The 72,089-nt window shown below is 37.8% G+C and overlaps 1 protein-coding gene across 5 annotated transcripts; it reads left to right on the top strand.

Moving 5' to 3' along the window:
• Window positions 1-19,458: 19,458 nt before the first annotated feature.
• GPCPD1 (glycerophosphocholine phosphodiesterase 1) lies at window positions 19,459-70,768 on the top strand. 5 transcript variants are annotated; one of them, XM_087445583.1, is made up of 20 exons: window positions 19,459-19,611; window positions 25,011-25,087; window positions 28,464-28,560; window positions 33,041-33,125; window positions 39,504-39,579; window positions 41,470-41,511; window positions 43,448-43,571; window positions 46,629-46,860; window positions 48,534-48,696; window positions 49,019-49,151; window positions 49,902-49,956; window positions 52,676-52,768; window positions 54,994-55,071; window positions 55,790-55,829; window positions 57,470-57,531; window positions 59,739-59,804; window positions 61,216-61,352; window positions 61,844-61,979; window positions 62,665-62,825; window positions 69,557-70,768. In XM_087445583.1, exons 2-20 carry the CDS (start codon window positions 25,039-25,041, stop codon window positions 69,747-69,749), a joined length of 2,022 nt encoding a protein of 673 aa, XP_087301709.1. In that variant the 5' UTR covers window positions 19,459-19,611; window positions 25,011-25,038; the 3' UTR covers window positions 69,750-70,768. The 5 variants fall into 5 exon arrangements, 4 of the variants coding, with proteins under 4 accessions (XP_087301709.1, XP_014645577.1, XP_087301710.1 ...); XM_014790091.2 differs by lacking the exon at window positions 19,459-19,611 and adding an exon at window positions 21,565-21,944; XR_015555642.1 differs by lacking the exons at window positions 19,459-19,611; window positions 25,011-25,087 and adding exons at window positions 27,059-27,199; window positions 68,999-69,129 and having other exon boundaries at window positions 69,557-69,641.
• Window positions 70,769-72,089: the final 1,321 nt, after the last annotated feature.

The following is a 72,089-nucleotide window of genomic DNA, read 5'->3' as shown; positions in this document are numbered from 1 at the left end:
ATTTAGTTCAGCCTAACTTCTACTTGACTTGGGAAATTTGTAGAATCTATCTCTATTTTTCTAACATCTGCATCCAGGTTTTTTGTTTTGTTTTGTTTTGGAGAGAGAGCACCCAATCCATTTTTTCACAATATCTCTGATGGGTTTTAAATATTATTTTCTCTGCTTACTAGCTGTAGAAATAGCATAAGAAGTTAGGTGATTTATCTAAGGTCTCCACAAATGTGATATGGGAAAAGTTAAATGAAACTGGAACCAAAGATGTTGAATATAGTCTTGATGTTTTATATTTACCTTCTGTGCAAATTTTTTCCCACTTTTGGTTTGCTTTCATGAGTCATTATGTAAAAGTGACTGCAGAACCACAGGGTGTGGATTATCAGCTGGCCTCTGCCTGTGAGAGAGGCAATTTAAACCCAGGATTGCAGAACCAGGACATATGCAGTGATGAGTGCTTTTGTTTATGAGACAACCCTATGATTTTAGGTGCCCGTGTAATTTTCCATGACTTCTATTGGCATCACCTTGAAGTGTGGTTAGTGTTCCACCATCTAGAGCTCCTGAAAATATTTGATCTGACCCAAGAACATGAGGTGAGTAATTGATCACGGATGCCCAAGGCCTACAAAATGATGTATTCCTTGAGCATTGCTCCACTGTGAGTAGACCGTGGTGAGCCTTGCTGCTCAAAGACTTGCTACTCAAAGAGTACTTGCTACTCAGAGAGACTGGTAGCATCAGCATCCCCCGGGAGCCTGTTAGAAATTCAGAATCTCAGACCCCAAACCTGCTGACCAGAATCTGCACTTTAACAAGATCCCCAGGTGATTCAAGGGTAAGTTAAAGTTTGAGAGGCACGGATCTAGGCCCTAGATTCTAGGGCAGGCATCCCATAATTGTACTTGATTTCTGCAAATTATCCAAAGGACCCATGACTCCTCTCTCCCTCTCCCTTTTGCCCACTTCCCTTCTGCTCTTTCTGTCTCCTCCTCCTCTCCCCCTTCTCCTTCTTCTCTTTATCCTCCTTCTTCTACTTCTCCCTCCCTCTCTCATCTGTAGAATATATGCTAGGAAATTAGAGACCTTCAACTCACACATAGCTATACATACTCACAAAACCAGTCTGCAAAACCAAATAACTCAGCCTACATGGAGCATAAAACTGTAAAGGAGCTGAGGCTGGGTCACAGAAAGGTGGTGGAGAACATGGGGTTGTAGTTCTCTCTGCTGAATTTGAGCTCACTCTCTCTTCAGTGCAGTGGATGAGGAGGGGAGGTGCAGGTGGAAGTGGGACGGGGTGGGTGTTACCTCCCTCCTCTCCAGCCTGAGGCGGGTCTCTGAGGTCTCATCGCTTACTGAAGCTACTGAAGAGGAGGCAAGGCATAGTGACTCTGACCCCTTGCTTTCTTTTGTTACCATTTTATTTTGAAATAATTTCAAACTTGAAGATAATTGCAAAAATAATGCTAAGAACTCCTGTATATCCTTTATCCAGATTCACAATTTTAACATTTTGTCATATTTGCTTTCTCTCTATACATATACACACCCACCCCCACCCACCCAACCACACAAACACACACACACATGCACGCGGGTACGTGCGAATTATTAATTATCTGAACCATCTGTGACTAGACTGTATCCAGCATGCCCCTTACCTCCTCCCCTTCTTATGTGGGGTAAGAGAAGATCATACAATATTTTCTCAAACTTCTGATTTAAGTTTTATGATTTTGGAGACTATTTATACTGACTATTTAATAAGAAAAAAAATTTTAAGTTCAGAATGTTAAAGTGCTTGCCTCTTCCATGGATTCCACTCTTAGGGTTATTTAGGGTTCTGTTTTGTCTTTTCCTCTATGCTTGCTTAAATAATCCCTTGTCCTTGGGAATAAATGGCCACATTTCAACTATCTTTCTTGTAATTTTTTATGTGTAATTTTTTTTGATATGTCTGTGGGGAAAACTGACAAGGGCTTTGCCTTTGAGTATAGGTTTTTCTACCTAGACTTATTGAGATATAATTGATACATAACATTGTGTAACTTTAAGGTGTACAAGGTGTTGATTCGATACATTTATATATTACAATATGATCACCACCACAGCATTAGCCAACACCTCTATCCTGTCACATAATTACCATTTCTTTTTTGTGGTGAGAATATTAAAGATCTACTCTCTTAGTTACTTTCAAGTACACAATACAGTATTATTACCTATAATCACTATGCTGTACATTGGATCCCCATGTACATTAGATCCTATAACTGGAAGTGTGTGCCCTTTGACTAATATCTCCCCCTTTCCCCCACCCTGCTGCCCCCGGTAACCCTACTCTACTCTCTGTTTCTCTGAGTTCTAATGTCCCTTACCCCTAATACTTCAGTGTATGTTTCTTAAGAACAAGGATATTTCTTATGAAATCACAGTACAGTTATCAAATTCAGAAATTTAACATTGATATAACACTATTATCTAATCTACAGTCCACATTCCAGTTTCATCAATTGTCCCAAGATGTCGTTTACAGGATTTTTTTTCTGGTACAGGATCTAGTCCAGAAGCACATGTTATATTTAATTGTCATGTCTCCTTCATCTCCTTTAATTTGGAACGTTTCCTCAGCTTTTCTTTGTCTTTTGGGCTATAAATAAAAAAACCTGACTCTCCTTATCTCTTAAGAAAGGGAATATATTGGAATATACTAATTGGAATATACTAGAGCCTCACTACTCAAAATTGTGTTCCCTGGACCAACAGCATCAGCATCACTTGGGAGCTGATCGGAACTGCAGAATCTGGAACCCTACCTTGAAACTGCTCAATGGTAATCTGCCTTTTAACACGACATCCAGGTGACTCATCTGCACTTTAAAGTGAGAAGCCCTGATGTGGGGTGGGGTGGAGTGGGGGTCTCCAGGAGCTGGAAATAGCTGCAGAGAAATAGCTGCAAACCAAGCTCTGAGAAGTGCAAGAACCAGGGCATTCTGGGAGCTGTAAAAGCCGGGGTCATGGGAACGCACAACCCCTCCTGGTGGAGCTCACTGTTAATAGGACTCAGCACAAGAACTCCCCAGCTCTGGTCTCCGAGGTCAAAATTCCCAGTTCCCAGCCAAGTAGATTCTGTTGGTCCCCTACCCAGGGCCTTCAGCCTGCTTTGGAGATCACCCATGCACAATTCCCCTATATGTTTATGGCTTCCTGCACCTTCTGTTTGCCCAGAGGAGTTCTCTGGCCACTGCCTTAAGTGGGGCAAGCCAGCAGGTACTCAAAGTTCATGCCCCCAGAAACAGCCCTCAAAGGGCAAGAGATGGAGTTGGTGGACAAATGCCTCAGCTTCCTCGCCCCTGAGTGGAACAGCATTGTGTTCTGCACAGCCTCTTGGTGTGTCCCAGGAGCGGTGAGCCCCAGTTGACCGTGGCAGTAACTCTCTACTATGTGGTGTGCTGGAGCCACCTTCTACTGGCTCACAAGGGCCAATTGTGAAATTTTCAGAAATTTTGCAAGCACAGAGCCATTATTAAAATAAAGTATATTAAAAACAAAGGTAATAAACACTCAAAACTTACTTCCTAATTGCTCTTGAGGTTATTTACATCTATTATGTTTGTATGCTGGAAATACTGTATAATGGTGTGCAATTGTGCATCTCATCCCAGCTCAAGATTCAGTGATGTCACATTGGTGGCTGGAAAATGGCCGTGATGGGAGTTTCCATATCACAGAATTCTAGCAAATGCTACACATCGGAATTTTTTTTCCTGAAGAGCCAATTGTTAAGCATTTACCATTCTTTATTGGCTTTTCTCCTTTCCCCTACTCCCTCAAAATACTTTCTGAGATCACCCTGCAAATAAACTATTTGCACACAAATCTTTGTCTCAGAGTTTGCTTTTGGAGAAATGCAAACTAAAACAATAGGAGAGAAAAATCTGACTGTTCCAAGCTGCTGCTGCTGCTCGCCTCTGGATCAGTTAGCTATAGCCAGGGAGGCTGGACTCTTAGCATAGAGCTGGCCACTGAGTATCCACCCTTATAAATGAGTGAAGTTTCTAAGCAATGAAGAATTGTTGTGAGCTCCATAGTCACTGCAAGGGAGGCCTAAAGAAACTCTCAGCCTGGTGAAAATTTATATTTAAGGAGACATTTGAGGGAAAAGGAGCTGATGTGGAATTGAAAGGAATCAAATCTACTACCCAGCAAAGCTTGTGGGTGTTGTGGGTGTGATACTCATGGGCTTCAGTATGCTTTAGATCAGTGGTTATCAGACTTGCAGAAATTTTGGTCCAACAAAGTAAAGTTTTTGAAATTCTGGGTCTAGACATAGGACTGCCAGCTTTTAATTTTACCAAATAGAACATGATACAACAAACTCCTGTCGTTTCCATTTTAATGGATATTTTAGCCTTTAAAAAGTAGAAATAAATGACATTTATCATTGGATGTCTCTTTATGGGATAAATTTAGCTTCGTGGAGGACTTATAGCATTTCCTTTGTATTTCTCACTTCTCTTGTAGCTGGTAAACGTGCCATTAGGAATTATCACCCATTCCACACTGACTTTGGGGAAGTCACTCTTCTGGTCAGAGTTCTAATGGTTTTACAATATAGAAAGAGAAAGTCTTTCAGGTGAAAAATAAAAGCAAGAAATGAGTAATGTAATAGAAGGGATACAGAGGAGACCACACTCTCCATCTTTCAGGGATTGTTCCCTCTTCTTCCCTCTGCACATCTGTTCTGTCTCTCCCTCTTCCCATTGCCTTCCCCCTTCCCCTGTTGACTCATTTTGGAGCTGGCCTGATTATTTACAACCTCCTGGCCTAAATGTATAGCATTTACTGAGGACTTCCTTCTCAGTAAACGTTAGGGGATGAACTGTGTCCTACTAGAAGATATGTTCAAGTCCAACCACCATATCTGTGAACATGACCTCATTTGGAAAAAGGGTCTTTGCAGATATAATCAAGTTACGATGAAGTCATTAAGGTGTGCACTAATCCAATATGACTGGTGTCCTGAGAAGAAAAGGAGAAGTAACACAGAGACAGAGACACACAGAGGGACAACAACGTGAAGACAGACAGGGAGAATGCTATGTGAGGGTAGAGGCAGAGATTGGAGCGATGCATCTACAAGTCAAGGAACGCCAAGGATTGCTGGCAACACCAGCAGCTAAGAAAAAGGCATGGAACAGATTCTCTCCTAGTGCCCTCAGAGAGAGCATGGCTCTGCTAGTGCCTTGATTTTACAATTCTGGCCTCCAGAACTGTGACAGAATAAATTTCCGTTGTTTTAAGCCACTAATTCTGTGGTACTTTGTTACAAGAGTGCTAGGAAACTAATACAGTATCCGAGCTGAAGTTACTGAGAGAAGCTGATTAGCTTCCCTCTGATCAGGAGTCTAACCCTGGTCCAACAGAGGCCAGCCTAGCTTTGGTTCTCAGCCTGGGTAACACTGAGTGGGGCAGTTGGACCTGCATATCCAATACAGGAAAGCGGGCAGGCTAGGACCCACTGGAGAAAGGCCAGTGAGTGTGGCCAGTGGCTTGAAGACACAGATGGGGAAGCAGGACTCTTACTTCAATCCCCCTTTGGGTTGAAGTTTGACTTTCAGGAGGGCACAGTGAACCCCACCAGAAAGTTTCCCAGTTATTTAACCATCATGAAGGAGTCTTGATATTTTATCATGGAGGAAAGGAAGTTTTTCAGCTTCTACACCAACCACTGAAATAATGTTGGCCAATACTGCCTTATTTTAATAAAATATCTTAATTTCTCCATGCCAGGCTTTCTTGCAAAACGTGATTCCACAGGAGAAGAAACACTGTTTGGTTAATGACCTAGCTACTCCAAGGCACAAGTTAAGTCAAACAAAATGGGCTATTCATAAAATGATTAATCTGGGCCCTTTACGGCAGCAACAGGCAGGATCGAAGTTAAAAAAAAAAAAAAAAAGGCCCACATCAACACCCAAAGATGTGGTGTGTGGTGTACTGTGTTTCCCTAATCAGATTGAAACAGCTGAAATGGGAAAAATCTTTTTCTGGGGCTTTTTTGCCATTCTTGGAATTCCTTCACGTGGTGCAGCTGGGAAAATAGGCCTCATGATATGCATAGCGAAGTTATGAATCATTCCCCTACGTAAATAAATAAAACCTGAGTTTGAGCCAGACCAGTAAATCCATTATCTTTCAATCTAGGAGCTGTGGTGTGTTGGTAAATAGCCAACAACCAGCTCTTCAGGGGAAAGGCCCTAATTTGCAGCGTTTGCTGGTTTCTGACACCCACCACAGATAATTTCAAGTCACCAACCTGAGGTGAACCTGAGGACAGCGAGCTTGAAGTTGGGAGGAAATACGTACAACCCATGCGCCAGATAGCTCCTGCACGCTATTGCTTAGGAGTTTATTTTCATAGTTGTATTTGACATCAGTAGAGAACTTAAACAAATTTGTTTTCTTTATACCAGGTGTTTCACATAGGAACTTCACAGTTGATCCTCTTTTCTAATCCTTACACTTGATGAGGTAGATACTATCTTAGTTTTATAGGCCGTAAAATTGAAAGCCTAAGAGAATGAGTGGTTTGTATAAAGCCAGGTAGTGGAACTGAACTAGGCGAATTATTTAACCTCAATGGCCTTTGTTTCCTTTTCTGCAAAGTGGGTTAACAATAGTACCTCAAAGATGGTTGGGACGATTTAATAAGATAATGCATGTAAAATTCTTAGCACATTTCCTAGTATGCAGTTATTTTCTAGTTCAAATGCAATAAATATTCATTGTAGAACATTAGAAAGTACCAACATGAAAAACAGAAGAAAATTTAAAATATTTCTAACTGCTAACAATCTTGGTGTAGAATTCTGATTCTGGCTTAACACGACTTATGAAGGGCAGTCTGAACATAGGAAACACTTTTTCAATGACGAAGCATTTGAGCAATTGTTGAGTGCAATTCTGTTCGGATCATGATGGAAGCTTAGGTTACACACCAATATATGCAAACTACTTTTAAAAATAAATTAGAGCGAGGGGCCGGCCTGGTGGCCTAGCGGTTAAGTTCGAGTGCTCCGCTTGGGCGGCAGGGTTCGCTGGTTCCGATCCTGGGCACAGACCTACGAACTGCTCACCAAGCCAGTGCTGAGGCAGCATCCCACATACAGCAACTAGAAGGATGTACAACTATGACATACAACTATCTACTGAGGCTTTGGGGAGAAAAAAGGAGAGAGATTGGCAACAGATGTTAGCTCAAGGCCAATCTTCCTCAAAAAAAAAAATGTACCTTTAAAAAAATAATAAAATTAGAGCATAATAGTAATGTCATTGTCGCTCGAGTGCACTATGATGTTCTTTCTGGAGTGGGAGTCCTAAGAAAGGAGATGCAGTCAAGGCCCAGGGCATTTAATAACCATGGATGGGATGCCCATGGGGACACACGGTGTCTATAAATTATACTCCTCATGAATGCTGCAAGAGAGATGGGGAGAGAACAGAGTCAGACAAATTCAGAGTTAGGAAGAGCTAATGTGTTTCTTCCAAGCCCAGTCATTGGTAAGTGCTGCCTGGAGCACTGTTTGTTTTAATTAATTAATTAATTAATTATTTTTGAGAGGAAGATCTGCCCTGAGCTAACATCCATGCCAATCCTCCTCTTTTTGCTGAGGAAGACTGGCCCTGAGCCAACATCCATGCCTATCTTCCTCCACTTTATGTGGGATGCCGCCACAGCGTGGCCTGACAAGCGATGCGTCGGTGTGCACCTGGGATCCGAACCCGGGCCGCCAGCAGCAGAGCGCACACATTTAACCCCGCCACGCCACAGGGCCAGTCCTTGGAGCACTGTCTTGAAAAAGACGATGGGGCCTCCCCTCCGGGGGGCGAAGTGGGGCTGCATGTGCATCACTCCCACCATGGACAGAGGAAGGGGAGTGGTGGTTTGCGTGGCAAGTATCTGCTATCTTCCATAGATGGCAGTTCTCCATCTGATTTGACTGAGGATTTTCAGTGGAAACAAGAAGTGATTCTTTTCTTTTGTCCTGAAAATTTCACATACTCTTGTTTTATTTTTGTTACCATAATTCAGTATTCAGAAGATGGGCTTGTAGTTTAGTTTGCTTGTAGATGAAAAATCTTTTCTATCGTTCTTAGGCATGATTAAAAAATTAACATATTCACATGGAATTTTTGAAAAACAGAGAAAAACACAAAAAAGCAACAACTTAACATATCCTCACTACCTTTTTGTGCATTCCTTTTAAAAAATGCTACACCAATATGTATCTTTACAAATATACACATATATCAACATATACTTTTTTAAAAAAAGATTACCAATATTCTTGGTAATCTTTATATACTTGTATTAGTGTTTCTGTAAATATACATTTCTAGAAGTAGGATTTCTGAGTTGAAAGCTATGCACACTTAAATTTTTCATAGCTATGATCCAAATATTCTGCAAAAAAGTGTTATCAATGAACACCCTTAGGATTAATGTGCCAGATAATTCATTTCCTCACATCTATCTAAAATTGAGTGTTACAAATCATTGCTTTTAGCATTGATAAGTTTCTGTGGTCTTCTCCTCATCAAGGATTCTTGGAAACCCAGGAGGCTGTAGGCCACAAAACTAGAGAAATGGTGGAGCTGATTGCTCTGTTGGCTGCTAGGAGAAGTCTTTGGACCTGGAGTCAAAGGGAACTGAAGCAGGGTACCTAAGGGTTACTATAAATATTCAGTAAGAACATGATTACCTTTCTGACCTTGTTCCCAACACAGACATAGATGAAAAGAAGATAACCTTGTCAATTTACTGTTTTCTTGTTTAACCTGAGGGGTGACTCGAGGGTCACAAGGATTTATGAGCTTGTTTTACAGAAGAAAGAGAATGCCTTCAAGGAAGTTAAGACCACCAGATAACCAGTTCCCAGCTGCCACTGATGCCCAGAAGTCAGATTGCCCAAGGGCTGATCTGGAGTGAAAGAAGCATGGATTACCCCTTTGTTTCTCCAAAACTGCTCCTGCCAAGCCCCTTAGTTCTATAAAACCCTCTGCTTTCTTCTCTTGTTAAGGCAGATTTGAGAGAACCTATCCTCCTCCCTTCTTGTTTTGGCCAATTTGAATAAACCTTTCTCCATCTCCAAGCACCAATGTCTTATTGATTGGCTTACTGTGCATTGAGCACAGGAACTTGAGATTTAAGAGGTTGGTATCAGGACCATCCTGGGGTCTGGGGAGGAGGAGACTCATACTCGCCTTCAGACCTGAAGGACCAAAGTGCTACATACAGTGTAAGCCTGTGGTGGCCATAGGGTAGAATAGTAAGATGGCAGACCCCTTCATTTTGGCTCAGGGCAGCATCCTTTATACTGGAAACAGGATGGGAAGGGGTTTCATCTCTAAGAGTAGTTTAATGCTCAGCCCTGTGCCAAATTTAAATAGTTGTGTGCGATTAGTGATTTGTGATTCCTCTACTAAAGATTAGATGATCCTTCATGTGGCTGAGTCTAAGTACAAGAGAGGGTGGGCTTTAGAAGTCAATCCTTTATTTCCTCAGGCAACAGAATTTATCAAGTCCATTTTATAGGCATTGTTCTAGGTACTGACACTTCAAAATAGAATTAAGATAAAGTTCATGACTTGGAGGTATTTACAATCTAGTTGAGGAGGGTGGAAGAAATTGAAACCAGAAACCAGTTCCTTCCATAGAGTTCAGTGCAGATGTGATGGCCATTTGCCTACGCAAATTTACCCATATAAACTTTTGTCATACCTACAAAGGAAGAACTGAAAAGAAGGGAGGAGTTTGTTTGTAAGGAAATGATTCCAAAATGAGTTGCAGATCACGTGACTGCTTCTTGGAGCTAATTTTACAGTGGTTCAAGTGGGTGGGCAGGTAGCCAGTGGAGAAGGGTCTTCTAGAGCAGATCTTCTCAAACTTGGTGTTCCGTGAATCCCTAGAGATCTTGTTAAAAGGTGGATTCTGATTCAGCAGGTCTGGAATGAGGCCCAAGATTCAGCCTTTCTAACAAGCTTCCAGGGAATGTCAATGCTGCTGGTTCAAGTTCTGAGTGGCAAAGTTCTAGATTGAGGAGGCCCTAAATCTTCTAGTATGGCTGGGAAGGAAGGGAGTTGTGTGGGTCAGAGATAAAGCTTGAGAGGCAGGTGAGAGCCAGCTAAAGAATAATTATCTAATTACAGAGAGCCACTGGGAAACTAAAAAGAGGAGTCATTAATTGGGGAAGGTGGTGGAATCTAACCTAGAGAGGCAGACTGTGGAGAATAAATCTACCCACATCCTTCTCTCTTCTCCCTTTTTTCTTCCTCTCCTCCCTTATCCCTCTCCCTCTCCTTCCTCTTCCACTTCTTTCTCCTCCTCCTTCTCCTTCTCCTCCTCCTTCTTCTCCTCCTCATCTTACATTTAGGCCATAAAAGTGGAGAATTACTTGAAGCAAGCAAATGGGAAAAATTCTAAAACTATAGATTCAAAAATAGTTTATGACATGAACTTGGTATACAGAACACAGACAACATAAACCAATACTATTTAAAAAGAGAGATATCTTTGAGGGAATCTTGGTTTGGCTGAGTTTGGCATACTGTGGAATCAGCAATATTTTCAAGATAAAAAGAGATTTCTGGCTATCACCAGATTCTTAGGTCTCTGAACTTAAAATTTCCAAGATGAGTTTTGATTCCTACAAAAAGAATTTTGGCTGTTTGCCCTTCACAGTGGGTGCCTGCTTTGGCCATAATTCTATGATTTGAATTGGTGACTTGACAGTGGCTTCTCTGGACTGTGATCTGGGACTTAAGGAAATAATCACTGATTTTAACGACAAGTTTTATCAGACGGTGATGCCATTTTCCCGTAGAACTTTTCTGTAATAAATGCCCTATCTGGAACTTCTCTCCCCAAACCCAGTAAAATAAATGTCTCTAAAACCAACTAATTAGTTAAATTTTTCAGTGCTCATTTCTATAGTTGCCTAGGTAATAAAATAACTTGGGAGACAATTTCCACTTCTGATGGGCTTTGGTTGACTATACATACTATAATTTAGTCCTTTAACCATGAATCATAGATATGTTGGTATTAAATAAGGGAGGGCCACTTATTCAAATTTCAAAAAAAATGCCTTGTAGTTAGTTTAATCTGGAGAAAAAAAGATGACCTCAGAATTCTAACTGTCATCACTTTCACAGGTCCTTCGGGTTTTCTCCTTTTCTTTAGGAAAATATTTTGAGTACTTTTATTTTTGACGTCAGCATTTTTATGTATAATCCCATTAATTGATTGCACAGTAACATTGATGAATCTGAAATGGTATGGATGATTCCCACACTTTCTCCATGCCTCTTGAGTTGGGACGTAAATTTGCTGAGGAAAATGCAGTAAAGAACACAGCCGTGGCATCCACCTATTTTCATGCAAGGAAGACAAGGTTCCCTTTAACCCAGCTGGACTAGGATCATCAGGAGTTTGTTTCGTTGCCCTGTAATCCAAACTCAGGGGCCCATCCGGGCCAGGCAGGACATACGAAATGTATAACTAGCACGATGGGTGAGTAACAGGGAGAGGTGGGGTCTGTGTTGGGTTAGGGTGTTCATTCAAAATTAAATTAAAAAAAAATCAGGGGCTGGCTCCGTGGCTTAGTGGTTAAGTGCATGCGCTCTGCTACTGGCGGCCTGGGTTTGGATCCCAGGCGGGCACCGACGCACCACTTGTGGGGCCATGCTGAGGAGGAGTCCCACATACAGCAACTAGAAGGATATGCAACTATAACATACAACTATCTACTGGTGCTTTGGGGAAAAAAAGGAGGAGGACTGGCAATAGTTGTTAGCTCAGGGCCAGTCTTCCTCAGCAAAAAGAAGAGGATTGTCATGGATGTTAGCTCAGGGCTGATCTTCCTCACCAAAAAAAAAAAAAAAAAATCACTGTTTGGGCCAATGTCCATGGCTGTGGGTCAGATATGTTATCTGACTAAATGTCACTGTTGATAATCAGAGCAGTACTCCTGCAGGACAAGGTGATGTGGGTGCAAGTGGAGGCCACGCAATGGAACCCACAGTAGTTGAATCCCTACTTCTCCAATGGGTATACACAGCATTGTTATTATTAAATATTGATGTCCAGAATTGACAAACAATACTTTTTCCTGAAATTTTCAGTGATTTCTTTTCTTTTTCTTTCTTTTTTTCCCCCAGTGATTTCTATAAGCATGTTTATACCTGCTATGTGCCAGGCACTATGCTGGTATGCAAAGATCAACAATACATAGCTCTTGCTCTTGAGGGCCTGATTATAGGAGGGCAAAATAGAGATAAAACAGATAAAAGCAACAAAGTGTTAGTTCTAACTCCCATTTTCATTTTATAGGTAAAATAACCAAGGTATGGTGTGAGCCAACAAGTTGAGAGTAGAACAGAGAGTAGAATCATTGCCTCTAATCTCCCCATCTAAATCATTCACATAATAAATGCACCACCATTGCCAAGAACCCCTGTCTTCCTGACTTCCCAGCTCTCTTTGGCCCACGGCCAGCCTGGAGTGACCAGCTGGGTTTTGAGCCTGGTATGTGGTAGCAGCGCTGTTAGAGTCCTTTTGTTCAGAGTGAGGATATGCCCTGAAAACAGCAGCTCATTCTGCAGACAGTCATCAATATTTTCACTAAAATGATAAAATGATAGCCAGTCAACTGTTGAACCATTTGAGCAGTAAAGGAGGGTATAATGCAAAGTGAAATAAGTCAGAGGGAGAAGGTCAAATACCGTATGATTTCCTTCATTAAGTAGTAGATAACAACAACAATAAACAAACACATAGGGACAGAGATTGGATTGGTGGTTACCAGAGAAGAAGGAGGGAGGGAGGAGGGTGAAAGGGATAATTTGGTACATGTGTGTGGTGATGGGTTGTAATTAGTATTTTGGTGGTGAACATGATGTAGTCCATGCAGAAATAGAAGTACAATGATGTACACCTGAAATTTTTACAATGTTATAAACCAATGTTAACTGCAATAAACAAAAAATTAAAAAAAAAAATTACGCATAACAAAAAACCATAAGATTTTATAAGGTGGTATCTCGTTTTGGGACTAAAAAAATGTTTAGATGTTGCTAAATTTACTTCTTAGCTTTTCAGGGGAGATAGTCATGAAGAGAGTTGTTTTTCAAACAGTACATACTACTTTGGACATATATTTAGAAAATAGTCACTGTTTTATCTTAAAAATTATAGATTATTTCATATAACTGTTCTAACAAAATAAAACAATTTTGATAAGCTCTTTCAAAAAAAAAAACAACACAAAATGCACAAGACTGAGAGGCATTTGGACAGACGAAAAATGATAGTAAGTGGAACAGGATGAAAACAAAATGGCTCAGTTCAGTGTTTTCTTTTTTTTTCTTTTTTGTGAGGAAGATCAGCCCTGAGCTAACATCCATGCCAAACCTCCTCTTTTTGCTGAGGAAGACTGGCCCTGGGCTAACACCTGTGCCTATCTTCCTCTACTTCATGTGGGACACCACCACAGCATGGCCTGACAAGTGGTGCATTGGTGCGCGCCAGGGATCCAAACCCAGGCCGCCAACAGCGGAGCACGCTCTTAACCACTACGCCACAGGTCTGGCCCCAGTTCAGTGTTTTCTGATACAACTTTTGCTTCATAGTTTTACAAGGTCTTGACTCCTAAAAAGTCCATAGAACAGACACCTTCCAGAGCTGCAATTATGTTAAATTATGTTATACATGGTAATTTTTCTTTTCTTTTTTTTATCATGTATTTGTATTAACATATCTATGAGAGTTCAAAGAAAAATGTGACTCTGGTAATTTTTCTTTAGAGACTGATTCATGGTATCCAGTTTCACCAATATACTAGTCATTTACAAATGGTATCTCACTACTCTAAATATGAAATTTTTTTTTTTTTTTGTGAGGAAGATCAGCCCTGAGCTAACATCCATGCCAATCCTTCTCTTTGCTGAGGAAGACTGGCCCTGAGCTAACATCCATGCCCATCTTCCTCCACTTTATGTGGGACGCCGCCACAGCACAGCCTGATAAGCAGTGCATTGGTGTGCTCCCGGGATCCTAACCCCGGTTGCCAGCAGTGGAGCGTGCGCACTTAACTGCTATGCCATGGGGCTGGCCCTAAATATGAAAATTTGAACTAACACTTGTATGGGTTTGTATGTCCACAAATGTCTTATTTATAGATGAAAAGTTACTTTAGCCAAAATTGAATGGAAGATTTTCCCAATCAGCTATGAAAGATGGTTATTCTACTCTCCCTTTTTGTGGACAAGGAGACTACATAGTAATTGACCTGTCTTTCTAGATTATTCTTCCATCAAATAAAATTTTTTTGAAGCTCTCCCTTTTTGATTACAAAGATTTAAAATATGGGTAAAGAAATCTAATGGGTAAATAACTGTACATTATTTATCATGTTTATTCATCTATCTATACAATTAGCTTAATTACCTCAATTCTGTAAGTTAGGGTGGGTATTACCTTATTTCATCCATTCTAAGGTCCTCCTTTTAAAATTAACCCATCTAAAATCATTGATGGCTGGGCAGCAGTCCTGACATACTTGTCACCCTCTGGGCACACTTGAATGCGGTTGTTTTTCCTGGTGGCATGACCAATGGCTACAACCCCTGGGTGTTTCAGTGAACAAACCATTTGAGGATGGAGTAAGAGTCCTGGTTGTTGTTGTAGACCTTTGTTTATACCTTCTCTTAGGATCAAAAGTAGCAAGAGCATCAAAACTTGCCCAATGGGTATTGGTGGTTTGGAGAAAATCTTGGGGATAATATTTGAGCACTTAAAAAAGAAAATGCTGCATCACTAACGTTATTGAATAATATTGTTTAGAAAAGCAAGGACATTGCCATGTTTTTAGAGTTGAACTACAAATGTGAAGAAGTTTAAGGAATATCTGAACAATTTATTTCACTTATATTTTCTTTTTCATGTATGCACAAGAATGATATATAATAAAACTTATGTCTAAATGGGTATAAAAGAACACTTCGAAAAAGTAAAATGAAACGTTCTAAGTTATAAGAAAGTATTATGGCATAGTTTAACGGGCAGCATTTTTTTAGTTTTAGTATTGTTTTACAATCAACTTAAATTTGATGAAATTGGTAGTTCCTTCATAGAACTGAGGTTCAGAGAAGGCCTGGGAGGGAGGAAAGCATTAGGGAGCAGCAGGTACTGTGTTAGGTGCTGGGTGCCCTCTCAAACGTCATCTGAAATAAACTTTGTGGTGGTTAAATTCCCATTCACTGATGAAGGAAAAGGTCAAAGAAGACATTCTGATCTTACCCTTTGAACCTTTTCTGCTCCAGCCATTTTGAGCCTATGATGCGTTTTAGAGCTTGGAGAGCAATACAGTCATCCCTCGATATCTGTGGGGGATTGGTTCCAGATCACCCCGAGGATACCCAAATTCATGGGTGCTCAAGTCTGTTAGTCGGCCCTACCTCTCCTCGGGTTCTGCATCTATGGATTCAACCAACCGCAGATCATAAACATAGTACTACACCAACCGTGGTTGGCTGCACCTACAGGTGCGGAACCCACGATTACAGAGGGCCGACTGTACACCTGCAGCCAATTTGAAGTTGGTGTAAAAGTTCACATTTGAAGCACCTAAATAGCTTTGGAAATCAGCAATTTCCTTGGTTTCCTCCGTATAGGATTGATCTTTATGTGAAAGAAGAATCAATAGCAAATACTAAACTATAACAATCTTGTCACCTACATGGAGAATAAGTAATGCACACTGTAATTTGGGAAACTGTTCATGGACTCATGCAGAGAGAATGAAGGCATGATGGTACCTTTGAGCAGTAGGGCCACCAGTGAAGTGAATGAAACACACAAAATTGATAGCATTTTGAGTCTGATCAAGTATTCTGACAGTAGAACAATTGTGGACTATCTCACAAGAATACTCCCAATATTTCCATGGATTGATCAAGAGATTAATGCAAAAGATCAGACTTTTATCCAAGTCATAATGAATATTTCTGGAAGAAGAATCAACACAAAGCAAAGCTGATAATAGTTAAAACTGCCAAGCTAAAATGTGCTATTATCTAAATATTGTTGGAAGAATCAATGCTTTGTGACAAAATATAGACCTGCAAAATTAGACTAGGTAAAATAATGGCCACAAAAGAAAACTCACAGTGGTAGAAGCTATAACCAGTTAAAAAAATTGGTATCAACATAAAGCAATTTTTTGTGGTAAAATGTATATGAAAAAATTGAATCCAATAAAAATTTCAGTAAAATAAAAATGGAACAAATTAGCAACAGCTTAACCGTAACTTCTAGAAAAATTAAGAAATTAAATGGTCTCAACAGAGTTTTCTCCTGAAATAAAGTCTCAACATTCGTCAAGAGCAGTAAAAATTTTACCAAAGATTTATACTCAAAATGTCACAGATAGTGAGGGGTACGATTTGAGTCCAGGTCTGGCTCCTAAGTCGAGAGCTTTTTATATCAATATCATTGTCACTGACAAATAAATGAAAAGCAATAGGATATACTGGAGTACATGAGGAAGCCATTTGGTTTAAAACTAATTTGTCCTGAACTTGTTTTTCCAAAAGGGCCTGACGTGGCCTGTGGAGCATGCATTGTACACCTGCTTTAAACATTTACAATGTCCTGAAGACAAGAATGACACCCTTAAAAATAGGGATGCATCTTCCCCCATAGCAGCATTTCCTTAAGTATAAGCATCTCTTCCTAGAAACTAAGGTTTAACTACCGACCTGCTGTGCTCACCTTGTGACCACTGATCTGCTGTTCTAGCAAGGCAACGTCATGACTGTTGTAAAAGGGATATTCCTGTTACATGTGATGTATGCTCGTTGTTCCCAGATGGTATATAACCACTCTGTACTCCCTACTTCTTTGGTGCCCTTCCTTCCTTAGAGAAAGAAGCCCTGGGCTATAGTCCTCAGACCTGGCTCATAATAAACTTACCCCAATTTTGATTTATAGATTATGGATTCTTTGGGTTGACATCACCTTTAAAAAAATTGAGGTATAAAAGTGAGATCATGCAGCCCTGATTTCAGACAAATGAGATAACATATTTCATTACTTAGTCAAATCAGATAAAGTTAAATATTTTGTAAAATTCAATACATATGGAGCCTTTCTGGAAATAATGAGGTAAAGACCTAAATTAATCTTATTAATCATGTTTTTGAAAAATTATAACATTCCATAGATGCGGCAGGAGGAAGGAAGGTATTGTCTATATTCTACTTTATATCTCAATCAGAAAGGGGTATATATGATGTCATCTAAAATATCTTGCATTGTTAAAGACTTTCTAAGCAAGGCTGTGTAAAATGGTATCTCTAGGAATCACTTCCTCCCCTGTGTGGGTCCAGGTTTCTCTATTCTCGTTATTTTTCCAGTCACCTAATGTCGATGGCTTGTTTTATATATTCTAGAAATTCCTCAATTTCTAGCCCACTGATGGCATCTTTCAAATATATAGAATTCTTCTGTCATTTCAACAAGATTTAGGGAAGGAGCATAGTTCAAGTTCATCAACTTGAACTATGAACATTAAGCAAATAATAGCTTGACTAAGTGGTGATTACAGGAAAATAAAGATCTACTATAAACATTTAAAGGAAGCAAACATGTATGAAAGAAATCCATCACTGAAGTAGGACTAACAGCAGAGAAGCGAAATAAACTCCAACCTACTAGGAAATGTACAACAGCAGACTTTAGCAGATAATGGTAAATAATTAGGAGGAAATTTTAATCCTTTAAGAAATTTGGGACTAAAACGAGTACCATCCAAAAACCATTGCATCCTGTGCCCAGTACACAGCAGGCACTTAATAATTATTTATTAACTGAATAGATGACATTCTCAGAAATACCCTGGGATCTAATCTAAGCTCAAATATCAAATACAGTCGTGAACAATCCAATTTATAAAACTAGAAGCTCTTTCTAAAGCTAGAGCTTATCTAACTGAAACATCTTTTCAATAGGCTCATTCCAACCAACCTGCAACTCCAGCTATCTCTTATTGCAAGAATCCTTCAACATTTGCTAAAAAGGTGGTTCTTTTTAATTTTCAGTATCGCACTTGATCTAAATGAAACCTGATAATTTTATATTAGAGGTTAAGCAGAGGTTAACCTTGATGCTGGAAGGGTAAGAGTTTAATTTAAGTAAGTGGCAAATGCTGATTAATTTTCCTAAGACCACCAAAGGAGAGAAAAAACTTTGCCTTTTTTTTTCTGGTAGGGCCGATTTTTCAGAAAATAAAAGATTACAGCTTTTGCAAAGAGGGTTTTTCTTGCTTTCAGAAAAGTTCCTTCAAACTTTAATTTGAATACAAATAACCTGAGGATCTTGTTAAATGCAGATTTGATTAGGCAGGTCTGGGATCATCCTGAAAGTGCACTTGCGGGGGGGGGGGGGGTGGGGGGGGGGTGGGGGGGGGGAGGCTTGAGCCAAAGAGATTTTAATTAACTGATTTTCAAATGAAGAGAAAACTTGAAGCAAAATATGCATTTCTATGAAAGAAATCTAAACCTATTTATAACCTTGACAAATTTTTATTCTTATTGCTGAGACAGAAAAGAAAAAAATCTACAATTTGAAAATCTTTCCTCTACCCCAGAAACCTAGCTTTTCTTTTTAATTGAGGTAAGTGGTTTATAACACTATATACATTTCAGGTGTACATGGTTATATTTCGATTTCTGTGTACACAACATCATATTCACCACCCAAAGACTAATTACCATCCATCACCATACACACGTGCCCTATTACCCCCTTTCGCCCACCTCCCCCTCCCCTTCCCTTTCTGGTAACCAGCAATCTAATCTCTGTATCATCTATGAATGTACAATTCTTACAGCTCCCAGATGCTGCTGCTGGCCTGTACACCTTTGCGTAGCAAAGTTACAAACTCTCAACCATCTTAGGTCACCTAATTCTCGTTTCCAACTTTAAAGATTTGATCCAAGTGTGCTTGTTGTTTTGTAACGAAAGTTTCCAGAAAACATTAGGCCTGCTAATTTCCCTCACTTTCGAACGGGAAGAAACGTAATTCAGAACTGCAGCTCCAGCCTTCACACTTGCTTGTCCTAAGGCAGCTTTGGGAACCAAGGTACGCCTCTGCGACCCCAGTCCCGGCGTCCTCGGCGCCGGCTCCGGGGCTGCAGTAAAAGAGGACGGCGGGGATGCCCGGCTGCTTCGGCCTCCGACGCGGACCCTCTCCAGACGCGCTGGCCCGCCCCCTGCGCGCGGCCGCCGATTGGCGGGAGGGCGCCGGGCGTGACGTCAGGCCCCGCCCCGCCGCCCCGCCGGCCCCGCCCCGCGGGGTGGCCTGGCAGTTTGGTCTGGAGCAGCTGAAACCGGTTTGAGCGGAGCCGCTTCCTGCTGCTGGGCGCCGCCGCGGGCCGCCTCGGGGAGCGCTGGCGAGGCGCGGACGGCGGGCGCCTGGCACCTCGGCCGGCGGGTCTCGCTCTCGGGCGCGGCAGCGGCGCGGACGCGCGGACCGGCGCACCCGGCAGGTGAGGCGGGCGGGCGGGCCTGGCGCTCCTGCGGGGGCCGCGGCGGCCGCTCACGTGGGGGCCGAGCTGTCAGGGCGGCCGGCCTGGCGACGCGGCGGGGCGGGGGGCGCCGGGGGACGCGGCGGGGCCGAGGGGTGCGTGGGGGCCCCCAGCCCGGGGGGCACTGCCCGGCGGGGAAACAGCGGCCTGGACGTCCGCTCCGGTAGGTCGGTGCGTTAACACCTATGTATTCGGCTTTTATTGTTTGCTGCCACGGTTCCACTGGGCTGTCTGGTGCTAAGTTCCCCTCTGAAAAATTTGTTTTCGATGTGCCAAAATGCACAGAGGATAGGACCACCACGAGTACACGAAGTTAAGGCACGAAGAAACAAAATGTGCAGCTGAAGTCGCCTGTGTACCCCGAACCATAGCCTGCCGCCCTCGCCCATCACCACTCTCGATCTATCTATAAGTAATTCATAGTGTTTTGGCAACTGCTTATTTTCTGAAATTGCCTAACCCCGTAGTCTAGGGCATGCTTGTATAATTCAGTTATTCCAGGAAACCAGAGTGCCTTACTCTCTTAGGAAAAGGTTCCGGGAATAGACATCAGTGCCCTCGATAAAATTTTTAAGACAGCTACCTCCTCTCCAAAGCTCCACTTTTTCTACTTCTGAGAAAAAGCCGCAACCAATTGGGTGTTTCATTGGCCCCCTCTTACCCCACTGCCGGTTATAAAGAAAATCAGGCATGAATTGTAGAGAATTCTTTCACCTCGAGACAGCTGTCGAGTCTGATGTAGCGCCAACACAGAGGAACTGATCGAACCAAGCAGGATGTTTGGACCTGATGCTGTTTTCTTCTTCACACCCTGCTGTTGTCCTCAGCTCTCTTTTTTTTCTGCCCAGCTCCTACCCACTACTCTATCCTTTCATGTTTCTCCATCTTGCTACATTTCTGACAGTTGTCACTTAGCTAAGAAGTAAATACAAGCTATCAGTCCTTTCTCCAGCTCCTAATGTTCTGGATACAAGTAACAAGATAAAGCAAACAGGTAAAACTGCATGGATGACCCAATCTGTTCTTGACTTAGGAACTAGGGAGAACCAAGATTCTAGACAAAATAAGACTTAGGAAAGTTGGACTTAGAGAAATAATGACCACAAAAGAAATCTCACAGTGGCAGAGTAAAATTTGATATGTACAAAAAGTAGGTTGATGAGTCAAATCTTTATATATAACGTAACCAGGAAAAATATATGCAATATATATGAAAATAATATCAAGATGAAATGGAAAACATGTGGAAAAATTTTACTTCGTTTAGCAAATTGATCAAGGAATTAACTTGGCTTAATGAAGTCTCCAGAAATTCTTTCTTAATAAAAACCCATTCATGTCTGCATACATTTGATTAAAATATTGGCTCAGAGTATACTGGGGTCAGAATAGTGGGGTCATAATGATCCTCCACCAGGATGAACAGAAATCAACTCAGGAAAATGTAGGCATTTCATATATTCCTTTCTTAGAGCCAGTTATAAGGATCAAAGCTGTTGGAGTCTAGGAAAGAGCAAGAATTGCAAACAGCTTTTTTCTGTGAAAAAAATTGAAGGAAAACAGTGAGAGATGTTCTTTTTGGCCATAAAAACACATTTTAGCTAAAAATATCTGTGACTTCAATTTAGCTCTAAACCAAATGTTCCTGTACCTTGGTTTGCTTAAATCTCACTTTTGTCCCCCAAGCTGGTAAACCAGTAAGGTCATGTGTTGAAATAATTTATTTCACAAAAAGAACAGAGTAAAATTCATTTTGCCAGGTAGTTTTAAACTCTGAAATATTTTTAAAATGTAAATTACGATGTCATATTTTGCTAATTGCTTGAGTCTAAAAAGTGTTAAAATAATGTTAAATGCTACTCAAAATCTCAGATGAGAATGATGTTTAATATTTATCTTCAAAAAGCGCAGAATGCAGGTTATATTTAAAAACAAGACCAAAAACCTGTCTCAGGAAGCGTAGCCTGTACATGACGTAATAGGTGAGTTGGTTAAATTGCATATACAGTCAGTTTATGTATGTGCAGACAGCTAGCATTTTTCATCTTCCTCTTGTTCTATGTATATCTGGAAGACCTCCCCTGCCCAATTTGGGATTGTTTCTGCTTGTGTGAAGAAGAGGAAGTGTTGTTGGGTGTGTAAATTTTGCATTCTACAACAGAACAGTATTTTGTCACTCCTGGTTTGGTGGTAGCTGGGTGCTGAAATTGTACGCTTCAATCCTGCACCAGAATTTTGGCCCCTGTCCACCATCAAGTAAACTGCTGCAGGAGCGGCTCTCCAGGCTTTTATTGGTATGGTATTGAATTGGGGGAGAGAGGTGGAAATTACACTAGATTATATGACTTTTGGCAATCCAAGTGGAAGATGATGCTTTGTTGACATCTGGGGAGGTTTTTTGGCGAGTGTTTTTGTGCTTGCATATATAGCTTTGTAGAGTACATTTACTGCAGCTGTTTACAGCCAAGTTACTATAGCCACTCTTTCACACAATCTTAAGAATGAAAGGCTTGATTTTATTAATCAATTGATTTCCCTTTATTAAATTTGTTTCCCATTTAATGTAGTAGAAATTTAGATAATTTTGTACCAGCTGATTTTAATACATAGGAATAGTTATATTTCCCTAAAATTGGTTAAAATAGTTATTTAAAATTGATCAACAAATAGTTGAGTACCAACTATTAATTATGTAGACCAGGTTGTCCTTAGTTGAGAACTATGGCAGTAAACACTGGGTGAAAGTATGTTATAGGTTGAGATTGATTGAAACTGATTATTCAGCATTTTGCTGGATGATGGGGCTTTTTGCTCTGTCTCAAAATTCAGTAACTTAAAAGCCAAGCTTTTTTGCTAGCCTTAAGGTTTCTTCTTGATATGATAGAGATAAATTAAATGTAAGATTGCAGTGCTTCAATTAACCGTTTTATTTATTAGACGAAATATTGTACTCTTAGGGTTATACTCAGATTCATATCAGATGTCACGTTAAAAGAGAACTCTTAAGATATTTGGATAATGATAGGTTAATAGGAGGGTAACAATCCAGAGCTATTTTTAGATTTCGAACATTATTTGGCAGTGCTAGAACTGGATGTATATGCTTTAAATAGATCGTGTTTACTCTTAGACACAAAAAGTGGATTAAGGTATCTTAGAAATGATTTTGGGGCCAGCCCCGTGGCTTAGTGGTTAAGTGCTCGCGCTCCGCTACTGGCGGCCCGGGTTCGGATCCCGGGCGCACCGACGCAATGCTTCTCCAGCCATGCTGAGGCCGCATCCTGCATACAGCAACTAGAAGGATGTGCAACTATGACATACAACTATCTACTGGGGCTTTGAGGGGAAAAAAAAAAAGGAGGAGGATTGGCAATAGATGTTAGCACAGAGCTGGTCTTCCTCAGCAAAAGAGGAGGATTAGCATGGATGTTAGCTCAGGGCTGATCTTCCTCACAAAAAAAAAAAAGAAAAAAAAGATGGTTTTGATCAAGGACAGATTTTTCTCCAATTCAGTCGGGTTTTCTAACTGAAATGGTAGAGTTGCCAAATAGGGAATTCTTTATCCAGACGACGTGAAACCACATTGACTGGTGGTCTTGCTTAATGTATATATTCAACATTTGTATTTTATAATTGATGTAAGTGGGATGATACATAGTGTATAGCTAACACTGAGCCTGGACTCTTGATCCTCCTAGCAGCCCCCTGTGGGTAAACTCCTACAGCCCCCTGTAGGTATTACAGATCAGGTTTCTCAACCTCAGCCCTATTGATATTTGGAGCTGGTAGTTATTTGTGGAGAGCTGTTCTGTGCATTGTATGCTGTTTAGCAACACTCCTGGCCCCAGGTTTCAGGAGCATCACCCCCAATTGTGACAACCAAAAATGTCTCCTGACATTGCCAAATATCCCATGGAGGGCAAAATTGCCTCCAGTGAGAACTGCTATTATAGATCTATCTACCTTGACCCAGAAGTGTGGTTAACTGAATACTAGTGTTCATTAAATGACCTTTGCAGAGTTGTGCATGTGTTCACAGGGAAGGGAAGGCAGCATAGGGAAAATAAAAGAATGAATAGCTATGAAAAGTACTTCAGGATTTTTTAAAATAAAGTAATGTATAAATGCAAATAAAATTTAAATTGGTAAATTAATGGAAATGATACAGAGTAAAGATATGATTAGAGTTCTTTTGGAAACATTGATGCATTGGGGTGCAAAAGTTTTTTGGGATGTATTGGAGAAGTTATGTAGAATATGATGTGTCCTTGTGTGGAGTGGGTGTTCTTTTTATATTTAAATTATATAACCTTGAGAATTGACACTGTATATTTAAAAAAATAATTTTTATTTGCTATCTTCCCTCAGGTACTTAAATTAGGGGATGGTAAACAGATTGGTTTGGCTGGTAAAACAGTGAAGAAATGAAAAGTCAGCTAGAGGGAAAATGTGGATAAGCAGTCAAGGACATCAAAGGCTTAGGGCTTTAGATTTCTTTAAGTAATCAAAGTGGGGCCGGCCCTGTGGCTTGGTGGTTAAGTGCACGCGCTGCAATGCTGGTGGCCCGGGTTCGGATCCCGGGTGCGCATCGAGGCACCACTTCTCCCTCCATCCTGAGGCCGAGTCCCACATACAGCAACTAGAAGGATGTGCAGCTATGACATACAACTATCTACTGGGGCTTTGGGGGGAAAAAAATAAAATAAAATAAATAAAATCTTTAAAAAAAAAAAAAAAAGTAATCAAAGTGATTCCAAGCCAGGGACATGAGGAAGAATAGTCTAATTGATAAAATGTATTATTGAGGAGAGATTTAGAAGCCACAATACAGGGAAGAGACATGATTTTGAATGAAGTTCAAACTTAAGAAAGAAAGGCATGTATGTAAGATCAGTTAGAATCGCAGGGTTTAGTAATAGATTGCAGAGTTGAGACTCTAAGTTCAGGTCTACAGAACTAGAGTAATGATGGTCCTATGGTTGATGAAGAGAAAATCTGAAAAGTGATTTGTGGGGAAAGGGGTGTTTTTTTTTTTTTTAGTCGTCAGTTACTTTCTCCTAGAAGCAGATTCTTCAGCTTGTTGCAGAACATAGCTAGTTTGTTTCAGTGGATGGTGCTTAAGTTCTTCCATTGTTTTCCTGTTATTAAAGTTGAAACATTCTTTTTAAAGTAGAAATCCTCTCTTAAGCCAAGGTTTTTTCTATCTATAGTTGTTTTTTTTATATGTAAGGTTTCTGAAATCTTTGCTGCAGTTGAGATGCATTTTTGGTTTTTTGCTTTTTAACTTGTTTCTTTGTGGTAGCTATCTGGGGCTAATATTTTCATATACTATAAATGACGTCTTTTCTTTTTCTTCCTAGCACAACATCCTAAAATAAATCTATCAGAATGACACCTTCTCAGGTTACCTTTGAAATAAGAGGAACTCTTTTACCAGGTATTGTAAAGTTTACTTTAAAATAATTTTTGAAATTAAATGAGCATTTTTCTTATCTGGATTATCTTAAATATGGAGTTATTAGAGTGGGCCTAATTTTTAGATGGGAATTTCTTTAGGGCTTTCCTGATATCAGACATGTGCTTGCAGCATAGTAAATTCAAGAGAAAAAAACATACCTCCCCAAATAGTATCTTCCAAGAAAGCTGTCAATTTATTTAGTTTTGCACAGGACAAAGATAGTTGGGCCATGATTTTTCAGTAGCGTGAAGATAAGGGAGATTTTGCTAGTGCAAGAAGTTGGTGAAATATTTGACTAAGGTAACTTTGTTCCCTACTTGTAAATGTACTTTTTAGCTTCATTGTATTTTTTACTGTCTACTAAAGCAGTGTGACATAATTTTAGTGTAAAACAGCATGTCAAAACAGTATCACACCTGGGTTATGTACCTCCTTGTTAAATACACTCTGGCTATACTGGCCAATTCCTCAAATCTGTTACGCTCTTTCCCTCCTTCGGGACTTCCTCAAATTGTTCCCTCTGCCTAATTGTGTGCCTCCACCCCCCCATTACCCCAACCTCCCACATTCAACGAGGTTAGAGTCCCTGTGAAATCCAAGGTTCTGGGACTTTCTCTTGCACCTGGTACAGACTTTATGGAATTATTTGTAATTTTGTTTGTGGATAGATTGTAAGCGCTATGAAAACATGATTTTGTCTTGTTTATGCTGAATTTCTGCACCCAGCACAGTTCCTGGCTCAGAGCAGGGGTAAATATGTGTTCAAAGAATGAATGAATGATTGGCTCTATATATCCAGCAGCATCTTTGTTCTAGCAGCCGTCACAGCAATTGACAGAGTGTGTGTTTGTCCAAGTTCAGATTCTTAGCCACGATGATCTGGAATGGCTGTACCTCTGGACAAGATTCTGTAGGTTGAAGACTGCTAGTCAGCTGATGGGTTGGCTCCCTTGGGTCAAGTGCTCACCTCCAGTCCAGTGTATAGCCTCTTCTGTGGAGGGAATACTGCAAAACTATATTGTACCCTTTTAGGGAGTTGTACACAGGCAGTTTAAGCTAGAAGGAGCTGGCCGTGTCAGGCAAATGGGGTGACCACAGAATTAGCCACAGAATGGTCAGCTTGACAAGGGGGTACTCTCATTCTCAAGGACCGCAGGGAAGATGGGGCTGGCCCAGTGGCACAGCGGTGAAGTGCATGCGCTCTGCTTCAGCAGCCTGGGGTTCTCAGGTTCAGATCCTGGGCATGCGCGACGCACCGCTTGTCAAGCCAGCTGTGGCGGTGTCCCATATAAAGTAGAGGAAGATGGGCACAGATGTTAGCCCAGGGCCAGCCTTCCTCAGCAAAAAGAGGAGGATTGGCAGATGTTAGCTCCGGGCGGATCTTCCTCACAAAAAAAAAAGGACCAGAAGAAAGGTAATTGTGGATGTGAATGCAGGTGAATCTGTAGGTGGGAAGGAGAGGAGGTAGAGAGACAGGGAGGGGATGTTGGGGGAGACTGCGCCCCTGCACAGCTCCCTGCATCCCTTGCTTTCCTTGCCAAAGAGGAGGAGGTATTCTCTGCTGAATGTGGAGAGAGTGGGGAGTGCAGAGTGCGGTGAAGTTAGATGGAACAAGTCAAAAGAATATGTGGGGGTGCTGTTTGCAGATTCTTTTAGTTAGCATTCAAGTCTTTCTAATCTTTCATAAATGATAGCCAATTAAAGAAAGAGGTCTGTTTGTTCTAGTAAAACGTTTCCCTTTTGTTCCTCATAGAAGCCATATTCAAAGGCACTCAGCAGGAAGACAAAGTAACATTGCAGGAGGGAATTGATAAAATGTAGGAGCACTTACATGAAAAAAGTGAACCACCGATTGTCCAAGTTTCACTTTTTCCATTTGGGGTACATGTTCTTTTTTATTATTATTATTGAGGTAACATTGGTTTATAACATTATATAATTTCAGGTGTATATCATTATAGGTCGATTTTTGTGTGGACTGCATCATGTTCTACACCCAAAGACTAATTACCATCCATCACCACACACATGTGCCCAGTCACCCCTTTCGCCCTCCTCCCTCTGGTGTACATGTTCTTTCCGGAGCAAAAGGTAGCTGCTGTTTTGTTTGGGGATGAGAAATAACTGACTCCATGGAAATGTTTTAATGAGTCTCTGTAAAGGGCCCAAATTAGTGGTTTTATGGTAATCTGTACTTTGAGCTAGGAGCCATAGTGTATGCTATACATATGCATAGCAACATCTTGGGAATGAATATTTGTGCTTTGTATAGTGACAGTGTTTATCCTTTTTTTTTTTAATTGGAAAACATAGTGATAACCTAAGTTAATTGCAAAAAAATCTGGTTTAGAGGATTGGTGCATATTTTGACATGAAATTTCTATATGTAACCACCCTATGCTTCATGCGCATGTATTTAGAACCCTGAAAACTCCTGAACGACTATCACACTTAGAATTTTAGTTAAGTTTTAGACAGTCCAAGCTTACAAAATGCTCATGCAGGTGGCTAAAGCCAACTGTAAGTCTAGTCTTATTAGAGTCGTGCCTCAAGCTTGGAAGCCAAGCTACTCTCAGAATGTGGAGAAGTTTGTCTTGAACTTGTTCATTTGGGCTCACTTTATTATCTTTTTCTTTATGAATTTTAATGATAGTAATTCAGAATGTGTCGATAGAATAAGTCAAAGACTTCTGCATTCTTATATCCAAGAAGTTGTAGACTTTTGCTAAATATACAAAACCTAGCAAATATAGGTGATAGCTATATGTTGGTTGGTCTGTTGATGAGAGGTGTTCAGGTGAAATGATAGTCATTGTTTTACTAAGGGATACTAGGTTTTTCACTATGTAAGTCTTTGTTTTGAGGACTTTTTGATGTTGTTGTTCTCTTGCTCCTGTCCCATTAATAATTTTCTTGATTTTTAGCTTATTAATAGCTACTCTTTGAGTTCCTGGAAAATATCAGTTACTATTTCTCTAGAATACTTATATGCATTCAATGTTTGCTCCTTTAAATTGGAAGCTGCCTTGAAGGCAGGGACTGTGGTTTGTTCACTTTGTCTTCTTGCTGCTTGCTATTGGCTCAATAAGTAGTTGAACAAATGAAGAAACATTCATGCCTCTACATCCCTCCTTTTCTCTGGCTTTAGTTCTGTAGAGGTGGGTCAAGTTAATGCAGGGCTAAGTGTGCTACCTGGGTCCAAACCCACATCTCCAGTGAGACTCCTCCATCTCTGCTAAAGGGGACTCTGCATCTGATTGAACTAATGCAATTGGCTGCTCTTTTCTTGCTTCCTAAGCTAAAATTTGAAACTCTCCTACTTATCCCGCTGTCACTTGTTGTTCTGTTTTCTTAGGAGAAGTTTTTGCAATATGTGGAAGCTGTGATGCTTTGGGGAACTGGAATCCTCAAAATGCTGTGGCTCTTCTTCCGGAAAATGAGACAGGTGAAAGGTAAGCATGGAAATGTCAGGTTACAGAATAATTGCTTGGAGGATTCTCAGATACCTTGGTATATTTTTCTTCTTTTAGTTTTAATTTTTATCAAAGTTATCACGTGCGTAAAGAGTGAAATAGTTTTACAAAATTCGCTGTGAGAAACCAAGTTCCTCTGTTCTTCAATTTCCAACTTGCAAACAACCAATTTTGGGGCCAGCCCGGTGGCGCAAGCAGTTAAGTGCGCGCCCTCCGCTTTGGCAGGGTTCGCAGGTTCGGATCCCAGGTGTGCACCGATGCCCTGCTTGTCAAGCCGTGCTGTGGGAGCGTCCCATATAAAGTGGAGGAAGATGGGCACAGATGTTAGCTCAGGGCCAACCTTCCTCAGCAAAAAAAAAAAAAAAAAAAAAAGGAGGATTGGCTTAGGATGTTAGCTCAGGGCTGATCTTCCTCACACACACAGACACACACGAGACAACCATTTTCAACTCTTGGCTGGTTCTTTTGGTATTTACCACCATATTTCTAAATAACAGGCTTATATTGGTATTTCTTATTTAAAATAAAAAACTTCTTTAGGCATATCTTTTGGCTTTGCACTACATCTTCTTAATAAAAGATCTTAATTTTTGCTTTAGCCTATAACGTAATTTTCTTGATGTATATAGCGTTAAAAGTAGCAGAATGGAACACATACCTAGATATCTTAGCTAATGTAATTAAGCGAGTTCACTGCTGACATTAAATACAGCACTAAACTTAGCATGGGTGTATGGCTGCCTTGTCCTGGGGAAAGGAGGATCTGGGTGCCGGTTTCACTTCTGCAGTTAACTGTGGTCTTGGGCAGATCTAAAATCTCTAGGCCTCAGTTACCTCATGTACACAGTAAAGGGGTTAGGATAGAATCAGTGAATGGCAGCAAATGTGGTACTTCTCCACTTGGGGATATTTGGAAGTGTTATGGGTTGTCAGGATGTATGTGTGTGGGGCGGTGGGGGTGGGGGCGGTGGGTAGTAAGGAGAGATTGAGATCCTAAATAGTATACAAATACATGCAGTGCCCATAGGGAGAAATACCAGATTAGGTGATTATTAAGCTCAAATTCTGTTTTCCTGTAGCGCAGTGCTACTAAAAATGTGGCCTGTGGACCAGTGCTAGACAAATAACTTTTTATCCGTGCATGATGTGAGAAATACAAAAACTGAGAGCAAGCATTTAGAAATGTTTATAGCAATTTGACATAGCTGGGACATCCATGTATGTCATGGTGGACTCATCTCGTTGAACTGGGTACATAGGCCAGAAGTATTGGTCGCAGGATAGTTGGGGTAGAACAAGCAAGCAAAAACTGGTCCTTTGCAGCGGATGGTTTGAGGAGTACTGATGGCAAAGCAAAGGAAAACTAGGCAAGTAAAACAGTACCATGATGTAGGTTAAGGAAAAGAAAACTAACAAAAAACGTATATAGAACAACCTTTTCCCTATTTGTCATTAGTGTGACACATTTTCTCAGTAAAAACTCAATTCTCCTCTGTTTTTATAAGTTCTATTGATAAATGATATTGGGATCACAGAGGAATGAGATTTTTATTCCCAAGTGGCTACTTTTTCCTTGATTTTCAGATCAGCCATTCCTGTCTGAAGTGAAACCTCATGTCTTTCTGAACTTGTTTCTAAAACACCCTCTGAACTCTTGAGCTGCCCTGTCACCTTTCTGAAGTCCATTTCAGCCAGCCTGGTCAAAGTGATGTGAACAGAATGAGATAACACTTAACTACTTAACTTGAAAGGACCCGCCATTTTTACATTGTTGATGTACACTGTAGTATAATTGACTCATATGGCAGATAAACAGTGCTCCACAAGGAGAAAGGAAGTAGATGATACACAAGGCAAACAGATTTGTTTGCCTTTGGACAATATTCATGTGTTTTAGAATTATGTTTCTTAGGGATTTCAGTGTGCTCTGCATCTAAGTCCTCTGTACCTCTTTTTCACAGAGTCTCTTAAGCCTCTCTATACCTGTAGGCTTGTGGTGACAAGAGCTTTGTTGGAATTTTTTTTTTCTACTTATAGAGATATATATATATATATGTATTTTTTTTGTGTGAGAAGATCAGCCCTGAGCTAACATCCATGCCAATCCTCCTCTTTTTTTTTTTTTTTTTTGCTGAGGAAGACTGGCCCTGGGCTAACATCTGTGCCTATCTTCCTCCACTTTATATGGGATGCCGCCACAGCATGGCCTGACAAGTGGTGCCTCGGTGTGCGCCCACAATCGGAACCCAGACCACCAGCAGCAGAGCGTGCACACTTAACCACTACACCACGGGGCTGGCCCCTACTTACAGATAATTTGAAGAGCATGGTATTGTTTCATAATGCAGAAAATGTGGGTCATTTGTGGTTTTATTTGCTCTTCTTATATATTTTATGGTATTTAGGGGGAAGATATGAAGGTGATTCAAAATCAGGCAGTGCACTAAATCTCACTGCCCCTCCTCCCTGGTTTTTCTTGAATCTCATCAGGTTTTGTTTGTCCTTGACGTCACTGAACAGTTCCGGTTCATTTTTAACTTTGCTACATTTGCTTAGAGAAGTGGAGTAAAAAAGACTCATTGCTTTGCTCTCTCCATCTCTTCTTTTCATTTAGTGGTTTTTAACGAGGGTGCACACTAGAATCACTTATGAGGGCTTTAAAAAAAATACACATGCCTAGACCCTACTCCTGGAGATGGAGAAATAGTGCATGAGAGAGAGGCCCCAGCCTGTTTTTGAAAGCTTCCCACTAATTCTGTGCACATCTGGGGCTAGTTTCACGCACTCTGCCTGACTTTTATAGATGAAACAGTATTGGAAATTTGCCTTTTTTTTTTTTTTTGAGGAAGATTAGCCCTGCGCTAACATCTGTTGCTGGTCTTCCTCTTTTACTTTTTTCTCTCCAAAGCCCCAGTACCTAGTTGTATATCATAGTTGTAGAGTTGTAGCTCTTCTTTGTGGGCCACCGCCTCAGCACGGCTTGATGGGCAGTGAGTAGGTCCATGCCCGGGATCTGAACTGGTGAACCCCGAGCCACTGATGCGCAACACACTATGCCACTGGGCTGGCCCCTTGGAAATTTGCCATTTTTCTTTTAAGCAGAGATGGGAAATAAATTTCACCTCGGAGTTAGAGGAGTCTGCCTAGAGCCCTGTGTTAAAGAGGATTCTGAGGCTTATCAGGGAAAAGTAGTAAGGGCACATGTGCCAAGCCTTTGCTGTCCTTGCTTTACAGCAGTGATCCCCAACCAGCCATGTACATCCGGATGCCCCATGTAGTTGTATCAAACTCCACCCCAGACCTGTGACGTCAGAGTCTCCCAGACGGGAGCCAGGGCACATGTATTTTATTACTACCACATTAATCTGATTGTTGAAGCTAGGACCATGGGTAACAGCTCATTGTGGATATTTTGTTAGGAACCAGGATTGAGTCAGAGTGAGAATAATGCCCAAAAGCCTGTCTTGGCAGAGCCAGGTGGGGAGCAGTACTAAGCTGTCTGGTATGCTGGAAGAACATTTGGAGCTGCTGCTGATTCACTGAACTATTCATGCTGAATTAATGTTGGGTAATGTCTATGACAGTGGTTCTCAAACTCAAGTTTTCATCATCAGAGTCACCTGGAGGCTTGTTAAATTACCGATTGCTGGGCCTCACCCCCAGTCTCTAATTCAGTAGGTCTAGGTATGGCCTGAGAATTTGCATTTCTAAAAAGTTCCCAGTTGGTACTAATGGTCCTGGGACCACATTTTGGATACCACTGGTTTATGAGTTGTAGCTAAAAATTGGTAATGATCATGAATTGTGAATTCTTTCACTGTTGAGTCAAAGCTTTAGAATAGCATTAGAATATATTCAGATAGCATAGTTCAGAGGAAGATATTGAGTTGAAACACGTAAGATACTGATTGCTTGGCTAGGGGAATAGCCAGAGGCTGGACAGGACAGTTAGAACAAGGGACAGTTGGAGACATGAGTGGCCGCAAAGCCTCTTAGCTACCATGTCACAGCCCTAGCTCAGTGGGAAGTCAGAGAAGATCCTGACCCTGGCTTCCACTTTTGCACTACTTGCTTCTTCTGTCTGGAATACTTTTCTTGGCTCTTTGTCTGGCTGGTTCCTTCCCATCACTTAGATCTCAGCTCAGACAGTTCCCCTCCAGAAGCCTCCTCCAAAACTTCCTGACACATCAGAAAGGTCAAATATCCCTACTATGTATGTGTTGGGTTATTTGTTTGTCTCCCCACATAAGAAAGCAATCTTGAAGGTGGGGCTCTTTCTGCCTTATCCTTCACTGGGTTCCCAGTGCCTGGTGCAGATTAGGCCTGGAGTAAAATTTTGTGTATGAATAAATAAATGATATTGGTCACAGACCTTGCTTGAGGGGTTTTATGAATTATGAAGTCTTTGTGCATTGGAGTTTGATACTGATGCTGCTTCTTTAATTTTTTTCCCTCATAGCTTGTTATGGAAAGCAACCATTGTACTCAGTAGAGGAGTATCAGTTCAGTATCGCTACTTCAAAGGGTGCTTTTTGGAACCAAAGGTATGTTTTCTTTATCTAGTTTCCAGTTTCTTTAGCAAACTCACTTCTTTCAAAAGCAACTAACTTAGGTTTGAAAACGTTAAAAGTAAAATAAGTTTGTTTTGATTGAATAAGGAAAATAGAACTCTAGGTTGATAACATTTTAGTACCAAAAAGCGTGGAAGTAGCCACTTCAGAGGCAGACAGTGTCTGCAATGGAATTTTTAAAAGACCAATAGTAAGTATGTTCTGCAATATTCTATCATGAAATTGGTTTTAATGATAAACATTCTCAATAGGGGTGCATTTTCTGTAACTTATGTAAACTAGTAACTAGTTGCAAGGGTTTCTCTTTTTGTTTCATGTTTAATCCTTATGTGGTATAAATACGTTTAGAGGAATATATAGCCAGCTTTAAGTGAGTAATTGTTTTTAAAAATTATTTCACTGCTGCCATCTCTTAGTGGCTGCGTTGTGTAACTCCTGTCAAAACTGAAGTTATTCGTCTTAGATTTTTTTCAACAATGGTGTTGATAGACCAAGATCTTTTCTGAAGGCCTTTGGAGTATCTATTAAATCTAAATCTGCTTGCTCACAGCGATTTACTATTTGGGGATTATTTTCATATTTAGAAAAGAAAAAACGTTGATTCTTTCCCTCTTCTTTTAAAGACGCTTATTTACTGAAAGGATTCTCGTCCTTCAGATTTTTACGTTTGAGCACACTTAGGCTGCATGTGGACAAGGGCTTAGGCAGGAGTCTAGGAAGCAAAACATGGATTAGACCTTTTTAAAAATTTATCTCCGTTTGGGGTCATTGAATACTTATTACATGTGAAAAATGCAAGCAGCCACTGTTACCTCATTCTCTTAGCCACCATTATAACAGAAAAAACTGACAAACCCACTTCAGCTGTCTTTTGCACTTATTACGTTTCTTAATCCAAGAATATGTTGTAAATATTCAGTAATTAAACTTAAATTACATTATGGTTGATCATTGTGTTGGCTTATCTTGACAATAGTCTCACTTTTTAATGACTTTAAGATCATTTATTTGGCGTAGAGGTTATGCATTTGTGGAAAGTTTTTCAGTATAAATTGAACAGTTGTGCATAGATATGTAGGTCATAGCACTCATGATATCGAAAGCTTATATGAGGATTCTGGTATGTGAACTTGAGCTTTGTAACATGTGAAGTCAACTAAATTTTACTTAGAGGGGAATTCGGACAAGAAAAATCATGAGTCCTTTGGGCATAGTTTTCTAAAGTAAGACTATTGTCAACACGGGTCAAATTAAGCCAACCTATAGTATTTTTCCTCTTCATTGAAAGTGTAACCAAAAGCAGCAAATCAGTCCAAAATGCCTTTTTTGAAAAAATTGGCAAGAAGTCTGCTTACAGTAAAGAACAAGTTTTTCCCCTTGTAATACTTGCAAAAGTTTACAGTATGTGTTGGTGAGTGTGTTTCTTTAAGTAGGTGCTCTGTATCGTGTACACATGTACCGTGTGATGCAGGGGCTGCCATGGTAAGTATGTTTTTCATGGAATAGAGTAAATAGCTACATAAAATCCCATATGACTAGAGGTTTTGTTCCCCCCCCCCCCCACATGCCAGCTTAAAGTAACACTTCTTTTCTTTTAAAAGTTGGTGGCGCTTTTTAAATGGAACAATTTTTAATAGAAATAATTATGAAACTTTGTCTCAATTGTGCATTGTCAAATGATAGAACTAATGTGCGAGGAATCTTTAATTGTGAAATGATACAAATTATTGAAATATATATTTATGATTATGAAGAGTGATAGAAAAGCAAAGTAATTATGAAAGCGTTGAAAAGCTGAACTGGGTAATAAGATTAATTTTACTGGGCCAGAAGTTTTAGGAGTAGTCAACCCAAGCGCTTGTAGAGCCTGAGCTGAAAATCTTGTGATCTTGTCACTTGCCCTTCAGACTTCAGCTTTCTCATCTAAAAAGTGAGGAGTTTGAACTATAGATTTAGCAGGTCCCTTCCATTGCTAAAATTTTACATTCATATTTTCTCTTCCATATTTTCTTTTTCTGGCATATTCCTTCTAGTTTAGAAGTTAAGAGTCTTGAGGTCCCTTTTCTCTTAATTTTTCAGAGCTACGTGTTCTCTTATACTTTGTAGAATTAGAATAAAGGTGTTAATATGTTGGATTTTAAAATACTTTTACAGGTGACAAATCAAAGTATTATTTAAACATAGCAAACAAAGATCATAGATATTCCTGGATATTCCTGGATTAATGTGAGTCTGCAGATAGTCCTTTAATTTCACATCTTCACCAAAGATAATTTTTTAATTAATATGTAGTTTAAACATTTTTTAAATTCATGTCCACCCCTCTTTACTTGTGGCTGGAATTAGGGATGTTACTTCATAATGAAGTGTTAGCCAATTTTTAATTATGTTATCTTTGAAATTTTTCCTTCATTTCAATGGAAATAGCCCCTTGTTTTTCAGTAATATATCGGTTTCTAATTTTTGTAGGTGTTAACATTCACTCATAATTAGATTCATTACAGACTCTTTTACTTTGTAAATTACTTTTTAATCTCCCTTGATTTTCATTTAAATCCTTAAACAAAAGAACCAGTCATCTGTGACAGGCAGATAATGGTTTATTTTCAGAATAGCCCAGGTTGTCATTTTGTACAATGGTTTCTTAATACAGTAAAATTCTTCTGGAGGCCAAATACCCTCAGCTGTTAACTTCGAATTTGAACCATCTACGAGATGTCTAATGGCCTTGATTTCTTTACTTTACTCATTCCTAGGTGACCATTTGTCACATTCGTCTTATTAAAAATAGTGATTTTTAAATAACTGTGTGGCCTCTGACATCATAGATAAAAATTCCTCAGAACCCCTTTTACAAGCACATTTTTTTTTTCAAAGTTGTGGAAAGAAAACAATCAGCAAAAATTTAAAAGTTCACATTTACATTTTTCATGATATTTGAAAGCAGTCATATTACATGACTAGCTGATAATTTTGCTTGGTGGTTTGTTTAAAAAAAAAACCTAGTCTATGTGTTGAGTAATCCTGTTTATTTCTCTCAGTGCTTGATGTAGCTGAGCAATGTCAATAACTGTTTAAGAAAGCAATCATTGTGACTGGGTTTTTTTGGTTTCCCTTTTTTTATGAAAACAGATTTTTTTGTGTATTTTTGTTAATACATTCCAGCAATCATATGATTTAATATATGCTGAATTGTGAAATAACTTTACAGTACTGCTAATGGAATACTATCTTATACTGATATTGTTACTTTTTTCTCCGAATCCACCTTCCACTTGACTCCAAAATGCTTAAAATTGTGGCAGTCTTTTACAGAAAGGAACTATTCTTTTTTTCTAGGATCTTGAAGAATGAATTATTACATTTAGCATATTAAAAAGGATTGCATGTTTTGGAGTCACCACTGAGATTTTTAATTTCCCAACGCTCAAGTTTTAAATTTTTTTTTTTTTAAAGAACTTCAGTAAGCTAAAATTTAAGATTACATTCTAAAGTTTAAGTAAGTAGCCATAACAATTTTGAAAGTTCACTGTATTTTAAAACTTGGTTCATTTTTTTTTAACGTTATAACGCTTTGTGTACCAACCAACATGGATTTGTAGTGTGAACGCTAATTTAAGACACAATTTTTTTTTTTTTTTTTTTTTTTTTTTTTTGTGAGGAGATCAGCCCTGTGCTAACATCCGCCAATCCTCCTCTTTTTTTGCTGAGGAAGACTGGCCCTGGGCTAACATCCATGCCCATCTTCCTCCACTTTATATGGGACGCCGCCACAGTATGGCTTGCCAAGCAGTGCATCGATGGGCGCCCAGGATCCAAACTGGCGAACCCCAGGCCGCCATAGCGGAGCTTGCACACTTAACCGCTTGCGCCACCGGGCTGTCCTCTAAGACACAATTTTAAGTCATCAGTTGAACCATCCCTTTGGACTGCTCCTCACATACTCCATTCTGTTCAAGCCTGGGTTTCATGCTGTGAGTGGTGGGTTTGTTAGTAAAGCAGATGAAGGTGGAGTTATTAAAATTACACTAAAATATGTTGCCTATCAAATATTTAATCCACAGAGCTATTCTTACATGATTAAGTATAGACGCTGCAGTCAACACTTTGTAAAGTTCCCCTGACACCTGAATTAAAACAAGAATGAAAACAAACTCTTTCCTTTCCTCTACCCACTTTTTATCCCTGCTGACATTTACTGTTATATTCATGGAACCCTTTCAAGTCACCTCTGATTAGTAACTTTTATAAGAATATAGATTCATGTCATCTTGGTAGTGAAGAGTATTTTTTTGGGCAGGGGGAGAAATGCAGAGAACTTGGGAGGAGTAGAGGAAGGAAATAGATTAGTTCTTTCTGGCTGCTTATTATTGCTACAAAACATTCCTAGCATTTTATTTCATCTATTTTTTTATATATAATTATGGTATATTTATTTTTGAAATCTTACAAGAGTTTCAACTTACTGCATTTAAAGGAAGGTATGGGGTTTAACACTGTGGTCTTCTGTGGCGTAACTTTGCTCACAACTTTGTAGATTTCATTAAAATCTTCTCCAACACACAGATTATACCATCAATTTCTGTGCTAAAAAAGAAACAAGAAACATTGTTCCTATTTTTAATGTATACATTTGCATCTGTCAAGGATTAGAGAGCTCGATGTTTAAACAATAAATTCAGAAGAATGTGACAGGAAAAAGTTGTAGTAAAAGACATCTGGCAGGTGTAGAATTAAATGTGTCTTCTTTTTTATTGTAATGGAAATGAAATTCATATTTTAAGATGAGCAATTTCACATTTACATTTTTTTAAACATTTTCCCAGTCTAACAATTTATAAATGAACTCTTATAAGAAGGAGGTATTCAACTAGAGAAAATGAGCAATTCCTGTATTATCCCAGGATTAATAATTTGAATGAATAATGTTATTTTAGTTTTCAAACTTCAAAAGTTTGCAGATTTTAAAAAAGATTCTAACCTTTGGTTATTTTAAGTGGCAGAGTTATCTCTTGTGTTTAATTACTTAATGTACCTAATTTGTCACATACATATTTTTTATCATTTGGCACATTTATTATTAAATATAATCATTATTGAAATCCTGTAAAATGTTATAGACGAGTATTTAATGCCATCTAAAGATGTATAATATATAGAAATAAGCTTAAATGTTCCAGAGTTTTTAAGCGTATATGTAATATATGCCTAGAAAAGGGCTTGAAGATGATGTATGAAAATGTTGATAGTGATTATCTCTAAGTGGTGTGATAATGGGTGATTTTTGTTTTTTCTTTTTGCTTCTCTGTATTTTACTCAACTTCTTCAGAAGACATGTAGAGAAGAAAAAATTAAAATACCTCGTAAGGTTACAGTTTGAAATTTTGCTTTAAAAATATGTATTTAAGGGTTTTATTTTGGCACATAAATTTAGTCAAGTTTTTATTTTTTTTTTGAAATTAAAGGAAAACTAGGAAGCACTTAATACTTCAGTCCTTTAGGTATACGCAGGGACTCTCTGTTGGTAGTTCATTCTTGTTTTTAAATTGCTGTACACGTTATCAACAGAACATAAAGCTCTATTTTCTTTTTTAGTTAGAGGACTTGACAACAGAAGACAATATTAGAAATTGTCACAGTGTATGAATTTATAAGCTCTAAAGCATAAGAGTAAAACTGGATGTTAGTCCCATTTTATCAAACTTGTTCTTCAAATTTACCCATGCATATGTCCTTTCTTTTAGGGTTTCCTGTACTCTTTAGAAACACTGGTTATTATGATATGAGAAATCTGATGTTCTTCCTGTTAGCTACGTAACTATTCTTAAAGAACTTTATTATACCCTCCAGTTCCTTGAGTAACTTGTGATAATTGATCTTGAAGTACTTGTTCCTACTCTTCTTACTATCATAAAGTTTAGGCTTTTTCCAAACTCTTGGAGAGTACTTAAGATGGATCCTTTATCCAGTAATACCTCATTGACTGCTGACATAACATAAAGTGTATTTGGTGTTAACTTTAACTTAGGACAGAATATCAGCTAAAGATTAAAATTTCTTTGAAAAGAATTAAGTATTGTAGGCAGATTTAAGAATGGATTGAAGATGGTTTTGTGTGCCAGTTCATCTCATTTTCTTTGTTTACTGCCTCACTCTCATTTTCTTCCAGCACTCGTCATGTTTTGTGACCTGGTACATTTCCTGATTTTTGGCATATAATATTGATAATTAACAAGTGAATCTCTTGGTTTCATATTTAGTATAAGACTTAGGCCACAAACATTTAATGGAATCATGGGTAGCAAATAAGATATAAGAAATTATTGCAGACGTTTAACTTTTAAATTGCAGACTATCGGTGGTCCATGTCAAGTCATAGTTCACAAGTGGGAGACTCATCTACAACCACGATCAATAACCCCTTTAGGTATGGGCCTTAACTGCATCTGTTTGAGGCATATGCATAAAGTTACTAATATGCTGCACAATGGCTTAGTGGGATTTAATACATTTTTATTCTAAAGTTTAAGGTCAATGCATTGTCAGTATTACAAATTTCACTTAGCATATCATAGATCTTACTTCCAAAACTAAACAGTTCTTAATTGCCTTTCTTTATAAACTATTAGAAATGCTTGCCTAGTTATTTTTATTTTCGTGGGTTAGATTAAATTATTGTGGAATATTTATTTTCATTTGGAGTAGTTACAAAGCTTATAAAATAACATTCTTTTTGACTGAGCATCAATGGCATTATTTGATTACTTGCTCAGAGAACTTAAGAGAACATTTGAGGAAAGAATTAATCTAAAACAAAGATTCTTAAATTTTTAACATTGTATAGTAAGAGTAATAGAACATTCTGTTTATTCTGTGTGTTTTTTTAAACTAGTAAATACTTGAGTAAACTTGTATGAATGAATTCAAATTTCTTGGTTATAGTAGACATATTTTCCTCCTAATTTACTTAAATACCCTGCTGGCTATGTTAAAATTGATATTCAGATAGATTTTTTTTTTTTTTTTTTTTAAATGTTATTGAGTTTTCTTGTGCCTAAAAATGACATTTCTCTTCATACAAGTATTTTTTAATTTTCTTTTCCCTATACTGAGATTAAAATTTGAAGTTCATTTCACTTACATTAAATTACGCACTAGATTCATCTGTAAATTGACTCAATGCTGAGAAATGTATCTTTTACTTTCTAGAGAAAATTAGAATTTAAAGATAATAAATATCTTGCTAGTTACCAGCTTAGATTAGAAAGTAGTGAGAAATTCTGCTTTACCCTGTAGCAAGGACACATCTCCTTTAAACAGATATCTCATTCCATCCTCTTTATTGGATTTTCTTTTTATATGTTTTAATACATTTTTGGTAGTGTATTTAGAATTTTTATGGTAGTGTACTTTAGAGTTATAATAGTCCTATTCTGAAGTTGGAAATTATTAGATATTAAACATTTAAAAAATAATTTGCATTTTGAAGCATCGTGCAGTTAAATATGTTTTCTTATTGTGAGAAGTGGGATGATTTTGTTTCTGGTCTTTTAAAAAGAAATTTCTTTTATACTTTTGGAAAATATAACTTAACTAAACTTAAGAGCTGTGTGAAATCTACCGGAGAATCTTTATTGGGAACTGTCACACTTATTTTGACAAATATTTTAGACTTACGTTTAAAGTAAACTGGGCAAGGAAGTAGTAGGGAAGATACTTAGTATTTTACTCAGAGAGTGGGGCTTAACAGCTTTTCTTCAGTTGACGTTTCTGTTAGAAGGGAATGTGCTAGCCCTTACTCTTTTGGTAGTTCTCACAGCTCTGTATATACAGGTAAGTTTACGCTATTTGTAAAGCTGTTAGCTGGCTGTAGAGAATAGTTGGGATTCAAGGAGAATTACATTTTAGATAAGTTCAGAATATGCACTGCATAAGAATAAGCATTTTAATTGTGCCAAGACCTTTGGTTTGAAAAATCAACCGGGAGATACTGTTGTCCAGCAGCCTGTCAGTCTCACACATTGGTAGGTGTAGAAATTTGTCCTGTGCCTCTAGAGCCCTGTTTCTGAGGAGTTTTCTCTCTCTTCATTGTAACATCGTGAATAATCACCAAGTATGTAAGAACTATTACTGTTTGATAGCCCCCTTAAAAGGGAATTCTTTATTGAGGGCTACAATAAATATGCTTATTCACTTTGGGCTGCTTTTAAATTTTAGATTTAATATTTTTAAAAAATCTTTAAGGTGGGTAATTTCTCAGTTCATTCTGTGTACATCATGAATTTTAACTAGGTTGTCTATTTTCCTTCAATTCTAGAAAGTGAAATTATTATTGACGATGGACAATTTGGAATTCACAGTAAGTGAGACTGAGTTTTGAAAATCTTTACTGATAACGGTTGCGATGTTACCTTGCATTTCATTAGAAACAGCACAGGGAAATATGACAGAGTATGATATTGAAAATAGAGACTAGATCACCAAGAAACAAATACATTCTGTTAAATAATAGTTTCCAATGTAATTCTTATGCTTTAAAATTGTATCCTTTTGGTTTTTATTTGTTGATTTCAGGTATATGAATTAATATAATTAATTTAAAAGTATTATACTTAATTGTTAATGTATCATCACTTTTTAATGCTGTTATGCTTGAAAATGATATTAATGGTTCTAAACATTTGAAGTGTGAAACGTTACTCTTAAGCTAAGTTGGTACATTTTGTGGGTTTGTGTATGCGTTTATAGTAAAATCCAGAGTAAGCAGAATGTTCTAGTAATTCTGGCTGAGTCTTTAATTTACAATAGAGTAGAAAATCCTTTTACTTCTGAATATGTTGAAAATATTATGCATTTGTCTACTTTTCTGCTTCAGTAGATACGTTGTCTTGAGGCTTTAAGTTTTCTTCGATGACTTGAATTCTCACAGTGTATCAGTGTTATCATGCAGTTTTAAACTGCATTTTCAGTTTAGATACTATACTGTAGGAGTCAGAAGGTGTAAAGGGGGTGGGCAGAATGTGTGCTTGAACTGACTGTGCAAGCTGCTGAGATAAACTGCTGATATCCAGTTTGCCTTCCTTTCGAGTACAGGCAGGAACAGGGCCTGTATGTTTTGGTTGTGGTTTTACTAGCTATGTATGTTTATGTACTTTAGAAATGTACATGCCTTGGCAGTTTTTGGATAGGAGTTTAACTTCTTTTCCTTGATTTTGTTTGGGATTATTTATATTACATCATAAGGTAGTCTAAAATACTTGAATAGCTTTAGTGTTTAGTGTTTTAGAGTCTTGTCTTTATTTACAAGAGATGATATTTGTGCTATATGTTTCGGAGAGCTTTCTTTATGGAGGAGTAGTGTTCCTATTTCTTCAACTGTAATGCATGACATTGTATCCCTCTATTATATGTTAATTATTATTTGTTAATTACTGTGTATGGCTACAAATGCATGGCATTTCTTTCCTCGTTTTTTGTTGTTGTCCTAAATTCAGCTTTAGTTAGCTTTCAGTATGGAAAGCCATTTCTCTGATTTTGTCCATTTCTGAAAACAGTTTAAAATTAAGAGATGATAGTGGTTTCTCTTTATTTTTAAAATTTGATAGTTATTAAACGTTTTTAAGTTAAACCTAAGGAGAAGAGTTTCTTGATTTTTCTTTTTTTAAATCTTGTTGATGAAAAACAGGTTCAAAACAGTTGACAGCTCTCTGATATTTATGAAAATTTTATTACCTATGCCAGTAGGAACCTTCAAGTTAAACAGTGCTAACACAGTGTTATTATAATCATGCAGTTTATTTATAGCAGAATATATAAATGTGAGAATACAGAACTGGCTCATAGTTTTGTTCTTGCCTTCTCATATCTCAACCCCTAGCACTAGTGGTATAACTGGTTTCAGCTGAATTATCTCATATAAAGCTTTGGAAGTATAGTAGTGATCCCCAGTAAAACAACTGCTATGTTAGAAGACATCTTGGAACGTGTATTCTTTCTGAAATAGATTTCTATTACTTCAGTAATATATTCAGTGAGAATATTTTAATTTACTTAAGTTGTTAAAGTATGGCTAATTGTTAACATTCATTTAACTTTTTTCCTCTTACTTCATATAAAAGTTCTTTTTCAATGACAAATTTAAGACTGTGTATTGGCTTTGGAAAAAAGTACCAGTGGTATATAACCTGAGTCTATTAAAATGTGAATGTGAACTAGAATTGTCAATATGTATTGTACTTACTGGATTGTTTCAAACATATGTATAGTAATTACTGTTTTCATATTTACTCTCCCAGATGGTGTTGAGACTCTGGATTCTGGATGGCTGACGTGTCAGACTGAAATAAGATTACGTTTGCATTATTCTGAAAAACCTCCTGTGTCAATAACCAAGAAAAAATTTAAAAAATCTAGATTTAGGTATGACCATGTGTATTCATTACTTAAGGCCATTTATTTTCACTAATGCTATAGATTTCTGACCCATTTGGTCTTAGCTGTTAAGTGTATAAACTAAGAAAATAACACACCTATAGATAATGTCACATTTTCTAATAACTACAAGGTCTTGTGATAGTGAACTGCTTCCCTGCCTCAGATTGCTACAGTTACGTGTACTTCTGTTAGTCTTAATTTCTAAGTTGAAACCAGAAAAATTTGTTTTTCTGTAGATAAGTGATTTCCAAGCTTATGTATCTTTGTAGTTCCTACCATTTAAAATTGCTTTGTGTAGCAATAAATAGTTTGTTTTAAAATTGGTGTATTGAAAATGATTTTGTGCTAAACGATGGGAGAATGGCATAAACAGAGAAAAATGATTGTTGGAAATATTCTTCAGTGTCCTAAACTTTCCTGTGGCTTGAAAACAAGAAACCTTTCTATGAAGAAAGGTAGCAGTTATCATAGCAGTTCCAGATTAGTTTCTTTTTAATCCTATATTAATTTAAGAAATAGATGTCAAGCTTTGTGTAAATAGCTAAATAGTAACTTTATTTTTCTGTAATATTATCATATATACCGTTAAGTGAGCTAGCTTCTCAGTAACCCAGGCAGCCCTATCATTTGAATTTTTGTAACTTTGGGACTGAGAGTTCTAAGTCCTGGTATGTAATACAGCCATTTCTGACAGAATGTCAGGATTGGGTTGAAAGGGCTATTTTCAGTAACTGAAGCAATTAATAATACTTATTATCTTCCTAATAAAATTCATAATGATATTGCAATTTATAAATCCATAAATGTTTTAGAATAACTGCTTAAATATTATAGTACTTACTTATCCCAATCATAAAATATATAAGGGAAAGGATGGATTACACTTCACAGTCCTTTGCATTTCCTGTTCTGAGAGTAAGTACAGAGTTTGGGGTGTCCCATGTCTCTGTGCATTAGCTTTTCTAGGCCTCTGCTTTGCTTCTGAAAAACCAAGGTAATTGGACCACATGCTTGATTGGCAAGATCCATTTGACCAAAGAGATTCTCTAACCAGTTAGTCATGCATTATTGAATATTTTATATACGTGTTAAAAGAAGCAAATAAATTGTTAGAGCTATAAAGTGTCTTTTTAGCATAAGACCTTGAAATAAAGATAGCAGAAGATAAAGCCTTAGTTGGTTGGACTTATTAGGGTTTTTTTCCTTGACTGTAGTTAAAAAATTAATAGATAATTAATGGTTGGGGTTCTGATTGGATCGCAAATGCATATTGAGTCCTATACCCTTCTTGTTTCTATGGAAATTATTTTGAGTGTTTGTATATATTATTGTGTTGTTTAGGCTTAAGTTGAAGTATTTTTGTATAACCATACTTAGTTGGGCTCTACAAATTATGTAACTGATTCCTTTTGAAATAATTCTGCATAGCTAGATATTGGTGTTTGTTCTGACCATTTTTTTCCCCCTAAATTGATATTAGTGATAGAACTTAACTTTCATGGGGGAGGAAATAAATTTATTTGCAAGGATATCAGGACTTTAAAAACTTTAGCAATAGCTTATGCATTTTAAATAAAACATTACACGTGCTGATCTATCTCATTACCACCAAGTTTTAAACACAAGTTTCTCTTTCAATTAACTCCACCAATAAGTGGAAAGCAGTGCCTCTATGATAGACTCTAAATTTATATAGCTATTTGAAGAAAACCTGTAACATAAATGAACTAAATTCTCTCATAGACCCCTTTAAACTTGATTTTTTTTGTTTTTGGTAGATGCACATTGCTGTTGGCAGAATGGCCATTTTTATCTTCCGTGCCTTTCTTGCCTGTTCGTTACTGTCCATTTGTGGTCTCTTCATATATCCTGGTAGAGAATGTTTGTTCCTTCAGGCTCACCGACAGAATCAGTTGTCCAGAACTATTCCTAAGAGTTTGGTTTCTGAGAAGAAATGATGATTTTTGTTTGGATTATTGAAGTGCTACTTTTGATTTTCTAGTATGATTACAGAACAGTGTTACTAATTGAGTAATCTGGTAGATGTCCCCTCTGGAGACCTCAGAATTATGTGGTTATAAGATAGGCCTCAGCAGTAGTTGGTCATGCAGAGAGAGCAGGCCCCACTAATACAATTGCATTATTTGTTTTATCAATCAGATCCCATTTAAATCTAGAATGAAAAGCTTTTGTAGCTCAGCTGTTACTCTATACAATAACATTGCTTCCTACATTAATAGTACTAAAATTGTTTGTGTACATTTCAATTGGTGCAAGAAATGGTCCACAATTGAGTTGACTTATTAGCATTATAAAGGCTCTGTGCAAGCATGTGCTTCTCGTTGGGAGTAGATTAGTCTTTTTGGGCCTGTGGCTTGATAACTGCCTTTGTTTTCATTGCTGTGAGGCCTATAAGTGTTTTAGACTCTTGGTTTATTTTTTTTTTCATTTGTTTCATTAAAAAAGTACATATAAATGTATACACATAAAAAATGCATAAATACAAATATATATATTTAATAAAGTATTTTTCTTTCATAAGATACTTTTCACAAAGTACCTGGATTCACTGTGTTAAGGTAGAAGAAAGGGTAGAATTTTTAATTTACAACCTCCAACTCTGTCTTTTTATGCACACTAACAGAATATAATTCAATTTTGTGCTTGTTTTATATATATACATTTGTGAAACTTCTCAAAAGAAATTGAGATAGCCAGTTATAAATGGGGTAATAGTAAATAGCACTTCAGATTCATTTAAAAAAAAACAATTAATGAAAACAACCTTAGGCATAATGAGCATTTATCTCATTTTAATACTTTGCAGAGATATTTGTAGATAAAAAACATCAATGTTTTATAAAACATAACTAATGCCTTAACCTGCAGTTATTGTGTCGTCTTTGTATAGTATATTATTTTTTTTTATTTGAAGATTTAATATATTCAGGGAGCACTTTAAAATTTAGCATTCAGGTAACGTTTTATGAGTTTTTCTTCTGTTACAGTTTTTGTATTTCATTATTTTTTCCTTTTGTTTAGGGTAAAGCTGACACTAGAGGGTCTGGAGGAAGATGACGATGATAGAGTATCTCCCACTGTTCTTCACAAAATGTCCAATAGCCTGGAGATATCATTAATAAGCGACAATGAGTTCAAGTGCAGGCATTCACAGCCAGAGTGTGGGTATGGCTTACAGCCTGATCGTTGGACGGAGTATAGCATCCAGACAATGGAACCAGATAACCTGGAACTAATATTTGATTTTTTTGAGGTAAGTAATTATTTCACTGAGGGAGTTGAGAAAGAATGCAGGCATGAGCTTATTTTTACATGTGTTTTCATTTTTATTTTAGTCTAATTTGTGTAAACCCATGATTCATACAACTTTTTAGATGTTTACTCCTCTATACATTTTAGCAGGCTTAAAAAACTTGGAGTTGACAGACTCAAGTATTGTTAAGCATATAATTAAGAGAACTTGAGCAGAACTGATATTTCAAATCAAGACCAGATGTCTTGAGGCCTGTGTTTGTTCTAAAAATAAATGAATTGTATCCAAAGGAGCCTCCGAAGATAAATAGAGGGACAGGCAGGCTCTATAACTGGTGGTGGGTAACCTGATGTAACTAGCATGATTGAGTCCTCTTTATGACTAAAGTCTGTAGTTTACTGAGGCATTTTATTCTAAGAATTCATTATTACAGCAGACTCATTTTTGCAACTTTGCTTGGTATTATAAATATGTAATAAAAAATAGTTGCTATGAAAATTGTGCCGAGTTGTTCAGAATCTGTGCTCCCAACTGTCCGGAGCTACTTGTGACGCTTAGACTAGAGCCCTCCGGCTTACTGGCTGTTCAGATGCTCCCCAAAGGTAATACCGGCTCCTCCCCTAAGGTCCTTGCTCCATTGTGCAGCTCCGTAGTTCTGTGGACTGCTTTCTTTGGACTCTTGTTTTTGGCATTTCCACTCTCATTTCCTCTAGATTAGAGTTTAAATCTTTGAGAGTAGGGTATATGCCTTGCCCAGCAGTAGCACCTAGCAACAGTTTCTTGAAAATAGAATTCAGGATGGATTTAAACCCGCTGAGTAACACTCGTTACATATAATTAAAATTATTATAATCTTTGAATTATTTAATTTGATGATGCCCTTAGACATAGCCTTTATGAGTGGCCTTTTGGCTACCTTGCATTATGGAATTGAAAGTATTTCCTTTCAAAAAACTATAATAAAAAACTTTATTAAAAAAGCCTGTGATTAGATTTTACCTAAGTAATAAAAACTTTATTGTAATAAATAATAATTTATAAGTCATAAATAATCTTTATTTATTATAATCTATAATAAAGTGGGACTTTATTATACAAATACTAAGTTTTGGTTGAATGTTTCCTTGTTCTTTAAGGGCCTACCTTTTAATAATCTCTTGAACAGCCTAACTTTCATTTGATTAGCAGTTTTGGAAATACTATTTTATTCATAGATTAGGCTGATAAAATACCCAGTGTAATCTCAAAGTAAGTATTCTGTTTCCTAGAGAGTTACTGTCCCACTATGTCACCTGTGTAGATGCATTTTCAGAGAATATAATATCCATTAAAAGCTCGCTACAGGTATATCTTAGTCTTTGAATATAAAAGTACTTAGAAACTTTCAGTCAGTGCTTTAAATTCACCTACTACATGTTAGAGGATCTGAAGTGCAGATTTGATTATGTGGTTATGGTTAATACAGTAACACATAAAATCTTAAAATATTATGTACTAGAAGAAATGTATTTATTACAAAGAAGCTATCTAAATTACCTGAATATGAATTTGATTGTGTTTCTTATCAATCTTCCTCCATAGATTCTGAGGTGACTTTAAGGGAGTTTTTTGATCTTTAAATGGAAACTAATGAAGTATAAGAATTTGGATTATTCTAAACCTCATTTTTTCAGGAAGATCTCAGTGAACACATAGTTCAGGGCGATGCCCTTCCTGGACATGTGGGTACAGCATGCCTCTTATCATCCACCATTGCTGAGAGTGGGAAGAGTGCTGGAATCCTTACTCTTCCCATCATGAGCAGAAATTCCAGAAAAACAATAGGCAAAGTGAGAGGTAAGCCTGGAGAAGCAGGGTGGCCCTTTACAAATAAGCAAAGGTTAAGTTAGAATTTTAGTTAGTTTCAAATAGAGCTTTTGAGAATGGTAAAGATGAAATTAATAATTTGTTTTAGAATATTGTTAATATAATAACAGTAAGGACATAGCTATTAAATTTTCTGAAGCTTTACTTTGAATCAGTTTTGACTTGTTGATTTTTTTCTACTTGATAGAGATTGATAAAGCTGGTTTGAGTAATATTTGAATGTAATTGAGTTCATCATGGCCTTTTTAATTGTCTTTATTTTTGTTCCTCCCCCTTTTTTTTCCTACGAAAGTTGACTATATAGTTATTAAGCCATTACCAGGATACACTTGTGGCATGAAATCTTCATTTTCCAAATATTGGAAGCCAAGAATACCATTGGATGTTGGACATCGAGGTGCAGGGAATTCTACAACAACTGCTCAGTAGGTTGAATATTTGAGTAGTGTTGGCATTTGGTAGCTCATGCTTGATATGGTTAAATGGGTTTGACCAACCAAAGGTCAAATGATCCTTTTATTATTACCCTGGGATTTCAATGTAATTTGGTAATTAGGGTTCCCAATTCAAATTAATTGGAGACTAAGTCTCTCCTGAGATTTTGGTCGGTCAGTCTTTTTAATATTCTACTGAATTCATGACAAGAGAGACATTAAAACTAGAAAGCCAGGAGGGAAAGCTTGATGCATAGTCAGCCTGATGGCATCAGTGTGTTGTGGTCCTGACTTTTGGCATGTTGCCCTCTCTGGGTCTCAGTTTCCTCACCTGTTCTCAGTATATCTATACTTCTGCTCTCTTGCTGTGTTCAGCCTTTTTCCATTCCCTTAGTCTGCCAGTATTAAGTCATCTGAGGCTTCATTGCAAGGAGCAAGTTTCTGTGTCTCTACAACTTCATTGCAAAGGATCATTTTCCTTAAGTGGTCACCTCACTTGGGAGAAGGTATGTGGTTGGTATAGGATATGTCTGTATTCAGCTTGTAAATACCTATAATCATTAGAGCTTGCGTTTATGGAATAAATGCACACACCAACCGAGTGATGGTCACAGTCTTATTTTGGGGATGGCAAAATTAGCCTCAAAATAGAGAATAAGTACTATTTCCATTGTTGAAAATACAGTTGGCTTCATTACATTTGTTTTATCTTTTCTACAGTATATATTTCTTCTCTTTCAGGCTTGCTAAAGTTCAAGAAAATACTATTGCTTCTCTAAGAAATGCTGCTAGTCATGTAAGTGAACCTCTCTTTCTTTAAACAACTTTGGACCGTTGGTCCAAAGGTAGAAAAGTAGAGAAATGCGGATCTGGGGAGTCTCCTCCAGTCTTCATTAATAGGTTAAAAGGGGGGATATTTTACTTCTTCTGAATTTGTTACTAAGTGAAGATGAAGAATCTCTAGGCATTTGTGTTTAGATTCGTGGTGAAGAATGGGATGAAACAATGGAATCATAAGCATCCTTTTTTTTGAGATAACAAATTTTGAGTGATTGGGGCAAGAAAAATGTTCCCCATTAAGCATTGGTTTTCATCAACTGAATAACATGTTCATTCAGATACTCACTTTGGAAATAATGCTTATAAAAGGATTTGATAGTGACTTTATGTAACACTTTTAAAAAAAGTCAGTTTACATCCTGCATACCAACTTAATTATGTTAAATTTCTTAACTCCTTTTATCCAATTATAAAGGTTAGAGTCTGTTTTTTAGCTTTTAGTTTTTTTCAGCAACTGCAACTTGACATTTTTAATCAAGAACCTGAGATTGCCCTCCCTCCCACCATTCCTCTGTACCTAACTAAAAAGCCTCATGTTCCAAAGTTAAACTAAGGGGAAAATGGAGGAACAGCTCATTCTTTTATTTCCAGTTTTTCCATAGTGTCCTCGACATGCCTTAAACTTTGCCTTTTAAAAAATAGTTCAGCAAGTAAACTTGATTGGTCAGATGTTTAACTTTATCACTTATATGAGCAAACATCTCTTCTAAGACACACTTTTTTCATATTTTAACATCTCTAAAATTGGGATGGGTTTTACAACTTGCTTAGCTTTGCATCATGGTTTGATTGGCAACATTTCTTTTCCTCTTAGTGATATATAAAATAATGATGCATTTTATAATACATGACATCTTCATCGTAATTATTTATTTTAATGTTAAAAGTATTAGTAGTGGGGCCGGCCCCGTGTTTTAGCAGTTAAGTGCGCGTGCTCCGCTACTGGCGGGCCAGGCTCGGATCCCGGGCGTGCGCCGACGCACCACTCGTTGGGGCCGTGCTGAGGCGGCGTCCCACATACACCAACTAGCAGGATGTGCAACTATGACATACAACTATCTACTGGGGCTTTGGGGAGAAAAAGGGAAAAAAAAAAGGAGGAGGATTCACAATAGGGTCAGGGCCGGTCTTCCTCAGCAAAAAGAGGAGGATTGGCGTGGATGTTAGCTCAGGGCTGATCTTGCTTACAAAAAAAAAATATATATATAGTGACTAGTCTTGTGTTGAAAGGATGATATTAAATCTATGAGTATGTTGGGCTGTAGTTCATTACTTGGAACTTTTAGTTCATTGTAGCTAACTAATCTAAACATTGTTTTATTTATTAGCTGTAAACACCAGAAGATCCCTGTTAAAGAACTTTCAGGGTCTCTATGCGTTTTGAGAGAGGATTTCATTAAGCCTTTTTCTTCAGTATTCTGATGAAATCCTTTGTAACGCATATGGATCACATTTTAGAATGTCTTGTGTTAGTTATCAGTGGCTGGTTTGTTTTAATGTTAAAAACATATCTTTGAAGAGATTTTGGTCTGTTATTGGCTTATTTCTTAAAGCTCACAAATGAATTTTAGGATCAAGTTTTCTCTCTTAGTAAAATTCTCTTCCTAACAGATGATGATCATGTAAAATTAAACATTTAAAGTAGAAAGCTATAATTTAATACATTTAGTTATTATAAGTATTTAGGGGTGTTAGATTTGTTCTCTTTGGTAGAAATGGTTTGTGTTACAATAGTAGAAGCTAAGCTTATTTCCTGCTTCAGAAGTCATCAAGGAAGTAGGCTCCTTTGGTTCTGGTCTGTGATCCATGTATACTTGCAATTGAGTACCCTTCCTTGACCTAAAGCTAGGGTAAGGGGTGGAAACATATCCATCCATTCTTATACAGCACTTCCCTGGGCCGTAGTAACATTACAGAATTCTCAGGCCTTGTTTCTTTTGATCCCAGCTGGCTTTCTTTCAGTGAATTTACAAACTTGTATGTCAGTTTATGTTCTCAGCCTTTATTTGGATTAATTCATGTGTCAGAATGGACCCGACTTTTAAAAATATATCTTTAACTCGAATTCTTGTCCTCCTTTCTTCTGCTTAGGCTTCTGTCAGGAAATTCGGCGTGTGCGTTGTTCTTGTTGCCCATTTCTGCTTTCTCTGTCTTTTCAGCAGCAGTTGTAGTTTCCTCTTTAATCTGATTACTGAGGGTTTGTTGAGAAAGGCTGTGAAGTGTGCTGCTCTAGTGCACCAAGGAGCAGCACTAAGAGACTACAGCTTATTTGTTTTCCCCCCTCATCTTTGAGGTTCAGCTGTCCAGCTAAGGTATGCAGGGCAGTAAGGTGCAAGGTAGCCTTGAGCTCCAGGCTCCATTTCTGCTGATAGCAGTAGTAGAGATGACACCTGTGAAGGCTGTACACTGCCACACAGGGGCCTTGGGCTGTGTTCAAGTGGATCACTGCCCGTTTTTTTGCCAGGAAGAAATTGCTGAGCTATTGCAAAAAAAAAAAAAAAAAAAAAAACTTGTTTTAAAAGCTTGAATTGTAGCATTAAATAATTCATGAAGAAGTTTTGTGTACAGGTCTGTAATTTTATAGTGAACAATAAATTTCTTTTGTCCTTGTGGTTTTAGATGTATCTTGGGCCAGGTGATGTTTTTCAAATACTTGTTTTCTTTATTTCTGTCAGGGTGCAGCCTTTGTAGAATTTGATGTACATCTTTCAAAAGATTTTGTGCCTGTGGTGTATCATGATCTCACCTGTTGTTTGACTATGAAAAAGGTATGTTGAAATTCCTTCATTTTAAACTCTTATAGTTAGATAAGAGGTTTAAAAACAAGGAAGTTGTATGTATATATTTAATATTTACTAAGTAGAGTTGGTCAGTTCATTTTCTTGGTGAATTACTGCTTATCCTTTCCTCTCTCAAGCTCCTACAATATTAAAAGAGTGAGCAGATAATATTAATTTTCTAGAGTAGGGTCTCCATTGCAGAATTTGCTTTTTTTATATTATTTAACAAAAGGACATTTCAGGAGGTTTCTGTGTCAGTCTGCCACTGTCCCCATATTGAGGCAGTAGAGAAAGCTATCAGAGTATTTGTTTTCTAGGCTCCCTTCTATTTCTACTTCAAGCTTATTCTCAGATTAATAGGCTAGTATGATTTGGCTAAAGTAGGAAGAGCCACGGTGAACAATAGGGTTGGAAAAGTGGTTTTGGAGCCAGATAGTGGAGGGCCCCAGTGAAGGGGTTTAGACTGGGGAGCTAGGGAGATATGAAAGACTTTTGAGCCAAGAGGGGAAATATTCAGAACTAAACTTCAGGTTAATACTTTGGTACTTGATGTAAGGGGAATTTAAGAGGATGGAGACTGGAGGCAAGGGGAGAGGTAATGTGGGCCGAAAGTAAGGTAAGCCTGCACTGGAGTGGAGATAGAATGGAGAGGAGGGCATGATAGAGGAGAAAGTCCAGAAGGAGATTTGAAAATGCATATAATTTCTTAAAAATTATAACTTGCTGTACAAACATAATTGTGATAACTATATAATGCCTAAATTGCAGTGTACAAATCAACCAAGTGATTTCTCAGGGACTTAAACTAGGAGGGTTCATTTGGCATTTTCTTTAAAACTGTGTTGGGTATCATTTTCCACTGAGTTGATTTAAAGTGAAGGCTAGTTTGCTAACATGTATAACACTGTACCAGACACTGCGTGTTGTAGTATAAATATATGACAAGGCACCTGGCTCTGCCTGCTAGTCAATTCTAATCAATCCTGTGGTTTTGGATTACTATGATGTATAGACAAAGATTTCCATTTCACGGTATTAGGAGAGGGAAGGAAGGAGATGTACCTATTTAGATGACAAAAGTAGAATAACTTAATAGAAATGAAGCAGGTTTTTTTGCTGCAGGGAAACATTAATGCAAAGCGAAATGAGAAGGAATGGAATGTTAAAGGATCTTACTAACCAAGATTGAGGTTAATGAACCTAGATATACCTTCTAAAAATCTGAGAGTTAATTGAAGAGTATTACTGATACCCCATTTTCACCAGACTTTGTCTTGCTCATAAGTGGAACCTGGATGAGTTAATTGGGGAATGAAAGTAATAAATTGTATATATTTTTAGGTTGAGTTTTAATTTTTAAGCTGGTATTTTCCTTATAAAACCAATTTATGTTCATTATAAAATAGCAGGTAGTTCAGAAGACTATGAAATGAAAAATAAATCTTTCCCCTTTCTTCTCGATTACACTCCCTTACTCTTAATAGTTCTTGTGTGTCTTTCCAGAGAAACTTTATACATATACAGACTCACATCATATATACATGAATGAATAGAAATGTAATGGATTTTAGTATATTTGTTGGATTGATGATTCATTAGTGGTACATTAACTCATTATCTTAAGATTGAGGTGCGTAACAGTGTGACATTTGATATGGTATTAAAATGTAATAAAACAGATTTGCTCATGGGGAAAATGTTTATAATAGATTAGAGTTCCAGTTAAATATTACTGCTTATAGCTAATAAGACAATTTTTTCATGACAGTTCATTTCTGTGGCTGTCTTTAACCAAACTTAAGTTTAAAAAGTTTAGAAAAGTTTAGAGACTTATTGACAGAAATTAATCCTTTCATAGTACTTGCATGTTGATGTCCTAGTCATGTAGCATGGATATATCTCAGATAAGATGTATACAGCATGACAGGAAATAGAGGAAATGGCAGACTTCTGGTTTTGTTCTCAGTGTGTCTTCAGGGCCACAGCTTCCTCCCAGCCGTTTTTTCTTCCAGGCACTTCCACTTACATTAAAAACACAAGCCAGATTTTAAGAGCTGGGAGGTCGTGTTAGGTAAGAAAGGCCCCCCTGCATAGGCTCCATGTAGCTACCAAACAATTGTTTTCATCATTCAGTAAATGGAGGTATTAGTCCTGTCTAGGGTAAACATTCAGGAATAATTTGGGGCCCTTTTTGCTCTTGATTTTCTTTTTAGAAATTTGATGCTGATCCAGTTGAATTATTTGAAATTCCAGTAAAGGAGTTAACATTTGACCAACTCCAGTTGTTAAAGGTAGGAATAGTAGCACAAAATGTAAATTATCTTTTAGTTTTAGGACTATTTGTACTTGTCTGTGTAATGTTCTCTGCACATGGAGGTAACTATATATTCAGCATGCGTAGAGTGTATGCTTTGGTTTACTGTTCTGCTAGGAAGAATAGGTTTGTGCTCATCCATCTGTCTTCTCTAACAGTTTCCATGGACCCCACTGGTTTTTGCATTCATTAAGGGGTTAGGCCATGTCTTTGTAGGCCATAGGGACTAGCCCTTCTCATCCATAATCTTAGTAGATTGCCTCTGGTCTGCTTTAGCTCGCCTTCATGTAACTGTCACTAGTTTACAGTTCGCCTTTTATGCTATCCTTGGTCTTTATACTTATGTTACTATCTAAGATCTTTGTATATTTTGTTATACCACGTAATTTTACATGATCCCTCCTATTTCCATTAGATACCTAAATAAATGATTGGTTGAGTATAAACAGTTTCCTAATTTAAGGATTTTTATATTATTCTTCCGTACTTGGGTATTTGATCATGATCTTATGTGTATGTATGCACATATAAAATGTATACAGTCTTTAGTGCTTACTCTTATTAAACTGATAATTCTACATTTAATAGTTTTCTCTAACTTGCTAGCTTTTCAGGTTATAGTTCTATTAACCATATCTTCATGAACTAAGGCTTTTTTTTTCTGATTGCATTTTGTGTGTGTGTGTGTTTTCTAGCTCGCTCATGTGACTGCACTAAAATCTAAAGATCTGAAAGGTATGTACCAATATGGAAACGCTGTTTTCATTTGGTAGTTAGCATGTATATGGTATTTCCTTATCCGTTTTAACATACTCTTGGTCATTGAATGAGTATAATACTGGGCTATCTAAATGTAATTTTGTAGACATGAAGGCTTTACGTATATTACTTATCAAATGCATGTATGTCATATGTATAGTAACTGTGATTTTTTACTCTTTTGTGAATCTTGTTAGCTTGATGATCAAAGTTGTTTATAATTTTGTACCTATCAATCTTTCCAAACATTCTTAACCTTTACAAAGTGGAGAGTATATCAAGTATAGAATCTGGCTCCAGAGCCAGGAATGCGAATCCAGCTCTAGCATTTACCAGCTGTGACTTGACTTGACTTGACTTGACTTAACTGTGACTTTAGTTAACCACTCTGTGGCTCAGTTTCCTCAAAGCTTGTCCTGCCTACAAAGTCTCTTTGTAATTCCACTTTACTTTCTACTCCCATAGAACTTAATAGTCTGTACCATTCATTTGAGACTTATTGTATCCTTTTTTTAACCCTTTATTTTTGTGTATGTCCTATCTCTTCAGCTAGAATCTCTCAAGGGTGGGAACATTGTTTTTATATTTTCCAAGACATTTACAGGACTCTGACCATAGTAGGTACTCTTTAGTTGTTTATCTGCAGTTGTGGTAACTGGATAGTTGGAATGCCTTTATGAAGAAGTTGTGAAGTGCTAAAGACTCCAAAGATTAACCCCAGAGCATAAATATGACTTCATAGACATGTAGATATTTCATGACTATTAATAGTAAAATGAATTTTACCTTTAATTTATTCAACAGGAAAGTTTTACATGATCTTAGTCTTTGAATTTGTAATACACAGGATTTTTATTTTCTATTGACATTAATTTTTTTTTCTTTTGAAAAAAATTCTTGTGTCTCGATATAATCTGTTTTAGATTAAATGGTAACAAAAGCACAATGGTAGCTATAGATTCTCTTAATTTCTAGCTTCTGAGCTGATTTTGATATTTCAAATAGGAGGCTTAGCAAGATGGCACAGCTCTTAATTCTACTGAGAAATAACAAATCACTGCTTGTGACTACTTTTTAAAAAGTATTACCTTTTTTTTTTCTTTGGTGAGGAAGATTGGCCCTGAGCTAACATCGTTGCCAATCTTCCTCTTTTTGCTTGAGAAAGATTGTCCCTGAGTAACATCTGTTCCAGTCTTCCTCTATTTTGTATGTGGGATGCTGCCACAGTGTGGCTTGATGAGTGGTGTGTAGGTCCGTGCCCGGAATCTGAATCCAAGAACCCCAGGGTGCCGAAGCAGCACACACGAATTTAACCACTACACCACCGGGCCAGCTGCAAGTATTACCATTTTTATAGGAAAATAATCACTGTTGGGACCACAAACTATGGTATTTCTATTAAATATTGCAAGCTGGTCTTCATAAAGGATGCTTATTTCGAAAATAGGAGTTTTAATGGTAAAAATAATAAACATAGGAGCCTCCAAAAAATATGAAAAAATATGAAAGGATCTCATAATTACTTCAGCTTCTCTTTTTTTGCCCTAAGAATTTAGGAAAAGATCTTAGTGATAAAATGATGTTTTATCTACTGAGTTTTTGTTTTAAAATTTCAGCATCTGTGGTTGAGGAAGAAAATTCTTTTTCTGAAAACCAGCCATTTCCTTCTCTTAAGATGGTAAGTTCCGTAAGAAAATGAGGGCAAGGCTATTTCATTAATTCTGTTATATCTGAATAATTTATTTTGGTATCTTAAATGGGCACTAAAAAGGCTGTCTCAAAGACAACTTTAATGTAAACTTGTCATCACTGATGCTTTTTAGAGAAAATACGTTCTTGGGTGGTGTACCTATGCTACTTTTTTTTTTTAAGAGAAACTTACCTGCTCAAATGAATAAAAATTCCCACCTCAGTGGGTTAATTTGGTAAGGACAGGAGATTCAGATAATTCTGTGTACAAACAGGAAGGAGAGGGCACAGAAAAAGGGGTGGAAGGGAGATGTAATGATGGGAGAGGCATTTTTACAATATTTAAAACTGTTCCTTAGCTTTTGGAGAGAAATGAAATTCTCCAACCAAAGAAAATAAGTACCCTGGTTACCTAAAATAAGACACAGATTTCAAGAATTCACTCTGAAAAAGTATAATAAAAACTAACATGAAGGTTTAAAAACTAGACACAGTTCATACAAGAATCCCTCTGACAGTATCAGGCAAGCCTGCGTGGATGCCAGACACTCGCCTTGACCATGCTGGTCTGCTTTTGTTCCTACTGGCTCCATTTCCTGACTTCTGCTCTTCTCCGTTGTCTCTTTCTGGTGATGTCAGATACGGTAGGTTTCTTAGGCAAAAATGGATAATTTCAGTTAATCATGATTATTCACCCTACAAAAAGGATGCTACCAGAAAGTCCCTTGTCCTTGCAGTGGACATTGTCCTTGTGTATTTAAAACAGGGTTTGAATAGTTTTTCAGATATTTATGAAGCCCAACTAAATAAAGTCATTCCTTCTAATCCAAAATTCTGAAATCATTTGGTTCTTAGAAATCTCATGATTCCTGGACTTGTGATTTCATAGAACAGAAGAACAGTTAAGAAAAAATTGTGTATCAAAGGTTTGACAACATTTACTTAGCCAAATAAGTTAAACACACACACTCATTTATTCACCTACTTTACCAGCACTAATAATTTAATCACAGGGAAATTTTAAAACCATAAAAAGGCCAAATCCAATCTCAGTATAAAGAAGAATCTTTCTGCAAATTTTTTGTTTAGTAGTCAACACTAATATACACTATTGTCCTTATTTTTCTAATTTTGCATTAGTCCAGTAAAAACGCGACAGGTACATTAAATAAATAAGGCCAAAGATATCAGAGAAGAAAGTCAAAAAGCCCCACAAGAACTTGAAGACAAAATGGTCTAGGTGCTGTACTTTCCCTGCAACTGGTTAGTGTAGACCCAGGGCTAAATCCCAGGTCAGCAGACTCCTGGCTGTGTTCTTACCGCTGTATTATTGTTAGTGTGCTTTTATTCACTGTTATGCAATTATATACCATATATACTATACATGTTAAATTATTTCTAAACTTTTGAAATAAATTGAAGTTAAAAACAATCTGTTTCAAATTCATTTTGTCCCAAGTATGTTTATATATTTGCCTGGCCTTCGTGTTTGTTTGAAGACTAAACAAGTCAGCTCTTTGTACATTAACATTCAAGCTTCATATTTTCAGTTTGACTTTCTAGTTTTGCTGCCAAAATGATCTTTTGCAAAGTGTTGAGATAATTTGGTTGAGATAAATTGACACCTTATTATTTGTTCATTTATATAGAGATAGCCTAATTTATGTATGAGCTTCAGCATAATCTTTCATTTGGAGATAACATCTTAAGCATCTCCACCTTTGAAACAAGCTAGAAATCACGGTTTTTCTTATAACTACATCTTAGTATCGTAGATTGACAAAGCTGAATGCAATTCAGAAAACATAACAAATGTCTTCTTAAATTCATGAGGTTGCTTGTCTTATTACAGCTCACTTTGGATGTTCAGTAGTGATGGTGAAAGGATTTTAGGTTAAGGATTCATCTTTGTGGTAGTAGTGATCAGTTAACCACAGATGTTGCCTAAGACTACTGCTTTTGCTGTTTAATTTCTTTTGACTTTCTTATTTAGCTTAATCATTAACCAGGTTGTCAGTTTTGGGGTATGAGAAGAGATAGTGGTTTATGCTGAGAGTACCTAACATTTTGTCCTTACTAGTGATATGTTTTCTTAGATTGCTTTTTGTAATAATTTTTTTCCTTTTTTTCTTCTTATTCTACCATTCATCTCACCAAACACAAAACAAAATTTACCACCAACAAACAAAACTCTAGGTTTTAGAGTCTTTGCCAGAAGACGTAGGGTTTAATATAGAAATAAAATGGATCTGCCAACAGAGGGTAAGTAATTCTCTATGTAACACACTCTTCTCCCTCCCTGTTTCTTTAAATGCATTCATTCCTATCTCTTCATTTTAGTGGGATAAGTGAGACTAAAATCTTGTTGTGGCTTCCTCCAGCAAGCACAGTGCTTGTTGGGCCTTTTATTAATAAAGCATATCTTACACTTATACTAACATGTGAGTACTTGAAATAGTGATGAATGTATTATAGTAGAAATTTCGGTTTACGTGTCTCATGTGAGCATTCATATAGATTGTCTCTGGGCGTACTTATAAAACGTACGGTGAGAACTCTCTGGACAGTCAGAACTTTATAACTCTGCTTAGTTTTTGTTTTCTTATCCCCCATCTAAACATATATTTTAAATAATTTCCTAAGCAGTTTTCTGTTAAGTGGCAGTAGCTAGTAATAATTAACCAGGAAAAGAAATTTCTGGATATATTTTAAATCGCTCCCAGACTTAGTCACTCTTTTGTTCAACAATATATATTGAAAAGCTGCTATGGGCCTGGCATTTTCTGGGTGCTAGAGTCGAGTAGTGAACAAAACAGAATGAAACCTTACCTTCCTGGAACTTACATTCTAGTCGAGGAAAAGAGTTAACTATTGAATGTATCAGATGGGGATGTGTGTAAACGGGTGGGATGTGTGCTAAGAGGGTTGGTTGGGGTGGGGGGCTGTAGGAAGTAGTTAATTCAAGTATCATGATTGGGCAATCAGAACAATATCTTGGAATTTGTTTTGGTCAGAATAATCTGTAACTGCCCTGAAATCATGCCTTCTAAGTAGCTATTTATGATACGCTGGTTCTGGTTAACATAGTAAGTGCTCATCCAAGGTTTTCTTAATAAGTGATTTTTAGTTTTCTGAGCTTTTAGATTATTTTAACAACTAATATTTAAAACATTTAATATTTGAATCTCAGCAGGGTTCTTGGTATCTTAGCTATATTTAGAGAATTATTTTTATTATTTGTTGAGAGTACTTGATATGCCTGAGACCCAAAGAATGAGATCTTTAACTGATAATTCATAATTACCAGGGGTCTTTTGTAATGAGTTAGCAAGTGAAGTGGAGTCCTTTGGTCCTTTAGTTTATGAAGATTATATAAAAATATTTTAAAGTCATAGTAGATTGCAAATTTCCAGAGTTTTAGCTTTTACTTTAACCTTAATTTATTAAAGCAAAAGTATATTGATAGTATAATCACTTTGTATATAAGTTCTCTATACTTGAATTATGATAGTTGCACCGTCACTAAGTGGCTATGTGGTCTCGGGCAAGTTAATTTTTTCAGGCCTCATCTGTAAAATAAGAGTTGGACTAGATGTTTTCAAAATTTTTTCCAGCACTGTGATTCTAGGGTATTTAATGACTTTAGTTTTCCTATTTTATTTCTTCCACACAGGATGGAATGTGGGATGGTAACTTGTCAACATATTTTGACATGAATCTGTTTTTGGATATAATTTTAAAAACTGTCTTAGAACATTCTGGGAAGAGGAGAATAGTGTTTTCTTCATTTGATGCAGATATTTGCACAATGTGAGTAATATTCAGTGTTTTTCTCCCATACTCTTAGACTGTAGCTAGGACTTAGGGTACAAAGGTCATGATTGGAAGTGAGGAAGTTGCCCAGACTTCACCTTTGATTTTCCTCTCAGTCAGGTTATATATATTCTCACATCTCTTCAGGACTACCTGCTGGGATGCCCTCCACTCCTGTCAGCTCCACACCCACTGGGTCCTAGCACCTCATGCCCTGGGTTTCATTTTACAGGCATGTCACATCCTCCTTACCAAATTATAAGCCCTCAAGGGCTTTCTTGTTGCCCATTTCGGGGACTATTTTAGCTCTTGTGTAGGATAATTTAAAAGAAAATTTTTTTTACTAAAAGGCAATACGTGTTAATGGTGGTTACATCTCAGTAATAGGATTATGGGTTTTTTGTTCGTTTGTTTTAGTATTTTCTAAAATTTCAAAACAATATAATTACCTCCCCGGTGAAACGTATCTTTAAAATTGTCTTTCTTAGGGTTAGGCAAAAGCAGAACAAATATCCCATATTATTTTTGACTCAAGGAAAGTCTGATATTTATCCTGAACTCATGGACCTCAGGTCTCGGACAACCCCCATTGCAATGAGCTTTGCACAGTTTGAAAATCTGCTGGTAAGTTATATTTGAATTTTTTAATTTTAATTTTTTAAAATGTTTTAGAGCAGTAGTAAATAAAGTTTTATGTTACTTTACACCTCTGATTTTTTAGTTTTGACCTATGTATAACAAGCAGATAGCTCTACCTAAAAATGAGGATATTAGGGGCCGGCCCAGTGGCGTAGTGGTTAAGTTTGTGGACTCTGCTTCGGCAGCCTAGGGTTTGCATGTTCAGATCCCGGGCGCGGACTTGCACAATGCTCATCAAGCCATGCTGTGGCGGCGTCCCATATAAAGTAGAGGAAGATAGGCACGGATGTTAGCCCAGGGCCAATCTTCCTCAGCAAAAGAGAGGAGGATTGGCAAGAGATGTTAGCTCAGAACTAATCTTCCTCATGAAAAAAAAATATGAGGATATTAGATCTCAGAATGAAAAGCAGTTAAATGAACAACAACAAAAAAATTTTCTTGCCGGCCTAGGTTAAGTAAGGTTTATAGTTTAGTTTTCTGAGTGAATTTTATGAATCATCTAAAACGGTTAGACTGTAAACTTGTTTGATAAAATAAATTGTAAGAAAAAATTATAACTTTTTTTTCCCAGCCCACTCTACTTTGGAGAGCACTGATCTAGAGCATGACCATTTAGCATTTGCAGTTCATGAGTTACTTTTCCATGAGTAACTTATTTTTCTTCTTTTAGGGGATAAATGCACATACTGAAGACCTGCTCAGAAACCCATCCTACATTCAAGAGGCAAAAGCTAAGGGACTAGTCATATTCTGCTGGGGTGATGATACCAATGATCCTGAAAACAGAAAGAAATTGAAGGAATTTGGAGTTAATGGTCTAATTTATGATAGGTATTTGTTTTTCATAAAAAATTTTTAGGGAATGCTAGGAAAAAAAGTAGTTTTAATCTTATAAAATTAAAAATAATATTAAACTTAGTTAAGTTAAAATTCTGTAGTTCAGCCTGAGGTTTATCTTGCCATTTGTTTGTCGGCAGAATTTTTCTAGCTTTAGAGTATACCACGATCGCTTGGGAGCTTGTTAAAAAGTCAGATGACAGGGCTCTAACCCAGACGTGTACTGAGTCATCTTGGGGTTGGGGTGGCTGTCTGCCCCAGACCTCTTCTCTGTCTACACCAACTTTCTTGGTAATCTCATCCAGTTTTTTGGCTTTTCATATACCTGTATATATTCCCAAATTTTTATATCTCCAGGTCAGACGTTTTCTCAGACCTCTAAACTTTTGTATCTGGGGCCGGCCCCATGGCTTAGTGGTTAAGTGCACGCGCTCCGCTGCTGGCGGCCCGGGTTCGGATCCCGGGCACGCACCGACGCACCACTTCTCCGGCCATGCTGAGGCCGCGTCCCACATACAGCAACTAGAAGGCTGTGCAACTACGACATATAACTATCTACTGGGGCTTTGGGGGAAAATAAAAAAAAAAAAAAAAAAAAATTTAAACTTTTGTATCTGGCTACCAACACCTGTTTTTCCTAAGACTTCCTGATTTCAGTGTAAATGACAACTCCATCTTTCTAGTTTCTCAGGCCAAATCCTTGGAGTCTTTCATAACTCAGTTTTGTTTTTTTTTGTGAGGAAGATCAGCCCTGTGCTAACATCTGCCAACCCTCCTCTTTTTTTTTTTGCTGAGGAAGACTGGCCTTGGGCTAACGTATGTGCCCATCTTCCTCTACTTTACATGGGACGCTGCCACAGCATGGCTTGCCAAGCTGTGCATTGGTGCGCACCCGGGATCCTAACCGGCGAACCCCGGGCCGCCACAGCGGAGTGCGCGCACTTAACCGCTTGCGCCGCCCAGCCAGCCCCTCTGTTTTTTATCTCATACCCCAAATCCAGTGAGACAAAATCTTGTTGATTCTATCTTCAAAACATATCCTGAATCTATCCACTCACCACATTTACTGTTGTCACTCTCTGCTAAGGCACCTCATTTCTTAGTTGGATTATTGAAGTAGCCTGCTCACTGATGACTGCCGCCACCCATCCCTCCCTGCTCTCTATTCTCAGCACAGCAGCCTGAGTGAGCCTGTTAAAACCCAAGTCAGATCATGTTGCTGCTTAAAACTCGCACAGTTTCTGTGTCACCTAAAGTAAAATCCCAGGTCCTTCCAAGGCCCTGTGTGGGCTGATTCCCATCCCATTCCACTCTCCACCACTACCCTCTTTCCTCTTTCCTCGACCCTCTTTCCCTCCCTGACCTCTTCTCCTACAGCTTTCCTGCAAGCCACCCCCACTTTGGCCTCCTGCTGTTTCTCTTCAGGAAAGACTGAAATGTCATCTTCTCAGTAAGACCTTCCCTGAATATCCTAATTCAAATAACAACCTCTGCTCAGAGTGTACTTCCTGACTTTTCTCCATAGCGTTCACCACCATCTGATATACCCAGGTACATATTATATTTTACGTATTTCTATTCTCCCTGACCTTTCCCAACCCCTGCCTCCACACACACACACAAGCTCCCTGGGGGCGAGGCTCTTTGCCTGTTTCATACACTGTACACTGCTGTATCTCCAGAGGTCACAACAATGTGGGATACACAGTAGGAGCTCACATATTTGTTGAACAGATCTTTTTCTTTTCTTCTTTTATAAGCTCCCCAGGTGTTTATGATGTAAGTTTGAGTGCCACTAACCTAAGAGATGAAGTTTGCTTAGCATAAAGAAATTTGGGGTTAGAAGCGATGTCATTTACTCTGCTGAGGGATTAGCAGGCTTATTAATGCTTGAGCAGCATTATACAAAGAGTAAGTGATAAAATTCTTACCAGGCCTGCTTTAAAGAATACTTTTCTGGGATTTAGTTCATATTTCTGTTCTATAAAGTTATATCATTTTCATAATAAAGGTGTGTTTTTCGTTATTTTGTCTGAATTAGTCAGGTTTTAAAATTGCAGCCCAGATAATGCCTGCCTTCCTTTTTAACTATTTGTTTAGTTTTGCGTTAAGCAGCAAGTGATTCATAGCTCTTTTTAATAGACATTTCTACCTAACTAAAGGAAAATTAAAATTTTAAATTAACAATTTGAAGGAAGTGCTGGCTTTAGCAAAATTTTGAAGAATATTTCTTTAAGGACGAGGAAGGAATGATTGCAGATATTTTCAGGCAAGGAAAGTGTATTGTGAGATTATACCATGTACAGCTTTGTGGGATATACAAATTTTAGGCAGATGCTTCATCTCAACGGCCTTCCTTGATTGGAGCCAAATACGGACATGTGATGGAGAACAGGAAGATACTGTGTGATATAAAAGGCCCCGAAGAAAGTGAGTGCTTCCTGGCCTGGGGTCAATAAGGATAATTTTAAAGCAGCAGCATTGCCATGAATTTTGGAGGGTGATTAAATTCACTTTGACAGGATTTGCGTTTTAGGCAGAGGTGAGAGCATGAATGGGGCAGGGCTCTGTTGAAGATGTGGAGGATGTTGAGAACACAGCCCAGCAGTGGCTCCTGCTAGGGTCTGACAAGAGGGGCGGTGCATTGTGTTAGAGTTGGTTTTTACCTTTGAAAGTCTTTATTTAATTCTAATCAAAGAACTACGTGTATAACTATATATACATAGTTTAAAAAATCAAGTAGTCTACAGGGCTTACGATAAAAACCACCAGTCCCCTATCCCTGTCCCTTTCATTGTCTCTAGCTGAGTTCCTATGCCCTAATTTTTTTTAGCTGTTTCTTCTGGTACTTAATGTGCTTGTGCTATTATTTTTTTCATTATCAAATTTAGACATATAAAAGGTTTTGAATGATTAGTGATTCAGAGCCTTGGATTCATTTTACATTGGAGAGTGTGATGAGAGTGGGCGTTTTTAGTTTATCAAAACTATTTTGTTCTTTTACAAAGGCATTAACACAGTAGATTTTACAGTTAATCATAGTTTTGTGATATATTATTTCATATACCACTACATTTGATTTGCTATTTGGGGATTTCTGCATTTATGATAATGAGCAAGAATGGCCTTTAATTTACCTTTCTCAAATGGTTGTCTAATTTTGGTATGGGTACCAAGTACCTGCCTCATACAGTGAATTGGGCAGTGTTCCCTCTATTTATAAAAAATTACTGTGCTCAAATGACTTTCAAAATACAGTAACAGACACCACCTTTAAGGTAAAGAACATCATCCTTCGATTTGAAGTCCCTTGTGTGCCTCTCCCTAATTCTATTCCCTTATCTCCTCCCTCAGATATAACTGTTTATCAAATTAGTATTCTTTTTAAAAATTTTTTAAATTCCTAATTTCTATCAGTAAACAATATACCATTTAGTTTTGCATGGCTTTAAACTTTTTAACTTTTTTTCCACTTGTTATGATGTTCCTAAAATCAGTCCATTTGTTGCATGCAGCTATAATTTATTCATCTTCATGGCTGTATAATATGCATGGCTGTATGTCTCTACCACAATTTATTCTGCTATTTGAGAAGGCTTAGGTGATTGCCGAGTTTTCGATATTACGTAATAGTGTCTCCTAAAATACGTGTGTAAAGTTTCTCTAGGGTAATGATTTTCAAACCTTTTAGACGCCAACCCAGTTAGAAATGCATTTTACATTGCAACCTAGTGCACGCAGAGCTATGTATATCTACCAATGTGTACCTAAAACAAAATTTTAAAAATAATGCCCCTTGGATATTTTTATTCGTATATGTACTTTTTAAATGGTAGTTTATTGCACCACTGGCCTTTATCTTTTTAAATGCTAGTTTTAACTTTCTGAACTGATTTGCAACCCCACTTGGTCTCTAGCTCAGCATGATAAGGCATGTGTTTGTGGGTCAGGCATTGGAAGTACAGCAGGAACATGGTCACGTGGAATGGGCTGTTCTGTGTTTCCTGGTTCTGTGCTCATTGTAGCCTGCCACCAGTTCTCAGGAGTAGCCTAACGCATAATAAACCTGTCAGGTAGAGTGGAAATTCATCAACACATGGTTAAGACAAACCATATTTAAGTAAGACTCTGGTTCAGTCTCACCAGGACACTCCATCCTTAGGTTGCAAAGCTGGTAGAGTGGCAGTGGCCCTCTTGGAATGATAGCCGTTAGCACGCCTTCTTTTTCACTCAGACTGCTCCAGTACAGACTGGTTGACTTCTTTGGGCAAAACTGTCGTCCTGAGTGGTGACCGCTCCCTCACAGTTCCTGTGTCAGAGCTCCTGTTTCCGATAGTCCAAATCCTTTTCTCTCTTGTTTTACTGTCTTGTTTTCTCATCTTTATTTTTATGGAACACATCCTTCATTATCTTTTTGAGAAAGGAGGACATGGAAAGTAAATGTTTTTGAGGTCTTGCATGTCTGGAAGTATCATGCCCAGGGATAAAATTTCATGTTAGAAATCATTTTACTTTAGAATTTTGAAAGCATTTCTCCATCACCTTCCCGATTCCAGTGTTGCTGTTGAGGAGTGTGAAACCGTGTTGACTCCTGTTCCCTCATATATCATTTCTTTATTTCCTCTCTGGGAGCTTGGAGAGCCTTCTTTTTGTCACCAGTGTTGTAAAATTTCAGAGATGGGTCTTTTTGTGGGTCTGGTTTCACCCGTTGTGCTGGGCCCATGGTAGCCCTTTTAGTCTGTTGATATATGTCCTTGACGATGCAGAAGATTTTGTGCATTATTTCTTCAATTTTTGTCCCTTCCATTTTTCGTGGGGTTTTTTTTTTTTTTTTTTCTTTTTATAGAACTGCTTTTGTTTGTGTATTATACACTCTCAGGCCAAACTTCTAATTTTTATCTTTTCTCCTGTTTTCTTTGTTTTTTTGCTCCACTTTGAAAGATTCCTCAACCTTATCTTCCACCCATTCTGTTGAGTTTTTCATGTCCGTTACTGTGTTTTTAATTTCCAAGAACTGTCTTTTTTCTTTGAAATGCTCTTTTTTCTATAGATCTATATAATATCCTGTTCTCATTTGATGCAAGTACTATTTCTCTGAAGGCATGAAAGGACTTTTTTTTTTGTCTTTTTGGGATTTTCTTCTATTTTGCTCACTATCTTAGATGTTAGAAGCTTTCCTCAGATGTTTGGAAATCCTTAGCCGCTTCTTATGATAAGGAATCAGAATCTACAAAGCTTGTTGGAAGCTCTGAGTGTGTGCATGGGGCTTGTTGACTAGGATGTCATGATGGGGTGATCTGGGGGGCCTGTTTGGTCATACCTCTGATGTCAGTAGATTGATAACTTCAGTTTTTGGCTGATCAGATTCCTCATAGAAGAATCTATATATTCTACCTAGAGGATCCAGGTCTGGCTGCCTTGGAGCTGGGGCAGGGAAGAGACCTGGGGAAGTGGGCATGCCTCTGTGTTTAGCATTTGTTCTGTGTGTGTACTGTCTCTGATTCGCCTGTGCTGCTGGTGGTTTTGTAAAATGCCCAAACTCTCACCTGGTCTTCTTGTCCTCCGTTCCAAGAGATTTCCTGTTTAATTCTTGAAATAAACCTCGCGCGGGGGGTGGGGGGGGGGCAGCCTCTGCAGCAGGGAGGAGGAGGGGGAAGGGAAATGCTTACTGCTGCTAGAGCCTTACCCTGCCTGTTTCAGCCCCTCTCCCTTTCACTCCAGTTCTAGAGGAATTTGGTGCTGCTTCTAACTGAGCCTTTCTTTTTTTTCCACTACTGGCTTGTGATTTGGCCTTTTCCGTTCTGCTAACTGAAATACTTTTTATTACTTATCCATCTGTTTTCCAGCTTCCAAAATTTTGTTGCTGTATCTCTTTGGTTTTTCCTCATACTGGTGGATTTTTTTCTTAATCGCTTTATTTTAGTTTTAATGGCATATAGGGAGAGACTGAAGTTAGATGCTTCTATTCAGTCTGATACTTTGACCCAGAGGTCACTTTTCATTCTCTTATATATGTCTTTAATTAACAGAAAGTCTGTTTTAATAAAGTCAAATATTTAATGGAGTCAATACATTTTTTTATCTTGTTTAAGAAATTCTTTCCTACTGTGATGTCATAAAGATTCTCTTGTAGTGCCTCATATAAGTTGCCTGGCTTTCACATTTAGGCATGAAAGGCCATCCTTTCTCTGCTGATGGGCAATGCCAGTGCTGCCATCGTCACATGGCGCTTTTTCTGGGCTCTCAACTCTGGATTCCTCTGCCTGTACTACACAGCTTTAGGATAATTCTCACACTGGTGAGCAGTCCTTCTCATCTTGATCTTTAGTGCTTTGTATTCAGAACTGTATGAATTCCAGCTCTGCCTCTTAATAGCTTCCCATCTGTAAAATAAGGCATTGCCCATTGATTGACTTGGAGAGAAGATACTTGAAGAATCACTAGTAAGGTACAGATTTTATTTTTTGTTTCAATTGCTTTTTAATCAGCTCTTCTGCATCAGGGGCACAAAAGGAAATGCTGCTCTTCTGGATTATTGGAAAGATTGGGGAGAAGAGAAATATTTTTAAATAGAACTGATGCTTGCATCTTAAAAAAAAAGGACTGTAATATGGATGTTTCCAGCATTCTGTAAACAAAGTCTCCTGAAAAGGTTAAGTCAGACAGGTCTCAAATAAACCATAAAATTACACTATTTTATGTGTTTTGTGTTTGTTTCATCATAGGATATATGATTGGATGCCTGAACAGCCAAATATATTCCAAGTGGAGCAGTTGGAACGCCTGAAGCAAGAATTGCCAGAGCTTAAGAGCTGTTTGTGTCCCACTGGTAGCCGCTTTGTTCCCTCGTCTTTGTGTGGTGGGGAGCCTGACATCCACATGGATGCCAACGGCATTGATAACGTGGAGAGTGCTTAGTTTTTATTGGGCAGAGGCCATTGTGGGGCATGCACTGCTGTTCTGGGTATTCACTTTTCATCGTTGAAGCGTTGTTTTTCTATGCCTTTTAGGTTTCTTGGTCCAATGAAGCAATAATGAAGTATTTTACTATTTCACTACTGTTCTTGATAGAATTTCAAGTATGCTATTTAAATCACTTGGCCAGGTATAATTACCAGTCAGTCTCTTTACAATGAGAAAATTTATTGGTTGGTAAATATTTTAAACTAAATATGTAAATGTATACTCTTAAACAAATGTTCGTTAAAAGCATAGCACTTTGAAATTAACTATATAAATATATCATATTTACACTTCTTACAGCTTTTCATTTGATCAGGCCTGATATATTTAGCACTTGAGGAACATGACTATGCATAATTATACCTGACCATGGAAGAAATAAGTACCTCAAATGCATGCGTTTGCACTGGTGATTCCAACTGCACAAATCGTTGTGCCATCTGTGTATATATGTATTTTTTACATGTTACATGCACATATACCATTTCATTCAGTATGAACTTTGAGGCTGCTGCTGTTTTCCCACGTAACCAAACCAACACCTGTGTAAACAGCCTGGAGGTGATCCTTAAAAACTTGTTTCATAAGTCTTTCAAAAGTTGTTTGGCATAAATGTTAAAATTTCAAAATGCTGCAGGGTAATTTAATGTATAAAATATTAGAAGTATGTATTGCATATTTAGTAGAGTAGATCATAATGTATAGATTCTGTTCAATGCATGCTTTAGGTTTTAAGCATGAGATTGTACATGTTTACTGTAAGTCCTTGCATCTGTGGTGCTAGGTGAGTGTGAGAAGGTGTCAAGGACTGGAGATATTTTGTTGCCTAAAAAAAGCCTGTTTGTAGGCATTTTGAATATGCTTGTTTTAAGTGTCTCTCACTACCTATTACACACAGTTGCTTTGTGGGTTTGTTTTGTGTGTGTGTGTGTTGCACAGTCTCCATGCAGAAAAATAAATGTCCTGAATTCTCATATTGGTATTTTTTATTGGTTAATGTATATCATGCATGTAATTTATTTAGAAATGTAGAAGATCCTACTAAGTGTATATGCATGTTTTTAGGATTATTCTAAGGTTTCTTTCATTAGAAGCAGATTGTTTTGGCATAACTGTAACTTAAGAATGAATGTTAAATAAAATACACAGATTTATTTTCTTCATTATAAAATGTAATTTCAAGAAGGTGTTACTTTTGTAGAGTTGGTTCTATAATATTACTATGAGAAATTGGAATTTAGTATCTACCCTAAAGGGACGGCTCATTTGCATTTACATTTTACTGCATCTTCTTTTCACTAGGTGGTTCATTCATGTATTGACATATTTTAGTAGTAGCTGAGAACCTAAGACTTGGAATTACATGTTGTATCTTTTTATTTTTTAAGCCAAGCAATGCAGTTTTGGTCAGATCTTAATTGTGTAAAGATAGGCTTTGAAATCCTATGGTATTGTGTGTGTAACACTGATATTTAATGGAAAATAGTTTAGGAAATGGAGTCTTCTGCAAGGGTTCTATATACTTTTCCCATGTTGAATGAGATTTTCCAGCACTTTGCTGTGAATTAGGCACTTTTAGAAAACTTCTGAAAAAATTCGTTTTCTTCACCTGCAGACCTTTGTACAATATAAATACCATTATGTGTGGTAACTTAATCGTACGTGCACATTTCTAGGCCTATTTGTTTGCTCCTCCTCTACACCTTCCCAGTTCCATGTTGAAGACTCTGCAGATCAGAAAGGGAGAGAAGAGAGGATGAGGAAAGGAGGTGATGGGGGGTGTGGAGTTTTCCTGAACAGTGTAATTTGCTGAGAAGAGCTTACAGTGACTGCTTATGAAACAGACAGAACCTCAGTGCTCACTTTCTTTCCTTCTCTTCCTCACCTCACAAACCAGGATTAGTATTCATTAAAACATAACAAGCCATGGCTCCCCGTTTTTATAGGACTAAATCTGGGCTTCCGTATCACTAGCTGTTGCCCTGTACACTCTGCTGTGGCCACACTGTACCCATGCTAGGCCCTGGCCACACCACGTGCCTCCAATCTCCTTGTCTGTAGCCATGTTCTCCCGGCCTAGAAGCTCTGTCCTCCCCACACACGCTTTCTCCCTGCCAGACTCATTTCTCCTTGAGCCATCGACCTCTCTCCCCTGAGCCCTTGCTGAAACTCCTTCAGGAGGGATGGAGCCATCTTTTGTACTCCATAGCCGTATGTTGATACCTTGATCCTGCCGTGCATCTTAGTACGTTCTAGGTAGGCATGGTTGATGTTGGTCTCACCTACCAGGCTGTG

The sequence above is a fragment of the Ceratotherium simum genome, chromosome 21, assembly GCF_057802395.1.
Source record: "Ceratotherium simum simum isolate JZ-2026a chromosome 21, ASM5780239v1, whole genome shotgun sequence".
NCBI lineage: Eukaryota > Metazoa > Chordata > Mammalia > Perissodactyla > Rhinocerotidae > Ceratotherium > Ceratotherium simum.
Note: the sequence above shows the minus strand (reverse complement) of the source record. Positions and strands in the feature narration are given on the sequence as shown.

What these genes read in the sequence shown, in the direction of transcription:
- GPCPD1 (XM_087445581.1), top strand. Translation starts at nt 27,094, where the DNA reads ATGTTCTACACCCAAAGACTAATTACCATCCATCACCACACACATGTG. An exon ending in TTTAAAAAATCTAGATTTAG is followed by an intron (nt 43,572 to 46,628) that starts GTATGACCATGT and finishes CCTTTTGTTTAG; the next exon opens with GGTAAAGCTGACACTAGAGG. An exon ending in GTTGTTTGACTATGAAAAAG is followed by an intron (nt 52,769 to 54,993) that starts GTATGTTGAAAT and finishes TTTTCTTTTTAG; the next exon opens with AAATTTGATGCTGATCCAGT.